Source organism: Urtica dioica, chromosome 4 (genome assembly GCF_054948205.1).
Source record: "Urtica dioica subsp. dioica isolate 48M chromosome 4, U.dioica_male_clone48M_v1_H2, whole genome shotgun sequence".
NCBI lineage: Eukaryota > Viridiplantae > Streptophyta > Magnoliopsida > Rosales > Urticaceae > Urtica > Urtica dioica.
Window position 1 is genome coordinate 13,730,398 of NC_142759.1, and position 72,089 is coordinate 13,802,486.

At 36.5% G+C, this 72,089-nt stretch overlaps 4 protein-coding genes across 4 annotated transcripts; 3 read left to right on the plus strand and 1 right to left on the minus strand.

The window, feature by feature from the left end:
* The first annotated feature begins 12,654 nt into the window (after positions 1 to 12,654).
* Positions 12,655 to 13,252, plus strand: LOC149400639 (uncharacterized). The gene is made up of 2 exons (XM_089610466.1): positions 12,655 to 12,675; positions 12,893 to 13,252. Exons 1-2 carry the CDS (start codon positions 12,655 to 12,657, stop codon positions 13,250 to 13,252), a joined length of 381 nt encoding a protein of 126 aa, XP_089466592.1.
* Positions 13,253 to 25,712: 12,460 nt separating this feature from the next.
* LOC149400640 (uncharacterized) lies at positions 25,713 to 28,518 on the plus strand. Its single transcript, XM_089613061.1, has 2 exons — positions 25,713 to 26,738; positions 28,034 to 28,518. The coding sequence occupies exons 1-2, from the start codon at positions 25,918 to 25,920 to the stop codon at positions 28,116 to 28,118; spliced, it is 906 nt and encodes a 301-aa protein (XP_089469187.1). The 5' UTR covers positions 25,713 to 25,917; the 3' UTR covers positions 28,119 to 28,518.
* Positions 28,519 to 31,267: 2,749 nt separating this feature from the next.
* Positions 31,268 to 33,172, plus strand: LOC149400641 (uncharacterized). Its single transcript, XM_089610467.1, has 2 exons — positions 31,268 to 32,604; positions 32,674 to 33,172. The coding sequence occupies exons 1-2, from the start codon at positions 31,268 to 31,270 to the stop codon at positions 33,170 to 33,172; spliced, it is 1,836 nt and encodes a 611-aa protein (XP_089466593.1).
* A 17,164-nt stretch (positions 33,173 to 50,336) lies between these two features.
* LOC149400642 (2-oxoglutarate-dependent dioxygenase 19-like) lies at positions 50,337 to 53,373 on the minus strand. The gene is made up of 4 exons (XM_089610468.1): positions 53,197 to 53,373; positions 52,900 to 53,126; positions 51,566 to 51,902; positions 50,337 to 50,585 (listed from the first exon to the last, which is right to left on the minus strand). The coding sequence occupies exons 1-4, from the start codon at positions 53,371 to 53,373 to the stop codon at positions 50,337 to 50,339; spliced, it is 990 nt and encodes a 329-aa protein (XP_089466594.1).
* Positions 53,374 to 72,089: the final 18,716 nt, after the last annotated feature.

A 72,089-nucleotide genomic window follows, 5' to 3' on the forward strand; every position in this document is an offset into this window, starting at 1 on the left:
AATTTTTTGTTGTAATTTTACTAAATTAGTAATTTGTAGTTATAATTTAACTAAATTACAGTTATAATTCTAAGTAATAATTAAACAATTTTAATCTTCGGTATTTATTATTAATTTATATGATAATTAATATACAAAAAAAAAATTGAAGAAAAAAATTTGGTGGCCTTGAAATGAAATTCTGCCCTAGGCCACAGAAATTGTCGAGCCCATGTTCAGAACTTTCAAAAATAAATAGAAAAGTAAAATAAGCAAATTATGAATAGATATGAGAAAATTAATGGAGGTGCAAAAGAGGAACCTCGCTACTGGCTCCATCACCAAAAAAGGCGACCGCACATGCATTCTTCTTGTCCGTTTTTAGAGAATAAGCAGCTCCCACTGCTTGAGGAAGTAGCGTTCTAGAAAATTACAAAAGCAAATAATAATAATAAATAAAATTCATTTAGCTCATGTATTACAAATTAAAGAACTTTGTTAGAAATCTTTGTCTCCTACGCGATAGGTGACGAGACGGTGAAGTAATGGGTGCTTGAGCCATACTGACGTGGCATTTGCCTTCCCATTCCAAGATCGGTCCTCGAATTTTCGCAATGCGAAACCTCTCCACAGTAACGCACCGGCCTCTTGGTACTTACCAAAGCAACAAATACCTCACATTTCTTAGATTTTTTTAATAATATTATTAGAGTCTAAATAATTGTTAAGAGTACTATGGGATTCTATGTTAAAATTAATCGACAATTGGAGAAGTAACTTTTATACAAAGCACAAAGAATATTACATGAAATACGGACCGCAAAACTAGTGAAATAAACCTGAGGAAAGATCATGTCAAGCTAAGAAAGGGCAGCGGTGGAGGCAAATCTGTCCCTGCCTTTGCGCCTCCAAAAAAATTTTGTTCACCATCTCAACTCTCACCATGTTGCTTGCTAAGCATGTTTTACATGTGTTAAACACCTATATCCGAACCCAGATTACACGCGTTTTCGAGTGACTTTTAGAGTATTTGATGTGTTTTTGAGTGATTTAAATGTTTGAGAGTCCAATTAGGTGTTAAGGAGGTTAGTAGAGCATCACGTGACATTACAGAGCAATTTTGAGGTGATTCGAAAACTTTTCAAACAAGTTAGAACGAAACAAGAAACACGGAGTCTTATTATGCATAATTTTGAGACTCTCTACCAAAAATTATGAATGTACTCTTTCCACCATTGAATACAGCTTTCTTTTAGTCTTTCAGCGCATATTTATTACTTGCAAGAATTGGACATCGAAGTAAGAAGTTATTACTAATTTAAGAATCACTGTGCGCTCAAGACACCAGACAGAACACTCTGCAAGTTCCTGTCGCCTAGCTACGTGTTGTCCCCTTTTCAGCCATGTTTTCCGTTTTTGATGAGTTTTGAACTTTTTGATGAGATCCAAGGGCCCAAATAGCTCAAAGAAATACCCAAAAGCCTATATATACGAAGTATAACCCATAAAACACAAGTTTTCATTAAGTTAGGTTTTATTTTAGGTTTTTATTACTTGTTTTGGTGTGCGCTCAAGACACCAGACAGAACACTCTGCGATTAGTTCCTGTCGCCTAGCTGCGTGTTGTCCCCTTTTCAGCCCTGTTTTTCGTTTTTGATGAGTTTTGAACTTTTTGATGAGATCCAAGGGCCCAAATAGCTCAAAGAAATACCCAAAAGCCTATATATATGAAGTATAACCCATAAAACACAAGTTTTCATTAAGTTAGGTTTTATTTTAGGTTTTTATTACTTGTTTTGGTGCGTTGGGAGAGAAGAAGAATGGGAGAAGAAGACCCATTCCACCACCGCCATCACCACCATGGATTCAACATTTTCTTCCTCTCTTTATTCTTTTGAACTCCCGTTGTTTAATTATGCTTGTTTATTTTAGTTTTATCATGGATTTTGTTTATTTATTTTCTTCATATGTTTCTCTTGTCGCCATGAACTAAGCCCATTAAGGATGATGGTCTAGCTTTACTTGATTATGATTTTAGATTCATATTTATTTGATTGAAGTATTTTCGTGTTCATCTTCTCTTTTGCTTTATTTAATTTCGTGCTTAATGCTATATGAGATTAGCTATCTCGTTCATGAACTATAGGATTGTTTAGTTGCTCGAGAGAGAATAAATAATCGTGCAAGTAAATTAGATAATTGTAGTAAATTCCTAGACTAGAGATAGCTAAACTATTAGGAGGTCGTGTGTACACTCTTGAATGTAATGTTTGTTGTGTTTTTAGGAATTGATATCGAGAGATGATTTTCGGATATTGACATAGGTTGTTAGATACTCGAGAGAGATTTAGCAATATTATTACGTGAGCATGATTAGTAAAGAGAAAAAAACCGAAAGATTGTGCTTAAGTCTAGAAATCCCGACCATAGAAGAGTTTGCGAAGCCCTTGCCCTTGCCTTCCTCATATCCAACCACTCGTATTTATTTTGTGTTTTATTTATTTCTGCATATTTAGTTAATCATCATCTTGTTATTCTTGAGTTCAATTCGTGCTAGCTTAATTAGTTATCGGTTTAAACTTAGTCATCGTGGGATCGACTCGTACTTACAAAATATATTACTTGCGCGATTACTTGCACTTGCGTACGAAAATATCGCAACATCCTTGTAAATTTTTGTCACCAACTCCATGGTCACCACCTAAAATAAAATAAAGGTCCATTAAGTATATAACCATATTTACACTTTGAGATTGCTATTTAGTCAACGTATGGTAAATAGTCATATCCATGTATTTACACGCTTAAATTGACGTAAATACCACATCATTTTATTTCAATGAAATGGCAAACCAGGAATGGTACGTCAAGCTTGTGGCTATTTACCAAATAACGTTGGTTATATAGTAATCTCAAACGTCTAAGCTAGCTAGTTACCTAATTTTTTTTATAAAATAATCGATCCCAAGGCAAAATTATTCTGATACAACCAACATTGTTTCGTTAAGTACTTTCTTGTATTGGTTCGCACAAGAACCTGTTGATCCACACTGTTCACAAGTATCGTCCCACCGTCATGGTCGAGGATTCGATATCTTTTCTCGGAGGACCCGGGAATAAATTTTAGTTCAGACGTAAATGGAACCCTACCTCCAGGAAACACCAAGCCCTGCGTAACAACCATGATTTATTTTTTCACGAAAAGAAAAAAGAAAAAAAAATGGTGCAAAAACTGTGTACCCATTCTTCGTCATTGTCGCGAAGCTGCGAGAGAACTCAAGGACGAACATTTTCATGGCCATGGCAAGACGTCCGGAGGAATTAATGGTTAATATTTTCAATTACGAATTATTTATATAAGTTTGACTACATTTCGCTGTTAATGCGGTCAGTTTTTGTACGCTAGCTTCAATTCTCAAGGAAAATTGAAGAAGCTCAGAGAGCTTTGTAACTAACTGGAGAGAGAGAGAGAGAGAGAGAGAGAGAGATAGAGAGAGATATAGCGATCGGTGTAACTGATTTGATTGATTAATCAACTGACTCACGTGTTCGTTACACTTGGATATAAATACACGTGGACAACATAATCTCAGCCATTGATCACTAACAAACTAGATCTGATGGCTGAGGTATTTACATACTCTAATACACCCCCCTCAAGTTCAAACAGGTAAGGCCAGATTGAACTTGGAACACAACTTGACAAACTGGGGAATAGCTAAGGGCTTTGTGAGGGCATCGGCAACTTGATCACCAGTTGGAACATAACGAACTTCAACCAATCCTACAGCGACCTTTTCTCTGACAAAGTGAACGTCTACTTCAACATGTTTAGTCCGTGAATGAAACACATGATTGTTTTCCAAAGCCCCAGCACCCATGTTATCACACCAGATCACCACAGGCGCAGCAATGACTGTGATGCCTAGTTCAGTGAATAGAGAACGTAGCCACATGATTTCAGATGCCGTGGTGGCCAAGGCACGGTATTCAGACTCTGTGGAGCTCCGTGAAACCACTGCCTGCTTCTTGGATAGCCATGTAAGCAGATTATCCCCAAGAAAGACACATAGCCCTGTTGTTGACCAACGATCATCGATGTTGCTAGCATAATCTGCATCTGTAAATGCTGATAGAGTCATGTTGTCTGAAGCCGTGAACCGTAAACCCTGTCAAGGTGATCCTGCTAGATATCTGAGCAGTCTTTTGCAAGCACTCCAGTGATTCACAGTTGGTGTTTGCATAAACTGGCTGAGCTTGTTCACAGCAAAAGAAATATGTGGCCTTGTCATTGTAAGATACTGCAGCGAGCCAATGACACTTCTATATAGAGAGGGATCTTCAAAAGCTGGGTTGTCCTCTTTGTGTAGTTTCCGACTTTGACACATTGGCGTGGGACACGGTTTGGAGTCAGCCATCTTGATCTTGATCAGCAGATCACATGCATACTTCTGTTGCGTGAGGCATAAGCTATCAGTGCTGCGTGTAGCTTCAAACCCCAGGAAGTAGTTTAGATGCCCAAGTGACCTTAGAGTGAAGGATTTGTTGAGATCAGATATTGCCTTGTTGATTAGAACCTTGTCATTCCCAATGACCAAAATGTCATCGACATAGACTAGGAGAAAAATGCAGGTATTTCCACAGTTGTAGATAAACAAGGAGGGATCTGAGCAAGAGTTGATGAAGCCCCATCGAAGTAGTGCTTGACTCAGTTCTTCATACCATGCCATGGGGGCTTGTTTTAGACCATAGATGGCTTTATGGAGAAGACACACATGATCTGGCTTAGAGCTGTTGATGAAGCCAACAGGTTGCATCATGTACACTGTTTCTTTGAGCTTGCCATTTAGAAAGGCATTGTTGACATCCACTTGTTGAATGTTCCACCTGTTGGTCACTGCAAGTGTGAAGATTACTCTGAGAGTGACTGGCTTGATCACGGGACTAAATGTCTCAAAAGAAATCCACTCCTGCAGTTTGCTGAAACCCTTTGGCGACCAATCTTGCCTTCAGCTTGTCCAAAGAGCCATCAGCTTTGTGTTTGACCCTGTAGACCCACTTGTTTTGAACTATGTTCATTGATGAGTTATAGGGGACAAGGCTCCAAGTGCCATTTCTCTGCAGAGCTGCAAGTTCAGAATCCATAGCACTCTTCCAACCAGGATTAGCAATAGCTTCACTAACAATAGTAGGTTCAATCTCTATATTGCATAATGGTGACATGACATTAAACACTCTTGGTTTGGTGATTCCATTTTTGGCTCTAGTGATCATGGTGTGAGTGTTTGTGTTTGGCAGTTCTGGTGTTATATGAGATGTGCTGGTTGTTTGGGGGGATTGGGGATGGTGTGAAGGAGAGAAAGATACTTGATGTGGAAGCATGTACCTCACATTTGATGAGTCAGAAGAGTCTGGTTCTGGGGAATATGGCACTTGTTGGGTATGTTGGATGTGTGGTGAGTCTGATGAGCAGGTTTGGTGAGTGGAAGAGCTGGACTGGTTAGGGCCAGTGTGGGAGAGACTATTCTGACTAGGGGTAATGGGATATGATCCAAGGATAGACATGCCAAGTTGGTTTGATGAGACTGGGAAAGTTGGTGTTGTGACTCGGGGCTGAATGGAGAAACTTTTGTAGGGAAAAACTGATTCATCAAACAGGACTGATCTTGCAACATAGACTCTACCAGATGGACTCAGACACCTATATCCCTTGTGTAGGGAACTGTAACCAAGAAAGACACACTGAGTTGACTTGAATCTGAACTTGTTTGTGTTGTAGGGTTTGAGATGGGGATAACATGCACATCCAAAAACTTTGAAGAATTTGTAGTCTGGTTTGGTTTTGAAGAGGAGTTCAAAGGGTGACTGCATTTTTAGTGTGGCTGAGGGAATTCTGTTGATGATAAAAACAGCAGAGACAAAGGCATCCCACCAAAAATTGTAAGGCAACTCTGATTGAGCTAAAAGTGTAAGTCCTAATTCTGTGATATGTTGATGCTTTCTTTCAGCTTTACCATTTTGTTGATGGGTATGGGGACAAGGATGCCTAAAAACTATACCAAGATCACCTAGGATTTTTGCAAGGGGTCTAAATTCACCTCCCCAATCTGTTTGAATTGTTTTGACTTTGACACTGAATTGTCTTTCCACATAGGCTAAAAATCTGAGAAAGACTTGTTTAGTTTCAGATTTTGTTTTGAGATGGTAGATCCATGTAAAACGTGTAAAGTCATCTACAAAGTGAATGTAGTACTTAAAACCAGTGACTGAAAGATCAGGTGAGGGCCCCCAAAGGTCAGAGTGTATTAGCTGAAAGGGTTTTGTGGTTTTTGTTTCTGACTTTGTAAAATGAAACTGATGCATTTTGCCAACAGCACATGATTTGCAGAAGGTAAGTTGTTTGACAGAAAGAGAGTAATTCAGAGATTTCAACACACAGTCAAGTATTTCTTTTGAGGGGTGACCAAGTCTTTGATGCCAAATGTTTACATCCTGAGTACTAGCATTATTTGAACTGGTATTACAAGCAAATGAGCTATGAACATTGTCTGACTCACTAGGACTGCAAGGATATGAATTGTACAACATTGACATATCTGAAAAAGACCTATCACAGACTTTATTTTTGACAGAAAACATTGGACTATGGAGAGAGGACACAAAGGCTTGTATTTTTGGCTTCAAATGCTTTGAAATCTTGGACAAGTCAAGCTGATACAGTCCTTCTTTAAGTGTTGTAACCAGCAGAGTTCTCATCGTATCCTTGTCCTTGATTAAGCATTTATCATGATAAAACTCAATTAGAATGTTGTTGTCTTTGGTAAACTGAGAGATACTGACTAGATTTTTGGTTATTGAAGCTACATGCAGAATGTTTTTTAGCAAGAGTGAACCAGATTGAGTGCTTAAATCAGTATTACCAATATGCAAGATAGGGATTTTAGAGCCATTACCAACTGTTAGCTTGTCTTTGCCTTCGTAGTCCTGATGGATGTTGAGATTGCTGAGTTCAGCTGTGACATGATTTGTGGCTCCAGAACCCAGGTACCACTCCGAGTCAGTGCCTTGATCTTGACCAGCTGTGATGTATGTCTGAGCCACATTACCAGGCCTTTGATTGGAGCTTTGACTTCCAGTGCCTTGAGGTGAGGTTTGCTGTGCTGCTTGAAAGTATGGATCAAATCTGTTGAAGCATTTGAAGGCGACATGTCCAACTCTTCCACAGATTTGACAAGTAGGCCTGTTGTTGTTGTTGTTGTTGTTGCGGCCACCAGACCTGCCTCCATGTCCTCTACCTCGAGCATTTGAGTTTCTACCACCACTGTTGTTGAAATTTCCTCTGCCACCTCGACTTGCAAAGTGAGCCATTGGTGCTGAGACTAGATCTGAGAGATTGACAGAGTTTTGGCTTTCAATTCTCATTTCCTGAGACTGGAGAGCAAATTGTGCCTCTTGTAGGGTTGGACTGTCTGATCTACTAGTCAGATTCACCACCACAGACTCATACTCAGAGCCAAGGCCTCCTAGAACATAGAGGACCAGATCATCATCATTCACTGGTGATCCTGCAGAGCTGAGATTATCAGCGACATTCTTCATCTTCAGTATGAACTCATCGATGCTAAGATTTCCTTTCTTCATCGTCTGAAGTGAGAATTGGAGTTGAAGAACTCTCGCTTTGGATGCAGTTCCAAAGATTGACTTGAGAGTTGACCACGCATCTGCAAAGTTCGTGCACCGATTAATGTGACCTAACATCGATTCGGAGATCGACTGAAATAACCAGCTCAACAAGAACTGATCGTGCCCCATCCAAAGCACATGCTTTGAGTTCTGACTTCGAGTTGTCACGCCATTTTCATTCACAGATTCGAGAAATTGAGGAGGACATCGAATCGTTCCAAGCAAGAAACCATCCAGGCTATGCGCTCTAGTGGTTGAAAGCACTTGCGAGGTCCAGAATTGAAAATTGTTGCGATCAAGTTTCAGAGAAAGTGGATTTACGTGCAGAATGTAATTCTGATATGCCTGAGTTCGATCTTCAGGTAGAACAGAGTGACTTCCTTGTGACACCATTGACGAAGACGATTGAGATCGCTTGAGCTAAGAACTGAGCTCTGATACCATGAAGAAGCTCAGAGAGCTTTGTAACTAACTGGAGAGAGAGAGAGAGAGAGAGAGAGAGAGAGAGAGAGAGAGAAAGAGAGAGATCTGTGTAACTGATTTGATTGATTGATTAACTGACTCACGTGTTCGTTACACTTGGATATAAATACACTTGGACAACATAATCTCAACCATTGATCACTAACAAACTAGATCTGATGGCTGAGGTATTTACATACTCTAATAAAAATCAACGTCAATTTAAATGAGAAAAGAAAATCTCGTGAAGAGGAAATGTGTGAATATTCTGAGTGTACCGACACAAGTGTTTATGGTGATGTTGAAGCGTAAAGAACTAAAATTAAACAGTGAGTAATCGTCAACAAATTATAGTTGCGACAATTGTTTTTTAGTATTAGGGTCCCCATATACAAGGTAATTTTAATAAATATCTCTAAGTTCTAAATTTTTCACAATAAAATAATTCCATTTTGATAGAGGGGAGTACAAATATTAACGCAGAGACTTTGACAATCCTAATACCAATATAATCAGATGAAAGTAATCATGGGATCAAAAACGTTTGCCCAGTTTCAATGATGGAAGGCCAACATGTGCACATAAATAGTCGAGTACAGTACAACGATAATTAGACAAATAATAAGCTCTATAATTGATGGGCAAACACGATCGAACAAGACCAAAACACCTCATAAGAGAGCTTAACATGCATAGACTTAAATCTAGCAGGAATTCCATTAAAGAAGATCGAATAGTGGCCGGTCCTAGGATTAAACAACTTAAGCCATTGCATTAGGCCCATTTAAATTTGGGAAAAAATAAGACCCATTTTTTTATTTTTTAAGAAAATGCTCATAAGTAAATTTAGGCCTCATCTTTAGTCAAATAAGACCCATTTTATTTTCTCTGGGCCTCGAATTTATTTAAGAAAAAGCCCATTTGATATTTGACCTATATAATAGCAACAAACATGATATCACTTCTCCTTTCTTTAACGTACGCTGTATATGATCAACCGAAGAAAGGTAACATATGCTTTCCTATTTTTTTTTTTTTTTCTTTTTTGGTTGTTTTCCAGTACTAAACCTCAAAGCAATCACTTATTAATTATTTTTTAATTTATTATTTATATTATTTAAAGCTTTTTAAAGTGTTTTTTTTTGTACTTCATCAAATCAAAACAGATATCACAAATTTGGTAATAACAAAAGAGATAAAGACAAACATTGAAGGATAGATACTATATTTTTCTTCATGGAATTTTTTGGTTTTAAATCTTTCTAATCCATTAGATTATTTGACAATTAAATTTTCTTGGGATTAACATTAGTTAGTTTTTGTTTTATAGTTAATTTGGTTTTACTTGCTTGATTTAAACATAGAGAAATTATGTCTTGTCGAAAATATGTTTCAGGTTTTGAGAAATTAAAAAAGAAAAGAAGAGAATAAAAATTGGTAAACTCTCAAAGGATCTCTTGATAAATTTCTAAAAACAAATCGATGAAAAAGCCCACACACTTGATGATGATGATGATGATGATGATGATACGAGGGTAGAAAGAAATCGAAAATCTAGGACTAGACATACATGATATAAGAAAACAAGGTTATGATAACAGATCTAATATGAAAAAGAAAACATGAAGGTGTTCAATAAAAGATTATTAGGTACAACTTCTAGAGCATTTTATATACCTCGCAGTCGTCATCTTCTTAATTTAGTAGTTTCCGATGTTGCAAATTCTGGTGTTAGAGCTATATCATTTTTTGGGGTTCTTCAACAAATGTATTCGTTGTTTTCGTCTTCTACAAACATTGGAAAGTATTAAAAGAATACATATCCGATTTGACAATTATATCATTGTTGCAAACTCGTTGTAAGAGTCATATTAATAATATTAAGGAATTATATATCAACCTCCAAAAATAGGAGATGGATTGTTTGAGTTAGGAGAAATTTGTGACTCCCAAAACAACGAGTGAAGCTAAATGTCTAGCAAAGTACGAATTATAAAATTTTGAATTTATTCTAGACATGACTATTATGATATATTGTTTGCTATTAATGTTGCAAGTAAAAGCTTACAAAGTGAAAATATGTATATTGAGATTGCTATAGATCAATTGAGAGGTCTTGTCCCATATTTTCAAAATTATTGGAAAAATAGATTTTAAAATTCCATTATTACTACAAAAGAGATTGCAAATGAGAGGAAAATGGAATCCTAATTTCAAGAAAAACTAGCAATTCAACAGGGAAAAAAAACAACAACAATATGGTGAAAGTGTTGATTGTGGTGAAAAACCAACTCCCGGAGAAGAATTTTGAATTGAGTATCTTCTCTTCATTGTTGATCAAGCTATATCTTTACTTGCCAATAGATTTGATCAATTTGAAATACACTAAAATATTTTTGGATTTATTTTCAATTTCAAAAAGTTAAAATCATTTGATGAATGTACTTTGAAAAACTTATCATTGAATCTTGAAGGTGTGTTAAAATGTAATGGAGTTTTGGACATTGCTGGGTTAGATTTGATTTATGAATTAAAAGTGATGAGATAAATTTTGGTGAAAAAAATAGTAGTCCAATTGTAACACTTGATTATATTAGAAATGTGGATTCTTTTCCAAATGCGTCCATTGCATGTAAGATATTACTAATTATTCATGTAACTGTGGCTTCCGCAGAAATGAGTTTTTCAAAGTTGAAATTAATAAAATTTTATTTGAGATCAACTATGTTGCAAGAGCGGTTGAACATGTTAGCTGTATTGTCTATTAAAAAATATTATGTTATCCGAGCTTGAATTCATAGATCTAATTAATACGTTTGCATCAAAAAAGGTAAATAAAGTTCAATTTTTTTTTTTTTAGTAGGGGCACTATCGGTCAAGATTACATGATATATTAGCAGTGCAAAGCGCAGGTGGCACTATCGGCCAAGATTACATAGTAGGTGACACTATTGGTCAAGATTACATACTTATTAGAATAAATCCTAGGGGGCATGCATTTCTGCATCCCATGGGGGCTTGAACCCATGACCTCTCCGTCGAGGTGAGTGTGAGATTACCGCTAGACCAAGCTAGCTACCACAAATAAAGTTCAATTTGTACAAATATTTATTTGCTATATTTTTTGTTTGTACGTTTGCTTACTTGTTAGGTATTTGGATCGAAAATGAACAAGTTGAGGACGCGTGCTCAATCACAAAGATATTGATAGACACTTTCTCTCATTTTTTTCAATTTTAAAAGAGAAATTGTCTCATTTGTCACCAATTTCATAATATTTTCTCACTTTCCACCAAAAGACTAATTTGGCCCAAGATGCCACCATCTATGTCAACAATGTTGACATCTATTATTGTCATTCACTATTAAATGTCAACATTGTTGACATAGATGGTGGTATTTTTGATCAAATTAGTCTTTTGGTGAAAAGTGAGAAAATGTTATGAAATTGGTGGCAAATGAGGCAATTTCTCATTTTAAAAAGACAATCTTAAAAATAGTTTTTAAATTTATACTATTTCTTTAAATTTATCTTATTTTGGTAAGGTCTCATTTTTAAGTTTCGCTTAAGAACTAAAAAAAGTGACTAATCAATAGTCCAAAAATACAAACAAACAACACCAAACCAAAAAAAAAATCTCGAATACAAATAAAACAAACGTTATGCTTCCATCGCAGAGAATCGCGTGTACGCTGGAAAAGATGGTGTCAAGACTGGCCTTTGAGACCTCATGTCAGATCTTGTGCGCATGGACCACTAATAGAAAGACTCACACCATGGACCCGCACGAAAATATGACCAAATGCCTTCTTGAATTTTTGAAAATTATAATTCTATCATAATAATTTTGACAATTTTTATATTTTGAGCTTAAAATTATATGATTAAAAAAAATTACCATTTCTAATTTCCTTTTTCTAATTTGTCCACTCTAATTGCAATACTTAACGCTGCCACTAGTCGTCAGTAATTATTTATTAGAGATTTGTAAGTAATTAGACCACTTTAAACGTGTGATTTTGGATCTAGCCTATGTTTGACAATTTTTAGGGATATAGCCAAGTGGCTTATGTGGCAATAATTAAGGTCTGATTTGCCCTTATTTATTAACAAATTCGTCAATTTCTCTCTCCTATTTTTTTTCAAATAATTTTTTTTACATCAAAACTTCAAAAATTCGTATCTTTCTCATACGAACTCGAAATTGAGTGATTTCAGATCCTACAAATTCGTGGCGTCGAGATCTTCAAAAATAGACCCATTGTGTTTGATGAAAATTATGTTTAATGCATCATAGTTACGTTTCCATTTTTTTTAATAATTTCAAAAATTGTCAGTTATTTTCATATTTAATGTAGTAACATGATTTTTCTACATCTATGATATTAAACATGATTTTTCATCAAACACAATGGATCTATTTTTGAAGATCTCGGCGTCACGAATCCGTAGGATTTGGAATCACTCAATTTCGAGTTCATATGAGATAGATATGGTTTTTTGAAGTTTTTATGTAAAAAAAAGAGAAAATGGTGGCAAAAATACCCAAAGTTTGAACATATTTGCATTTTCTTACCAATTGTTTAAAACCTGCGGGCAAAATACCTAAGGTTATATTTCAGCAACTCCGTTACTACCTGTGGCGTTAAATTAAATATCAACGGTCCAGATTAGAAGTTGTATTAAAAGAATGAAATTCAGAAATATTAAAAACATTTTATTAAAAAGGAACGAATTAAAAAAGAAAAAAAAAATTAACATAACAAGCGCGGCGGCTCCGACGACCTAGGGTTCCGGTTCGAGCTCGTGCCGGAGTTCGCGGCGGATTCGGGGAACGTGGTTGCCGAGTCGGCGATCAGCGTGGGAAAGGGTGGAAAGTTTCTTGTCGACCTCGGCGAGTGCGGCCACGTGCTTACGTCGTGCAGGGGGTTCGTGATGTCGGCGCGCGTGGAGGGAGAAGGGCGCTGCAGTAAGCCGACTGTGGAGATCGGCGTGGGCCACGTGTCGTGCGCAGAAGACGCCGCGGCCTTCGTAGCTCTCTCCGCAGCCGTTGATCTCAGCATCGACGCTTGCCGGTTATTCTCGCACAAACTCAGGAAGGAGTTCTTTTTTTATTCGTTATATTAATGGTTTTTCATTCATTTCTCATTACTTCATTGTCAAATAAATCAGAGATGATGACATCTGTAATACCCATCCAATTTAACGCCACAGGTAGTAACAGAGTTGATGAAATATAACCTTAGGTATTTTGCCCGCAGGTTTTAAACAATTGGTAAGAAAATGCAAATATGTTCAAACTTTGGGTATTTTTGCCACCATTTTCTCTAAAAAAAATGTAGAAAAAAAAGTAGGAGAGAGAAAGTGACGAATTTCTTAATAAATAAGGGTAAATCAGACTTTAATAATTGCCACATAAGTCTGTTGGCTATTTCCCTAAAAGTTGTGAAACATAGGCTAAAAACAAATTTCATAGTTTCATTTTGGCTATTTCGCTACACTACCCTATTTATTATGGTATCAGTGTTTTTTGTGAATGATCAATTTGTTCATATTATTAATAATTGTGTTACGGTCATTCGTTTTGAAGTCGTTATACTCTTCTTCTTTTTCAAGGGGAAATTTGTAATCCTCTTAGCAACAGAAAATTTGAAAAATAGACAATTTAAACGTTTGATATTGCTAAATAGTCAATATTTGATCAATCTTAGATAAATAATCACACTTTCAGACGTAAATCTTAAGTAAATAGTCAATGTTTGTTATATGAAAGTGACTAGTTACATAAAATTTACGTTTAAAAATGACTATTTATCTAAAATTTACCAAACATTATTTATTTAGCAATGTCACATGTTTAAATCGGTTATTTTTCTAATGGACCCTGATATATAGATATATAGGTAATAATGATCCGGCTTCAAGTTGAGCTTTAGTAATACGATTTTTTTTAATGCTTTTACTTGAATAAATTAAATTAGATGTATTCCTGGATTTTGAGCAAATTGTAACAAATAGTTGGGCACGTGGATTCTTTTTATTTTATTTTATTTTATAATCTACCAGCACGTGAAGGTCACACCTAGTAGTGGAAATTTTTTTAATACTTTAAAAATAATATTTTTTCAAATCGTAAACACTATTACAGAAAATTAATATTATTTGATATTATTTCTCTTATAAAAACGGTAAACACTAAACAAAACTTAATAGAGCCTGAATCAATAAAACAAAATTATAAACATCAACAAAAATACTTATGTAATTAAAAAAAAACTTATTTACATATTAAAAACCACTATTTTTGCGATAACAAATTTATATTCTTACGATCAGTTTTAAAAATAAACCATTATTACATACCACTTTCACTATTATATATTTTACAACAGTGAAGGGATCAATACGCCTTTGGGCTTGGGATCAACAGGCATTGGACTACTGGATTGTCTTTGGGAAATGGCCGGATCTACTACTAAATTCAATGATTTGGACTAAAATATTGAGTTTCTTGTTTTGGACACTTTTAGTAGTTGCTTAAGTGAGCAAATACATATTTGCCCTTCTTCTTCATTCTTCACGTTATCTTCTTCTTCTTCTCTCCTCACCCGCGCGACATTGGAGAGCAAACAGAGCAAGGAAAAAAAAATTCCAGACCACATCATCCAAGCTCTCTTCCCAGCCGGCCACCCAAAATCATCACCACCACCTTTCCTCGCCTTCCTTCTTCCTTTCCTATTCCCGCGCGCCACCACCGAGTCTCCTCCATCGCGCGACTCACAGCCACCGATCCTCCACCGCGCGACTCACAGCCAACGATCCTCCACCGCGCGCGCGCCGGCCGAGAGAAGGGAGAACGCCGCTGCCGCCGAGGCCCAGCTTGGACGCGCACCTCGACCACTCCGATCATTTTCTCCTTGCTTAGCTCTCTCGCGTGGATCGCTGCCAAGGAACGAGCCCAGGCGCGCGACCACCGAGTCTCCTCGAGCGCTCGACCGCCGTGAAGTGTGCGCCGCCGCGAGCTAGGAGAAACGCCGGGAGGGAGAGAGAGCCTGTGGAGGAGGCCGGATTTCAGGAACATAGAGAGGTGATGAGATTTCTTCAGATTGGAATCCATGTTGATTAGGGTTAGGTTTTGATTTGGGGGTTTTGGTTGTAAACGTGTTTTGATGATTTTAGTTGAAGATTTGAATTGCTTTCGGTGATGATTCTTTTGGACGGTTATGGGTTTGTTCTTGGTTTTGGACGAGTGTTGTTTTGGATTGGGTCTTGGCCGTGAGCTTGGTTTGCTTGTGTGTTTTTGGCCGTGAGCTAAGGTTGGCCGTGAGCTTGGTTTGCTTGTTTTTGGCCGTGTTTTACGTTTTGGCCGTGTGGTTCTTTTGGCTGGGAATTCTGAAATGTGTTGTTGTTGTTGTTGTTGTTGTTGTTTAGTGTCTTGTGATAGAAAATCTAAGCATCGGGAGTTCTTTGTGTTTTAGTTGATGAATCGCTCAGTTTGGTTTGATGATTGATTTGGAAAATGGATTTGGGAGTTGATATTTTAATCGAGATTTGATATTTCGTTCGGGCTCGGGTTTCTGTTAGTTATATTTTTGTATGGGACGTATGAGATTTCAACTATTGTCATTTATGTTTAGGAATTAAAGACGTAAAAAAGACATAAATTACTGAAATTGTAACATATAATTAGTCATTCATCCATTATTGAAATACACTCCAAGTTTCAAAAAGACATATAATTAGTCATTAAACTATAATAACTGAAATTAGTTCCAAAAACACATACAACTATAATAATTCATCCATTCCTCTCGGACAAAGGAACTGGACTGTTGCATGTAGTCCGATTGTGACCAACTTCTCCACATCGCGAACACTTCCTAAGAATAGGCTCTTCCCCTTGAGAATGTATCCGTCTCTTCTTCGGTCTACCGACGACACGTGATCTGTATGTCGGAGGCTTGTCTCTCATTTATACAAAAAATATGTTCACTCTCATACCTGAATAAGAAAATTCAAATATCAGAATAACTTTATATTGATATGTATAATTGTAATAAAAACTGTCATAAATTGTAGACTTATAAGTCTACAGTTAACAACAATTGTAGATATCGACGTCTAGAGTTGTAGTAACTGTAGACTTATAATATCTACAATGAGACTATTTGTATATATGTATATCTACAATTACACCAATTGTAGATATACATGTCTACAATTCTTGTAATTGTAGACATATAGGTCTACACTTTCAACAGTTGTAGACTGATAAGTCTACAACAGCTGAAGGTGTAGACCTATATGTCTACAATTACAAGAATTGTAGACATGTATATCTACAATTACAATAACGACGTATGACGGGGACAGTCTACAATTTCAGAGATTGTAGACATGTATATCTACAATTCGAGAACGCGAAAAAAACTCAAATGTCCAAAAACATGAAGAACAACACACAAACAAACCCAGCAACAAACAACACAGAGACGGTGGGTAATGGCACCAACAAACCCAGAACGACACAGACTCGAGAAGGATTCTCCGATTGGTTGAAATCGCTGAAGCTCTTGGTTCGAGATCGGTTGCCGGATCACCGCCGGATCGCCGCCATGAACAACGTCGTGATTTAGAAACAAAGCCATGTGCTGAATCTCAACAAGGTTCATCCTCATGTGCTCACGCGCTCGAGCTCGTCGGTGGTGAGCGAGGACGACCAACATAAAAAGGTAAGCTTTTTTTGTATGTCAAAATGAACGAGAGAGAAAAACAGAGGAGAGAGAGAGAGAGAGAGCTGTGAGAGGTGAGAGCTTTTTTGGCTTTATGAGCAAGTTTTGGATTAAAATGAACAAAATTAAAAATTAAAGGGCAAAGAGGGTAACAAAGATTTATCTCTCCTCAGATTGGTAGTATAATTGTCCAAAAACATGTACCACAACATTTTGGTCCAAACTTTCCAAATCACTACTAGTTGTGGCCATTTCCCATTGTCTTTCGGGCTGATAAAATGGGGCTTATTAGTTTTTTTTTTTTTTTTGGTAATTAGTTTTGGTAGCTCTTTGAATTTTGTTACAAAAATAAAAGGCTTATTTCTTTGATAACTTAAAAATTATTTTTGAATTTTTTTAACTTGAATAGTAAAATAAAAAACTGAATTCAGTGTTTGTTTCAAAGTTTGAGTTACCGCGTGGTATACCGCTTACCTCTAGATCTCGGTAACGAAACGTACAAAACCGTGAAATACCCGCAAAATCAGGGTTTACCGCGCCAGTGCCAGTAGAGAATCTCGTTATGCAAAAAACCGACTCGTTACAGTTAAAAACTTCATGAAAACCAAGGTTTACCGCGAGAAAATCAGGGTCTACCGCAATTCTAAATAAAAATAATTTTAAATAAAAAATAAAAGTTATGGAAACTTATTTTATATTATTTATAATGGAAAATCTAACGGTTTCTAATTTCCTGGAAAACCCATGGTAAACCCTTGTGGTAAGAGGTATATTCATAAAATACGAGTCTCGACACGGTAACGGTAAACGGTATCTCAAACCTTGGTTTGTTTGATAACTATCATAATACTACTCAAGAAGTTTTTAAGCTGTATTTTATTTTAATGAAGGAAATCAGAAAACAGTTTTTAGGTGTTTTCTAATTTTTTCACTCAACTTTTTAACTTTTTTTTTACTATATCATCTTGACATCTCATTTTTCTTCTCATCATCATTCCATCTTTCTTAGTTTTGACTATCGAATTTGTATTCGTTCCCCGGAAAACTCAAAGCATTATAACTCTGGCGAGAAAACTCAAGCGTAAATTGGATCGTGAACCTCTTGTCGAGTAGATCAGTTTCCACTATTTTTAGTCAAAATTAGGTTTCAAAATCTAACAATTGATGTTCTGACTCCGGCGAAAAATGTGGTGTTTTCCAGCCACTCTGTGACCAATTATAAAAACGAAAGGTACGACGATGATATTCACAACAAAGACTTTCAATTGGATTATTACACTACAACTATTAAAAAAAAAATTGAATAAAAAACAGAAATCTCTACCAGACAGTTATTTGAAAACAATTGCAAAAACTATTAGACTACGATTATAAAAACTGAAAACATAAAACAAAAACAGTTTTAGTGAACTACCAAATAGGCCCAAAGTGCTTAAAGTTTTTAGTATGAAAATAATATCGTTTTAAGCTGTAAACAGTAATTTTTCTTGACATTGACAATTTTTTTTATTTATTAGTTGTTTACTGTTTTAGAATCTATTTAACTTTATTTATTATTTACAATTATATTTTAAAGAAAAATAACTGTTTACTGTTTAAGTAAATGTTATTTTTGAAAAGGTTTAAAATAATTGCTATTTTAGAAATATTGTAGCCTGAAACCACTACTTTGTAAATTTCCCTTTTTTTCAACTCATACTCAAACTCATCTCCTCTTCAATTAGAGGTACAAATGTGCTTGTCACGCAGATCACCTATTTTTGGCATATTTTAGTGATCATAAACCAATTGTATTGGTCATATCCTCTATGAGGATGTTTAACCAGTTGTGAATTTATGATACTAATTTATTTTTTTCAATGATATGTTTTTATCGTGTATTTGACCCTAGATCATACTTATATCACATAAGCATAATTAAGTTTATTGTTTATGATCTAGCACATGTAGTATGATATCAGTTTTAACCGTAATTAATTAGTTTTGACGGTTAAAAGTCAGAAATAAATAATTCATTAGTTTTGACGGTTAAAAGTCAGAAATAAAAATTGTTATAACATATATTATTGAATAAAACTGCTTCAAAACACTATTTTATATTAAAATTATTTGTCACTTATATATTTTTACGATTTAAATAAGATTAAAAATTATAATATGTTTATATTTGTAATTTATTCAATAATTCCTGTCAAAGATGAAGTTTTATAAGGGTTTCTTCAATTTTTTTAATAGTTAAGAGTCGACAGAATAAATGAAAAAAAAAAAAAAAAGCAAACCAAATTATAATATAAACGTCATAGATAATTACCAACTATAGTCTGGGGAAAAAAGTTATTAAAAAAAAAAAATTAGTCGATCTAAGCCACATCAAACGTTGCAATTGTAATCTAGCCAACGTTTCGTTTAATTTTCGAATCTAGCCAAATTTGATGACGTGTCATATTTATGTAAGATGGTATTTACTATATTAGCCTTGGTTTGGTTTCAAAAATACTAGCCCACGTTTTGAAACTTGGTTTTGTAGCCGAATTTCTTATATTCGGTTTATATTTCGAATTTTTAAAAAAGTTCTATACTTGGCAAAGTTGGTTATTGAGCGTTTTTTCTTTAATGAACATTATAGCCGTGTAAGCAAATACAGTGTAAATGTTCATAATTTTTTGTTAATCTCCGTTGCTTTGTTAATTTCTGTTAATTATTGTAAATTTACATATGTGCAGGTAGAGCCGATTTCTTTCCTTTCCTTTAATACGCATTTAATACGGTATTTTTGTTTTCCAAATTTATTTTCTAATTTTGAACGGGATTTTATCATAACTACGTGTATTCATTATCTTGTTTGACTTATTCAATCAAATAAATATTTCCTTTCCCTTTTAATTACATCACCGAATCTCATATTATGAATTCAAAAAGCTGAAATTAAATTACTGAAATTATAGCCGTGTAAGCAAATACAGTGTAAATGTTTGTAAATTTTTGTTAATCTCCGCTGATTTGTTAATTTCTGTTAATTATGGTAAATTTTTTGTGCATTTATTGCATTAAATTTTCTCTTTTAATTACATCACCGAATATCCTATTAAATTAGCTAAATATCCAATTAAATTGCGAAAAAATATGAAATTAATTGGCTGTATACAATTCAAACCGGTCAAACGTGGGCTAATATTTTGATCAAGTAAGTATAAGAAAAAGGGTCAATTAGGTATTTTATATCCGTAAATTTCAGTAAATGGTTAGATTGCAAAATTTACCAAACGTTGGTTAGATTCCAAAAACCATGTTTCAAAATGGCTACGTTGCTAATTTACAAAAAAAAAAAAAAAAAAATACAAACCTTATTGAAATATAGGCAATGCGTATGATATTTTCTCATGTTAATTTTAACCACCATAGACTAAATAGAGAATTTTGATAAATTTATTCTGAAAGCTCAGAAATACATCATTTTTAATGAAGCCAAGATTCCAACTAGCGCGCAATATAGAGGCCTCAACACAGTCATGAAGAAGAGAACATACGCTAATAAGACGATCACCAACCTCCCAATAGGAATTGGCGATAAATACTCTTAGAAAGCCTTTTGCAAGCAAATTCGACGGGTATCATACACTAAATGTAGGCATAGAATAGGTTTTTGCTCTAGCCCATCAAAATGGAAAAAATTCGTAACCACTACCAATATAGGAAGACACTACCAAAAAGGCCAACACTCAGGACCGGCCCTGACCTAAGGCGGGCAAAGTTTGTGTTTTGGGCCCCCAATTGAGTTGGGCAAAAAAAAAAATTATTTTTACACTTTTTGCCTATATTTAAGAAAATTTACATTTTTTTACCCTAAAAATTTACGCTTTTGACCCATTTTCTAAAAAATTTACATTTTTTACCCTGAAAATTTAAATTTTTATTTATATTATAGGGTCCCAAAATATTGAATCGCCTAAAGTCCCCGGTGATTTTGGGCCGGTCCTGACAACACTGACACCTTATTCGATAGGATAGATTTATGAAGGATGGATTTAAGGTAAGAGGATTGGGGAATTGACACTAATAATACCATCTCAATGTCACTTACCAAATTTAACCCAAAACCAAAAAATCAAAAAATTGACAAAACTAGTACTTTTGGTAGGTGAGATAAATTAAATTTTCCCCAACTACCCTCAACACTCTTTATCCTCTCAAACACATCTACGTTTCACTTCTCCCCTCTGCAAACTTCTTTGACATTTTTTTTTCACCTTCTTCTTCCTCTTGCGCTCAACTGGAGAATGACCGAGTGAAGCTTCTTGGGTCGCCGGAATCTTCATCTCTTGGGTCGCCGGAATCTTCTTGCTCGCCGACGGTAAGTTTTTTGAGTGGATAGATTTATAATTTTTGGTGTTTGATAAATAAGAGAGGAGGGATGAGAAAGGATTGTAGGAGGATAAATGTCTATTTAGTTAAAACACCGATATTAAAAAATATTCCTTATAATTAAGATAGGTACATACATATGTCTTCGCGGACTTGACACGCAAAGGAGCACACCACATGTCTTGTAATTTTTTTTTTTTTTTGAAGGAATATGTCTTGCATTTGTTGACCCCTTTTTTTTCTCCAAAATCTTCTTTATAAATTTTTCTAAGGCCTTGAATATATCATCGATGATATTTCACCAAGACGCACGCGATATATCGTTATCATGTGTGGAATTTTTTTTTTCTGTAGTCTCCCCGTAAGAGATTGCTTTTGTCACGTATATGATGTCTGCCACAATATTTGGGCATCGAATTTTAAAATATATAATAATTTGAACAACTGCAACAACATTAACTAATTCGCTCGTCAATAAATACTTGAGGTTCTGAAATTTTAGGCATACAACATTGACAAGCAAAATATATGACTCATGCATGGTTAAGTTTTCATTTTTTGTACCCGCATTCATACTTCCAAGAATTGAACAGTTATAGTACCGGCTACTATACGATATGTACATAAATATATATACACACACACACACATATATATATATATATATATATATATATATATATATATATATAATATTTTGGTGGCATACGTGTTCTACTTGAACATTTAAGACACGAGAAGTTTCAGTCCAATTTATCAAATGTCGTCTCTCTTTAATTTAAATTTCAAAATGTGAAACATTATTGCTCATCTACACATTTCTTTTCTATTTTGGGTGAGTAAATATTAGAAATTAAATTGAAAAAAGGGCCGGGAAAATAAAAACAAGGCTATTCTTACTCATAATTGTCTGATGAAATAGAACAAATAAAAATGCTTTGCGAACCTCCACCTCGGTTTCCTCTCTACAAAAGTGCCACCCTTAGAAGTAGGGGTGGCAATTTGGTCCGGACACGAAACACGAAACGGTTACGACACGATTTAAAGCGGATTTGGATCTCAATAAATGGATCGGTTCTTAATTGGATCGAACACGGTAACACGATTAAATAATGGTTTAAAACGACACGATTACGGTAACACGATAAAAAGCCGATTAACACGATTATTAAATGGTCGACACGAAACACGATTACGACCCGCACGAATATGATCCAATTAACACGATTACGAGTAGTAGCACGATTACGATCCATTTAAACACGATTAATATTATATATGTAAAATTATAAATATAAAATTATAATTATAAACATAAAATTGATATTAGAATATATGATGTAATAAAATAAAGTATATTCTTATAAATATCAATTTACGTATGGTAACATATAGTCAATAGTATACCAATTGACTTAACTGGAGCAATAAGAATCACAATTCATATCAAACAATCACAATTACTATAGTATCATAATACCGTATTAAATTCAATTTTATTTTATTTCAATTCATATCAAACAATCACGATTCACAATCACAATAACAATAGTTTCATAATAGTGTATCATATTCAATTTTATTGAATATTAATTCAATTCAATTCATATTGAAAAATCACAATTTTAAATTGATAATCACAATAACTATTATATCATAATAACGTATCATATTCAATTTTATTTTCAATTCATATCAAATAATTTCAATTCACAATCACAATAATCATCATCTTATAATAATGTAACATATTCGATTTTATTGGATTTCAATTCAATTCATATTGAAAAATCACAATTTAAAATGGATAGCCACAATAACTATGGTCTCATAATAACATATCATATTTAATTTTGTTTTATTTCAATTCAATTCATATTGAAAAATCACGATTTAAAATTGACAGTCACAATAACTATAGTGTCATAATAACGTATCATATTCAAATTTTGTTTTATTTCAATTCAACTCATATCGAACAATCACAATAACTATCATCTCATAATAACTTACCATATTCAATTTTATTTGATTTTAATTCAATTCAGTTCACAATCACAATAACGTATCATATTCAATTTATTTGATTTCAATTCAATTCAACTCACAATCACAATAACTATAGTCTCATAATAACATATCATATTCAATATTATTTGATTTCAATTTAATTCAATTCATATCGAACAATCACAATTTCAATTTGACTATCACAATAATTATAGTCTCATAATAACGTATCGTATTCAATTTTATTTGTATCGTATTCAATTTTATTTGATTTCAATTATAGTAAAATGACTTATTACCTCAATTTGTTTTCAAATTCAATATCTAATATTTATCAAAATAAAACATTCATATAATTATAAATTTCTATTATTATTTCATGAAACTATAAATAATTAGACTAATATTTAGATTTGATATCCCTCCATAACATTCCCTCCATATTCTCCATAAAATTTCAGTTTAATATTTTGTTTACTTTTACCCTTCATTATTTTCCCTCCTTTTTTTTATATTTTGCCAATTTTTTTGTGTGAAAAAATAAAGAAAAGAATAAAGGAAAAACAAAAGTATTAGTTAGCCACGTGACTCAGTGTCGATGTATCGGAAGGAGGACAATTATGATCTTATTATTATGTTTTTTATAATTATATCGCAATTAATTGAGTCCGAATGTCTAAACACGGTTAAAACACGATTAAATACCCATTTAACACGACTATTAAACGGTTTAATTTAAATGGTTATGGATCTGTAAAAAAAATATATGGTCGGATTTGGATCTAGATTTCAAACACGATTAATAAATGGTCGGATTTGGTTCTAGTAATTATTTATGCAAACACGATTAACACGACACGATTACGACACGAACACGAAATTGCCATCCCTACTTAGAAGTTAGCATCAATTGACCCTATATACTTTAAAACAAATAAAATCAAGGATGGTGAGTTTTATTTATGAATGTTTATACTTCATTAATGTTCTCAACACCAAGTAATTGAATTTTTTGAGAAAAAAATAGAAATAAATAAAAACACCAAATAATAAGAGATCTCGTATTTATTATATCAAACAATATAAAGTAGCACATAAATTTTGTTTCGCCGTTTTTCTTGTCTTTTTGTGTTTTTTCTTTTTTGGCACCATATGGCTTGGAATCTTAAATTTAGCACAGTGAAACTAGAAATTTATGTTTCTCTTGCGATACTGAATATCAAGTCACGTAACATTACATAAAAATTCAGAAGGGCATTTTCCTAATAGTAATAAATGACACAAATCCGTTAAATATAAATACCTTATTTATTGCTGGAAAAAAAAAAATTAGACCGTTATATATTAATATTGAAAACATAAGCATCATGATACCTGGACCCAGTATTTATTCAGCTAGCTGTCTCTGCAATTCGATGTGTAAATGAGTAAGGTTCGTGACTTAATAATTATCTTATTATAAGATGGACCGAGTTTAGATGATCATCGAAGATTATATTAGTTTTATATATTTATCCTGCAATCCATTATCTAAACTTAGCTAGATTGAGTTAAGAGTCTTAAGACTTGAAAAAAAAAGGAAAGAAAAAAGTACTCAGCGAGATCATAGTATTAATCATCAATGTCTAAAGCTAAATATTTCCTTAGATTTTAAGGGAATATGATTTTTCCAATCATCAGGTGATTTTCCTCGGCACATCATTTTTTTTTTTTGCTAAACGGTATATCATCAACCTAAAACCCAAAAAGATGGGATATAATATTTAAGGAAATATAGCTTATAATTACATATGAATATGTTCGTTGAAAGTTACTAAAATGACCATCTTGAGATAGCGAAATGGTGAAAAGAAAGCAATTAGGTCACGGAGGTTGAGACAAGTGTTCCATGAAATTACAGAAAACGTGTCAAGCCTATGAAACCAAGACTCAAGTCTTCTGATTAAAAAAAAAAAAAAAAAAAAAACTAAGACACGTCCTATTTTATGAAAACACAGGCATATTTCGTCGAGAGGAGATATAAAATAAAGCGAAAAGAGAAAGTAAAGGGAAAAAGGAAAAGGAGTTCACAAAAATTGCGGAAATTTGCCTTAAATCAGACAATATAATTACATTGTACCATGATGCCATCAAATGCGTTTGTGAAAGGACGTTTATTGCTAAAAAAAACTACAAGTGATGTAACACTAATTAGCATTCAAGCATTGGATATTCATCATTCAATGAGATTCTAAGAGATATTATAGAATATGAAAAATCAAAACAAAAATCTAACTAAAAATCATAAACTATAGAAAAAAAATAGCCTTAAAGCTTCTCAGCGAGAAAAAGAAAAATGAGGTAAGTTAGAAATTTAGTGGACCCACATACACCCAACCACATCTAGAATCTATTGACTTTATGATACATGTGAACCTCTCTCTCTCTCTCTCTCTCTCCCTAGTCTCTATTAATATCAATTAATCAGAAACTTACTTACCAAGAATTAAAAACTAGATATAGAAAAGAGGAAAAAAAAGGCAAATATAACCCCAGAGACAAACATCAAATAAGTGAAGTGATTGTTGATGACATTGCCACCACAACCACACTTGCTTCAAACCCAATACTAACAAAAAAAAAATACATCTCATCCAAATTCTCTCAAGTTCTAAGCCATACAATTATTCAAACGAAACAAAAAAAAAAATGCAAGAACAACAAAAACAGCCGTTTTTATTCGTAGATGGGAAAAAGAGAAGCGATGAGAAGTACGAGAGCTGGGACAGAATGAACCACGCTTGGCGAGCTCAGAACTACCGGGCCAGCGAGCCCTTGAGAAGCCCAACGCGAAGCCCAATAACAACGGCCCAATCGCCGAACCACTATCGGAGCCTTTCTCCGGCGTCACGGACCCAAGCCATCGCCAGAGGGCAGCGAGAGCTCATGGAAATGGTGAAAAACATGCCCGAAGCCTGCTACGAGCTCTCCCTCAAGGATCTCGTCGAGCACAAACACCGTCAACGCCACGGCGACGAAGAAGAAGAAGAAGATGTGGAAGAGAGAAACGACGTGTCGTCGGAGACGGACTTGCTGGAGAGCGAAACGCAGTCCAGCTGGCCTAGGGTAGAAAAACGACAAGCCGTCGTCGGCGCTCGGGTCGACGGCGTCAGGAGGCGGGTCGGGGAAGGAAACGACGGGTCGGGTCGGAGCCACATGCTGAAGGTCGTTTTGCCGTTGCCGTTTGGCACGGCGAAGAAGAAGAAGCAGAGAAAGACGAAGATGACGAAAACGCCCCTGGTGAAGAAGAGCGATTGCAGTGAGGGTGTAAATGGTAAAAACGACAACGGGGAGTCTCCGAGGCCGAGCGTGGAAAAAGAGTGGTGGAGGAAGAGATATTCTCCGGCGAATACGGCGGCGGCGGACGGAGAGAGCGATCGGCTGAGTAGCAGCACCGGAAGTAAGAGCAGTAGTACTTCCGGCAGCCGTAGCAGCAGCATAACTAGCCGGAGCAATAGCAACAACGCTAGGTAAATTTTTTTATTTATTTATTAACATTATTGTTTTTATTAATGATTTAATTAGTTATTAGTTTTTAGTTTTTTTTTTTTTTTTTTACTTCGTGCATCCAATTAATTTGATTAGGTACTACTTGCATAAGCAATTACATTATTGATATGATTTGAATTATGAATTGGGGGTAGACTTTGTTGTTAAATAATGGTGGAAACTTGTGCTATTATAAAATAAATTTAATAAATTGGGTTGAATAAATAAATAAATAAAATTTGCAGAACTATATGATGGTTTTTGGTACGGGAGATTAGGTCAGTGTACTAAATTAATGAAGGAATAACAGAAAGGGAAATTAAGAAAAGAACCGAAAATGGAGTCCAAAGTTGTGTGTACAAAAAAAAATAACCGAAAATTAGTTAAATCGATAATTGAACCGATTCGAAATCAAAATTCTATGTCACATCATCAAACCAAAAATTTGGATTGGTTTATCGATCTAGTTTATAAAACTGGATCAGTTATCGATTTTGAATATCCGAAAATTCGGTTTTCGGTTATTTAACTGTTTTTTTTTTAATAAAATGGATGACCAGTTTTGAAATCGTATAACTGATTTGAGCTGGATAGCCAGTTATGAAACCGGATAACCAATTTTGAAACTTATTAATCAATTTTTTTATTTCTAAATTAGTACAAAGTATAAGAAAATAAATTGGTTTGAACCGAATAACCATTTATGAAACCTGATAATCGATTTTTTGGATGACCAATTTAAGAACTGGATAACCGATTTTCAAATTCGATTTTTAAACTGGATATCGGTTTTCATGATTCGATTAACCGAAAAGTTGGATAATCGAATTTCAGTTTTTGACCAATTTAGTCCGGTTATTGATCCAGCAATTTGAAAATCGAAAATTTGGTTCGGCTTCGTAAAATGAGCCAAAACCGAAAAGAACCGAACCAATTTCAGTTCTAAGTTGTATATGAAAAATAATATACTTTTTGCTGGGGAAATCTCGTCATAATTTCACTCTGATATTTTTTTTTTTTGAAAAATAAAATAATAATGGACACGAATTCGAAACTACTTGACATTTTACACTAGACTTAGTTCGATTGGAGCAACAGTCATGCTGTCCCAAGACTTTAATTCGTGTGTAACTATCACAACTGGTCTAGGACTAGTGTTGAAAATTTTGTTGCATTATTTTCAATTTTTTTTTCGGAAAGACATTATTTTCATTTATTATAAGCTCTGAGGTGTGACAATTAATAAATATATTTTTTGGTATGGATGGTAATGCAGGAATATTAGAAGTGGTGGTGGTGGTGGGGTTGGTGGTTGTTGGAAGTTCATATTAGGCAATAACAAAAGCAGAGATCTGGAATGATTAAGAGGCGCTCCAAATGAAGAGAATGAGGATTTATCCTATATAGAAGAAATATATATATATATATATATATATATATATATACACTTTATAGTTTATATAATACATTCCTTCCATAATCCATTACGTTGTTTATTTAGTTATTAGGTAAATATATTATATATACTAAATTGTTGCAGCAAAAGGTGTACGGCGTCTTTGTGTAAATTCTTAGCGTGAAGATATTCCCTCAAGAAGGGATAATTAAGAAAAGAAAAAGGAAAAAAAAAAATTCTAATTTTTTTTTCTTTTTTCATTTTGTTTGGTAGAGCTTTGAATCATTTCTGCTCATTTTATGTTCATTGTAGGTTCCTCAACTGTCTTCTATTTATGAGCTTTGATAGTTAGTTTTTATTTTATTTTTTTATGTGTATATATAATGTATATTTTATGAGGCGGAATAATTTAAGATCCAAGTAGAGACAAACTTTATAGAATTTGTGGATGAAATTGAAGCAAAATTAAAAAAAAATGATGGGATTGCAATGATGTAGACATGTTAAGGGTTAACACAATTGTCGGTTCACCAAACACCCCACGGTGGCAATTTTGAAAGCGCCGTTTATTATTCATCAGATTCAGAATGATAGTGAAAGTTATTTTTCAAGTTGGGGAAAATAATTTGTATTTCTATGTGGCAGACTTAGCTTCCAAAATTAATATTTCTATATAAAAAATATATTCCAACTTTTCATTTACTTTCGTACCATTCAGTCACCTATACAAATTTAAAAAGGGAGGGTAGTAAAGTCAACAAAGCCGTTAGCTGTGTCCATGAAAGTGAACAAAAAGTTTAGGATAAAATTAACCTTTAGTCTTTAACACGTCGACAAGGTTGAGAACCTGATCTCCTTTAGAACATTTTTCCGATCAGATATCAGCACCATGTTTGTAATAAATAGTTAATCACAATGCTGACGTGGCACTTAGCGTCAAAGATCATGATTAGTATGCACTTTACTCTATTGTTGTATAAGCTTAATTTAGTTAAATTTGGATACAAATTCAATTATCAAAGTGTACTAAGAGTAGTAATCATAATTTTTATAAATTAAATAAATTTTTATCCTCACTTTTCTTAAAGTCTAAAAAATACATAATTTACCAATACCAATATATTGATGAGACGATTATTTTGATCCCGATGAAAACCTATTTATAATATGTGGTATCTTTTATATTAACTGTTAATAAAAAAATTAAATAAATACAAGTTATAAAAGAAAAAGAAACTAGATGATAAGTGAGATTTACTCACACTTATATATAGCTCCTAGATAAGAATCGAAGCTTGTTCTTAATGTTTTTGATATTATTTTGTAGTTTTTATTGCATTTTCAGGTTTGAGAGAGTATGAGAAGGTGGTGGTGCGAAAACGGGCTCAATCGGAGCTAAATCGAGCAAGTTATGGTCATTTGAAGTCAAGTCAACAAAAGTCAACGACGGTCAATGGAATAAACGTTTCTCGAGAGGCGCGCCGCGCCCTGGTGCCAAAATTTATACCGAGAGCTCGAGGAGACGACGCGCAATATAGGCGCGGCGCGCCTTCAGAAATTCACGAGTGGCGAGGCGCGCCGTTATATGGCGCGCCGCGCCAGTTGCCTTTTCAGCATTTTTTGGAGCTCGTCTTTTAGATTATTTTTGGCCCTTGGATCTCATCCAAGGGTCCATATTTGCTCCGAAAACCTTTCCTAAACCCTCATATACACTTATTCAAAGAGGAAATGAGGAAGTTTTAGAGGAGAACACTTTTTGTTTTTGTTTTGAAACCTTGAGAGAGAAAGTGAGAGAGAGAAAGCTAGGGTTTGACACCCATTTTGCTCTTGAGCTTGGGAGTGAAGAAGAAGAGGGAGAAGTGACAACCTCCATCATCCTCATCACCTCCATTTGTTCACTCTAAACTCTATCTCTTTTATTTATTGTTCTTTAGTTATTTACTCCATTTAATGCTTTGTTGAACATATTTTAAGTTTTCAAGTATTCTATTTGAGTTTTTGTTGATTACCTTTATCATTTGAGCATTGAGTATTGTGATAAATTTATTGTTTATCTAAGTGGAATATTGAAGTAGTGCTTGAGTTTAATGATATATTTATTTGGTTGTTGAGATTAGCATTCAATGTCTTGTTTCTTTATTATTTTACTTCTTTTACTTATTTCAATTTTACTTTGTTTATTCTTAATCATGAGTAGCTAAGTAGATTTAGGGGTGCGATGTAGTTAAGTAATTGAGTTGGTTGGTCAAACCTTTAGATTAGATTTTGTGCTTCATGGTTGGGTTGAGAGTGAAATATTATGGGTATGGGTTGTGTGTTAACGCTAATTATAGTAGCTAACTAATTAGTGAACCTTAGACGAGTTTAGAAACCGAGAGGTAATAAACGAGTGAGCTCTACCCGTCCCATCATTAACCTTCCTAGAGCTATAGAAAGACTAGGGGGTAGATGTAGTTGATTGAAATCCCGGGCTAAATGCGGTTTTGTGTTTTAGTAGGACCTAAACCGAGAGGTGTAAGTTCGACACGTAGCTAGATTCCTAAAGACTCGAGAGAGATTAGTGAATGTTTTAAGAGGGATTGAGACTAAATTTTACAACTCTAAACCCGAGTTTAGAATCGTACCAAGACCGACCGACTCGATGAAATAACGAAATCGTACCCCTTCCTTTTAACTTGTGTTTAAGTATTGTTTTCACTTTTGTTTACATTTCATCTTGTTCTCAAACCAATCAAAAACCCCCATTTTTCATTTCCATAACTCGAAAAAGAAAGCTAGTGAGTTTGCTTCGGAAATAGTCTAGAGTCCTTGTGGGATCGATATCCGTGCTTTTGCACTCTATTACTTGACGACACGTTCGCTTGCGTCGTGTAGAATTTTTCTTTAGTTAAGAAAATTCCCATCAAGTTTTTGGCGCCGTTGCCGGGGACTACGGTTCTATTTTCGATTGAATTATCTAGTTTAATTTTTGAGTTTGCTTGTTATTATTGTGCTTATTGTGTGCCTCTTATGTTTTAAAGGTGCATGCGACGACGTAACCCTCCGCTCATTCCTATCAATCACGAGATCGAACGGACTTGCCGACGGAACCGAGCGGAGGCAAGGCGAGCCGCCATGGAAGGAGGCAATGAAGCACAACATCGTGCTCGTCGAAACGGAGAACAAGCGGAAGAACGAAGGACCATACTCGACTATGGTCAACCCACTTTTGACGAGCATCAATCGGCGATACGAATTCCGGAGATGGAAGGGAACCCGAATTTCGAGATTAAAACCTCGATCATTCACATGGTGCAAAACAATCAATTCGCCGGTTCCCCCTCCGAAGATCCGCAAGACCACATCAACAATTTCTTGCGGATTTGCAACACGTTCAACCTCCCTCATTTGTCCAAGGAAGCCGTGTGTCTCCGAATTTTCCCGTTCTCCATCCGAGACCGCGCACATGGGTGGTTATCCTCGCTTGCTCCGGGTTCGATCACCACATGGGATGACTTGTGCTCAAAGTTCATCTCACGATTCTTCACTTTTGAGAAGATGACCCGGAGGAGAAACGAAATTCATAACTTTGGACAATTCGACGGAGAGTCCCTTTACGAAGCGTGGGCTCGCTTCAAGGACATGATTCGGAAGTGTCCGGGCCACGGTATAGCGGAGTGGGTGCAATTACAAATCTTCTATAGCGGGCTTATGGCCTCGACTCAAGACCGAGTCAATACCGCATCGGGAGGCTCACTTCTCGACAACACCACCACCGATGCATTTGCACTACTCGAGAAGATGGCCCAAGTGAACGATCAATGCCCGGTCGAGAGGAGAATTGCCGCGAGAGAGCCGATAACTCCGGAGATGGAGCTCCTCAAATCGTTGACAATTGAGGTAGCCAAACTCGCGAAGACCGTCCACGGTAAAGAAGCGGTGAAGGCGGTGGGGACATCTCACCACAAGTGTGGTTTGTGTGCGGGTCCTCACCCGACGGACGAATGTGGCGAGATAGAGGAGTCTAAGTTTGTGGGAAACCACAACAATCGTCCCACTTACCAAAACTCGGGGAATTATTACACGGGAGCGAGGAACAATCATCCAAACTTCTCGTGGAGAAATCCTCAAGACCAAGTGGCAATGCAACCGGCTCCACCTCAACACCAACAACCATACCTTCCACCGCATCATCAACAACATCAACATCATCAACAACATCAACATCATCAACACCCACCGCCTCAACAACACCATGGGAGCTCTCAATACCGGAATAATCCTCCTCCTCAAGACAAGAGACCGAATCTTGAAGATTTAATTGCCCAAATGGCAATTGAAAACACCAAGTTCATGACGAACACCACGGCCGCACTCGAACGCCAAGAAGCGGCCATCAAAAGCAACTCGACCCAAATAAGAACTCTTGAAGTTCAAATGGGTCACTTCGCTAAAGCCATGAGCGAGAGACCGCAAGGTTCCCTCCCAAGCAACACCGACGTCAATCCTTGACCACAATGTAACGCCATTACATTGAGAAGCGGTAATGGGATCAACAACTCGACCGAGAGTCAAGAGAAGAAGAGAGGAAAGGCACACGTGGACGAGTCATCACCGACGGATCAAGTTTCACTGACAAGGCTTCCGATCGCTCCACCAAGTACCAAGGTTCCCGTTCAAGTCCCTTTTCCTCAACGCCTCAAGAAGAACGAGCTCGACAAGCAATTTGGTAAGTTTCTTGATATCTTCAAGAAACTCGAAATCAACATACCATTTGCCGAAGCGATAGAGCAAATACCAAAGTATGCGAAGTTCTTAAAGGAAATCATTACCCACAAGAGACGGATAAGCGAAGAGTGCGACACTATCGCTCTCACCGAGGAGTGTAGTGCGATTATCGAACGGAGGCTACCCAAGAAGTTGAAAGATCCGGGGAGTTTCACCGTCTCTTGTGATATTGGAGGCTCGAATCTTGGGAGAGCGCTTTGTGACTTGGGAGCTAGCATTAACTTGAGCCGTACTCGGTCTTCGTCAAGCTAGGAATCGGGGAAATCGCACCGACCCGCATCACGCTTCAAATGGCGGACCGGTCGATCAAGTATCCGCGGGGAGTGATCGAGGACGTACTCGTTAAGGTGGATAAATTCATCCTCCCGGCGGACTTTGTTGTGCTCGACATGGAGGAGGATCGAAACATTCCGATCATTTTGGGGAGACCTTTCTTAGCGACCGCCGGTGCGCTCATCGATGTGCAAAAAAGAGAATTGAAGTTGCGGGTCAATGGCGAAGAAGCTCATTTCAACGTCTTCAACTCGGTGAAATACCCGCGAGCTAGCGACGACGTGTTCCGCATCAACGCTCTTGACGAGCTAAGGACCGTCGCATACGAGAACGCTAAAATCTACAAAGAGAAGAATAAAGCATGGCACGACAAGCATCTCGTGCGAAAAGAGTTTGTAGTGGGCCAAAGAGTTCTTTTCTTCAACTCTCGGTTGAAACTTTTTCCCGGGAAATTGAAATCTCGGTGGTCCGGCCCGTTCGAAGTCATTCAAGTATTCCCATACGGCTCAGTGGAACTCAAGGCTGCCAATGGATCGACCGTCAAAGTGAATGGACAACGAGTGAAGCCATATTACAGCGGAGTATTCGAGAGTGAGCGGGTAGTCACTCTCCTCGCCCCGGAACAATGAACAACAATCGGTACCCCGTCGAGCTCTAGACGTTAAATTAAGCGCTTGTGGGAGGCAACCCACGATTCTTTCGTTGTCTTTATTTTCTTTAAATTTTGTTGTTAAAAAAAAAAAAAAAAGGTTGTTCATGACAGGGCGCGCCGCGCCATCATCTTGGCGCATCGCGCACGTGAGACCTGTAGAAAAAAAAAACTTACCGAGAGCAGGCGCGTTGTGGCGCGCTCATTGGCACGGCGCGCCTTCGATTTTCTGGACACTCGCGCGGCGCGCCTTCGATTTTCTGGACACTCGCGCGGCGCGCTAGATAAGTGGCGCGGCGCGCCAACACGTGTTATAAGGCCGAAGTTGGCTAAAAACACCCATTTTTTCAAATTATCTCAAACTCTCTCCCTCTCTCTCCGAACCCTACACTCGTTTGCTCGAAAATTCTAATTCCAAACACAAATTTCTTCAAAATCTCGCATCCAACATCATCATTTGTGCATTTACTTCGGATTTCATCTTTGTTTTTGGACTCATTTGGTATATTTTCACCCGAATTTCAACTTTGGAGGTGAGTGTGATTTCGATTTTTTTTATGAGTTTAATGCACGTTTTTAGATTGGATATTGGTTGAATAATGTGTTTAGGATGTTTATAGATGTATTTGGGTGATCAAAATTTTAGATTAGTGTGGTTTTCATAGTAAAATTTCATGCACTCTAGGTGTTCGTAAAAATTCCCGAGAGAGAGTTTGTTGACATTTTTTTGTGTTTAGGTCTCGTTCGTGATAATAATTGTCTTCATGTAAGTTTGTGGTGTTGTGCATGAGTTTTGGTTTGAAAATTTTGGGTGTTTGGTCGATTTTGAATGTTTCCATATCGTGACTCTTTCCCGGACGCCGTGGTCCGTTGTGAATCTAATGTCGTGCCGAGTTGTATTTTCAGGAATGACACCAAACAAGAGAGCGAGAGCGGCGTCAGCCCGTGGTACTCCGTTGTCGAAGCTCATCGCAGGATACCAAAGCTACTACGGCGCACCACCACCATCGCCGGACAATGATGGCGACACCGCCATGTGATCACCTAGCTCCGCCCCCCCTCCAATGCGCGCCATCGAGGACAATGTCGAGTTCAAGTTTGGGGGGGTGTTTCCACCAATTGCGGGGGCGTGTCGGTACTCTATTTGCTCTCTTTTCTCATTTTTCATGGATAATTTGAATTTTATTGCTTTATTTTCGCTTTCGTAACATATTTTGTTTTGGATAATTTAAGTTTGTTTGTTGTGTTATGTGTCTCTTTAGTTTAATCTAGTTCTTTTTTTAGGTTTTCCTTAACTTGTGTGACTTGATCTTAAGTAGCTTAATTTCATAATTTTTTTTTTTTTTTAGAGTGTTTGGATGTGTGAAATGCCTTGGTTTTGCTTGTGGAATATGAATGTTGATGACCCATAGAGTCTTGAGACTTAGGAGTAATAGCAATGTATCTTTCTTGCGCTACAAGGCTTGTGCTTAACCAAAACTCTATGGTGACTTTGCTTAGCTTTTAGTGACCCGATGAATCTTCATCTCACGTTGCACGTTTCGAGTCCATAGAGAGTATTTAGGAGTTTTGAAAATCTAACTTTAGCAAGAATGCATCTCGGAACACTAGAACCGTTTGATCCTTCCTCGAGGCTCAATGGTAATAGGAGAGGAGCGTTAGGATGAAAAAGGCATATGAATAGCCATTCGAGCCAAAAGCCAACCCGTTCTACTTCCATTTAGAACCCTATTCACATAAAGCCGAACATAAATCAACTCTTGCTACATAGTCACAAAGAAGCCTAGCCAATGAATTGAAATTCCCACAAAGAACCCCGTGATCTAGCGACTCTTGAGTGACTCTTTGAGCATGTGTGTTATATCTTGTAGAATGTGTGCTCTCTTTGCTTGTAGAACTTTGTGCCGCGCCGGCTTTTGTTAGACCCATGTAAATTATTTTTTTCCTTTATTTCTTCATGTTACTAAAAAAAAAAAAAAAAAAAAGAAAAAAAAAAGGCACAATCTTGCCTAGTAAAGAGATGTACATATTCAATTATCCTTTTACATTTTATTTTATTTTATTTTATTTGTATTTGGTGTGGTGCAACATTTCTTGTTAGACAAACAAGCACATAATCTAGACTAGAGTTTGAAAAGTCTAAGTTTGGGGGTATTTGTGAAGCTTAATGTTAACGAAGAAAGGCATGTAAAAGAAAGTTGTGAATATTGCCCTTTTGGTGAGTATGAGTCGCTAGGGTAGCGTGTTTAGTCACTTAAAAACTCCATATCCTACCCTTGACCCAAGCCTAACGTTACAAGCCTTGAAAGACCTTTGGACTAGCGCTTACTCTCCTAAACCGAGTGGAGAGTGTTTGGTGAAAGACTTATGGTGTTCCTAATTCATCATTGAATATCCTTTTTGAGTTTGCATGCTAGGGAAAGGTGGAAAGAACTCCGAAGATACTTGACTTGGACTCGATGAAAGCTTTTACACGGGAAGCCTCAAGCTAGGTAAAGCCACACGAGAATTGGTCGAACACTTGTATTAATTGAGCTTTACATGTGATTGTTCTTACTCTTGAGTCGATTTTGTCTAGGAGAGATGTTCATGCGAAACCAAGGGCATAGCACTTTCAACACTCCTTTTTTTTAGTTTAGCGTAGCATAACTTCTTTTATTCTTCGGTATAGCTTTGTGGCTTTGTTAAGTTTTGTGTGGTTGTGTTGTATATACTTTTGTTTTGTTACTTGAGGACAAGTAACGGTTCAAGTTTGGGGGTTTGATAAGTGAGATTTACTCACACTTATATATAGCTCCTAGATAAGAATCGAAGCTTGTTCTTAATGTTTTTGATATTATTTTGTAGTTTTTATTGCATTTTCAGGTTTGAGAGAGTATGAGAAGGTGGTGGTGCAAAAACGGGCTCAATCGGAGCTAAATCGAGCAAGTTATGGTCATTTGAAGTCAAGTCAACAAAAGTCAACGACGGTCAATGGAGTCAATGTTTCTCGAGAGGCGCGCCGCGCCCTGGTGCCAAAATTTATACCGAGAGCTCGAGGAGACGACGCGCAATATAGGCGCGGCGCGCCTTAAAAAATTCACGAGTGGCGAGGCGCGCCGTTATGTGGCGCGCCGCGCCAGTTGCCTTTTCAGCATTTTTTGGAGCTCGTCTTTTAGATCATTTTTGGCCCTTGGATCTCATCCAAGGGTCCATATTTTCTCCGAAAACCTTTCCTAAACCCTCATATACACTTATTCAAAGAGGAAATGAGGAAGTTTTAGAGGAGAACACTTTTTGTTTTTGTTTTGAAACCTTGAGAGAGAAAGTGAGAGAGAGAAAGCTAGGGTTTGACACCCATTTTGCTCTTGAGCTTGGGAGTGAAGAAGAAGAGGGAGAATTGACAACCTCCATCATCCTCATCACCTCCATTTGTTCACTCTAAACTCTATCTCTTTTATTTATTGTTCTTTAGTTATTTACTCCATTTAATGCTTTGTTGAACATATTTTAAGCTTTCAAGTATTCTATTTGAGTTTTTGTTGATTACCTTTATCATTTGAGCATTGAGTATTGTGATAAATTTATTGTTTATCTAAGTGGAATATTGAAGTAGTACTTGAGTTTAATGATATATTTATTTGGTTGTTGAGATTAGCATTCAATGTCTTGTTTCTTTATTATTTTACTTCTTTTAATTATTTCAATTTTACTTTGTTTATTCTTAATCATGAGTAGCTAAGTAGATTTAGGGGTGCGATGTAGTTAAGTAATTGAGTTGGTTGGTCAAACCTTTAGATTAGATTTTGTGCTTCATGGTTGGGTTGAGAGTGAAATATTATGGGTATGGGTTGTGTGTTAACGCTAATTAGAGTAGCTAACTAATTAGTGAACTTTAGAAGAGTTTAGAAACCGAGAGGTAATAAACGAGTGAGCTCTACCCGTCCCATCATTAACCTTCCTAGAGCTATAGAAAGACTAGGGGGTAGATGTAGTTGATTGAAATCCCGGGCTAAATGCGGTTTTGTGTTTTAGTAGGACCCAAACCGAGAGCTGTAAGTTCGACACGTAGCTAGATTCCTAAAGACTCGAGAGAGATTAGTGAATGTTTTAAGAGGGATTGAGACTAAATTTTACAACTCTAAACCCGAGTTTGAATCGTACCAAGACCGACCGACTCGATGAAATAACGAAATCGTACCCCTTCCTTTTAACTTGTGTTTAAGTATTGTTTTCACTTTTGTTTACATTTCATCTTGTTCTCAAACCAATCAAAAAACCCCATTTTTCATTTCCATAACTCGAAAAAGAAAGCTAGTGAGTTTGCTTCGAAAATAGTCTAGAGTCCTTGTGGGATCGATATCCGTGCTTTTGCACTCTAGTACTTGACGACACGTTCGCTTGCGTCGTGTAGAATTTTTCTTTAGTTAAGAAAATTCCCATCACTAGACATTTATTTAAATTTTATAACTTCTGATATTTTTTTTAAGGACTCTCAAATTGAACTTTTATCTACTTAGCCCTAATTAGTATAAATAGTGTTGTAAAGAACCTCATCATTTGAGATTTTAAACATAATATCTCGTCCTCGTCTCTCTAGTTTTTTGAATATAACCATAGTATCAATAAGGATCTTTTTGAGTTCATATTTTCATCGGCTATTTCAAATGCAAGCTTGTCGATGACGATCAACGACGAGTCTTCTATGTTATAATATGCTCGTTTTTTCATTCAACACTAAATTACGCTCTTTGAAGATATTGTGGGAGTAGAGTTCGGTCCCCTAAAATATTTTGACATTGGGCTGCCAAAGCCCATTTCGTTGAAACCATTTAAATAATAAATAAACGACTACTATTAATTGATTTTTATTAATTATTGTCGCACGAACTAAACAAGTCATTAGGGCCTAGCCCAAGTCCATTTACGAGCTCATAACTTAGCCACAAAAGGTCGTGATCAAGTCAAGGTCAGCACATGAGATGTGATCTCGCTTTGAAACCCAGAGAGTTGACAATTTCTACCGAGCCCATTCAAACAGGGCAGCGATGTGCCAGAAGAAGAGGCGATGAAGACGAAGTCGCCAACACGTGTCCCCGAGGAACTCATATCTCGTCGTTATATAAATTCTCTTTTTTCGAAGAGAAATTGGCACGTTAATTTGGAATCTCTCTCTCTCATTTATATTTTAAGCTCGTCAGTCATATCAGAATCGTCGAGCTCGACGCTTGTAATTGAGATTGGAATATTAACAAATTGTTTATTTCTCCCGTTTAATTTTTGTGTTTATTATTATAAATAACTAATATTCATTTTTATACAACGCCTTTCTGAGATCCACATATAAATAAATCAAATCAAATATTCAATCTCATAAATTGTTTTCTCAGTGATTGTTGAGAGTAGAAAACGACATCAACAGCTTGCCGCCGTTTGTGGGAAACTTTCAGAAAGACCAACCTCGAAAAGAAACGAGTTAAGCTCGACAAAAAAATGACTACATCTCCAGATCGCTACGAATCAGGAGTCAAGATCCCTCCAGTGATAAGGGCAATTCTGGACATGTTGAACTAAATATTCAACCATCATAAGGAAGCCAATCGGCTCCGGCATGCACGCATGGACAACATAACCACTCCACCCCCATCCGCTTCTGGTCAACAGCCCAGAGGGATTTCCTCCGGCCCCGCTGGGCGAACCTCATTCTGGACCCATTATGGGCAGCCTTGGTGTGGCCCACTTGAGGAACCATTCGAGACCTTGCATCCAGTCAATTGGAGACTCGAGCCAGATGGTATCAAACTCAGTCGAACAAAGGATCGTGACTCCGAAACAAGTTAAAAAAAATTCAAAGAATCAATGGCGGTCAATTTCAGGGCAGTCCATTCGAAATTCCATAATGCGACGTGCTCGACGAACCCCTTTTACCAAGGAAATAGCCGAAGTGTTCATCGGGGACGCTAGAAGCTCCTACGATACGGTGGCACGTCCGACACTAAAACTTTCATAACATCTTTCAGGATTGCTATGGACCGAGCTTAGTAGAGGGAACACGAATGAGAGGCAGTTTACCGCCAACTTTTCGCTGAAAACTTCTTCGGATCTGCCCTTGAGTGTTTCTCCAAACTAGAAGAGAACTCCATCGATAATTTCACATAGTTGTCAACGGCGTTCCTCAAACACTACTGTATGTTCGTGGATGACGAGTCCATCATGGCAGACCTCTGGAACATCCAACAATCGGAATCTAAGTCTCTAAAAGATTTCATGAGCCGATTCAAAGGCGTCATGGCCAAAACCTCAAGCGTTGACAACGACTCTCTGCCCGGATGACACTGAAAAATGGACTTTGGCATGATTCCTGATTTCACTTGGAGATGACAGTGAACTGTCCAATAAACATCGAGGATGCAATCCCAAGCTTCAAACATCGCTAAAAGGTTGAAGAAGAGATAAGTTTGCTAGCCAAGAAGCACACCGCAAACAAAAAAACTCAAGCTGGACGAGCAAACACCTGAACCCGGTCAGGAAATGGAGGAAGTAACCCTAAAAAGGGAAACTCCCAAGACAGCTCCCATCAGGCGAAAAAGCAGAACATGCCTCTTGGAATCGTATTCAACGTAAAGGAGGAAGTCAAGGAAGAGAGATTTCAGGGAAAGAAATGGACGCGAGACTCCGACGCGTATTGCAATTTCCACAAGAGCAACGGTCACGCTACCATCAATTGCGAGACTATGCGGAAAATCCTAGCAAAAAAAATATACAAACAAGCTAAAGTACGTAGACTTGGACCTCATCCTAAGAAAAAGAACTTTGCCCCCAAGGTCGACGTAACCCCACGCCAAAGTGAGAAAGACCGAATGATGAGAAGCCCTCAACTACGTAGATCCATAACAAACAAAGAATCGACTTCATTATCGGAGGATCAAAGCATTGTAAAGAATCGATCAAAGACCATCATCGCTAGCTGAAGGACATTCTCACCAAGTGAATAAACGATAAATATTAATTGATTTTTATTAATTATTGTCGCACGAACTAAAAAAAGTCATTAGGGTCCGGCCCAAGTCCATTTACGAGCTCAAAACTTAGACAACAAAGGTCGTGACCAAGTCGAAGTCAGCACATGAGATGCGATCTTGCCTTGAAACTCGCAGAGTTGACAATTTCTACTGAGCACACAGGGGACCGACGTGGCATAAGAAGAGGCAATGAAAGATGAAATCGCCAACACGTGTCTACGAGGATCTCGCATCTCATGTAATATAAATTCTCTTTTTAGAGAGAAATTGGCACGTTACTTTGGAATCTCTCTCTCTCTCTCTCAGTTTTATTTTGAGCTCGTCAGTCATCAAAATCGTCAAGCTCGACGCATGTAATTGTTGGAATTGATCTAGGGTTTAAGAAAAAGTTTAACGCTACGTTAAGCGGCGGAATTTTAAAAATTTTCTTTTTCAAGTAAAACAGTTTTTACTAACCTAGACAAAGAGCAAGCACATGTAAATAAAAACTAATATGAGCATAGAAGTTTACTAACCTTTTTAGACGCTTGAACGTTGAAAAGCTTTTGGAAAAAGGTTGCAACGTTCGTCTCCCCTCGCAGCACGTCTCTCTTCCTTCCTCGGCAACTTGAGCAACCACGAAAGATTCTATCACTAAATCATTCGAGAGAAAAGGAATTAGTGAGTGGGCACTTTTAAACACTACGACTTAAGAACGAGTCTTGAAGTCGCAGAGCTAAACACTAGGTCAAATGAGGACCTAGGTGCCAAAACAATAAAACGAAATTGACTAGAGAGAGAGAGAGAGAGGAGTCAGCCACAAAGTCTAGAGAGAGAGGCTCTCAATCTCTAACTTATGTGGAATGAATGAAATGAAGGGAATGAGGCCTCTATTTATAGGGGAGGTTTTACCTTCAATAAGGTAGTTTCCTCTTTCATTGAATATCACATATTCATGAGCAAGTATTGCTCTCCTTCCCTTATAGTCACACGGCCAAATAGGCTTCTAGAAGCCCTTGGATTTGTTTCCTCTTTTGTTCCCTTCATGTCTTGGCCGAATTCCCTTAAGCATCCTCATGCAAATTTGTTTCCTCTTTTTCTTTTGGCAAGTATCTTGATACATTTATGCACAAAATATTCTCTCTTTCTTTGGGTATGTTGGGCGCCCATATTGTCTCTAGAAGCAGCTTCTAGAAGCTTCTTCATTTGTTCATGACAACATGAAAAAGATTCTTATGAAATGAAATTAATTCACAAGGCCCAATGAGCAAGTCATGGACGAGTGTTATTGAGTCATCAAATGACCCTGTCAAAGATTTTATTGACATTCATTTCATCCTATGTCTCAAAAGAGAAAAATACCCTTTTGACTATTTTCGTTCTTGTTTTGACTTAGCTTCCAGTTTAACTATTCCTACTCGATGTGATTCGTGACAGTGACCTCATGGATCCAAATGAACAAAGCTTGAGCTAAATACTTGGACTCAAAAGTTCACAAACCTTTTCCAAGTTTAGCTTAATGTCAACTGACTCCACTAAAGAGTTGACACTGAAAATCTCTCGGTTCAAATGAATTTATTTTCTACTCAAGAATTCAACCTAATTGTAATGAGTGGATCCACAGAATATTATCAGTGTTTACCCTTCATGAATATCATCAGCTAGTCGAGATTTACAAAATTACCATTTTACCCTTCTAGCTGTTATTTCCTCAACTCTTTTGTCGCTTGTGAATAAGTTAGAAACAATGTATTGACGAGGAGCTAACAAGTCACATTGTTTCATCCAAAAGAGTCGAGACTCAATTTGGACACTGGCCAGTTCATTTATTCACACTCCAAGGAACAAAGCATGAGGTGATATGCATTGCATTTCAGCAATCTTGTACATGAATTCCATATCTATGAGAACTTCACAAAGTTACTCATGACATTCTCACAACTTAGTACTTCACCAATAGGCCTTGTTCGGAATCACATAGTGAGTCCGAACTCTGACTTTCTCAAATGAGAATACGTAAGGTGTGAAATGGCATGTCTCATTTCAGGATTAAGGTAAGCACGATGCAATTCATACGTAGTAACTTCGAGACATAAGAGGTTAAATGGTTTGTTCTTATCTTGTCTCTAGAAGTGCACTGGTCAATTCAGTACCTTCGGAAGCTACCTAGAAGAACTATAGAGTCTCTAACTCTCAATGCCTCATAACCAGACATCATAAATTCTTCTAACAATCATTATGAGGTCAATAGTCCTTTGACCCTTAGATTGCGAATATATTGTTTTAAGCAAACTACGAAGAGTTTGTTCATGCAAATCTACATTTGTCTCTTCGTAAGTTGTTTAGTTTGTTTATGGACTGAAGACTAAGGTTTTATCATAAAGCTTCAGACAAGGAAGATTGAATGAACCTTTCAACTTTTTATTAATGAATAAGCAATTACAAGCAAGAGTCTTCATGAGACTTTATTACATCAAATGTACAATATAAAGATTACAACTCTTCTTGTGGGCACCATTGACAACCGTAATTGAGATTGGAATATTAATAAATTGTTTATTCCTCCCGTTTAATTTTCGTGTTTATAATTATAATTAACTAATATTATTTTCCATACAACGCCTTTCTGAGATCCACATATAAATAAATCGAGTCAAATATACAATCCCATAAATTGTTTTCTTCGTGATTGTTGAGGCTCGGAAACGACATCAACAAATATCACATTCTTTTGACTATCCATAAACATAAAAATGAATTATTTTTTTGGATCAACTCTGATTCCAACTCTATAAAGTTGATCTAGCCCAACCTCCAATCAAGAGACCAGATCCGTAGTATAAGTATGACCAAGGTTGGTTATATTTATTCATGAAAATCTATACTGAAATTCTTTGGAGACTAATATATAGTAGAGTAATGTATAGTGCACGCCTACCATAGGGCACCTAGGGTCCCTCCCCCTATTTCTGGGATTCAGACGTCGGCTTTACACTGACCCGGGGGTGAGGCAATGGTCGCGTTCCTTCGCGAGTTTCATCCTTTCTCCGGAGTTTTTCTTTCCTTCAGCTTTCTTTGGCGTCCTTGTTGTGTCACATTTCTTTAGACGAAGAGCCACATGGAGCGCTTTTTTATTCCCAGCTCTGTTGTTGCGCCTCATTCTCGGGCTCTGTTCAAGGTCGAGCAAGGGTGCAGCTTGGCTATAAATCGAGCCTCGACTTAGACGGTGCTTACTATGTTCCAGATCTGGCGCTGGTATGGTCTGGGATCCGGGCCTGGTCAGAGACTCCGTTTCAGATCTAGATTTTTTCTTTGGATCTAGGTCGGATCCTTGACTCGGACGAGGGTACTACGCTTGGTGGTTCTGTCCTGGGCTCGAAGGTCGTGACTTTGATGAAGGCAATTTCTTCGCCAACGTGTTAATGTGAAGGCCTTCTCTGTTCTTCTTCGCCGGACAGGACCGTACAGACTGACCAGAAATGGGCATAGGGTGGGACATGCAGCAGGCTGGCCGAAGGTTTGAGTCTGGTTGGGTGAGGCTTTATTTTCAGTTTCCAGTTTTAGATGTTTTTGTTGGATTAGTTTATGTTCTTTTTTTTTCTTATGGTAATGTTTAGTTATTTAGTACCTAGTGAGTGGTGTCTTTAGGAGTTAAAGTTAAACAGATTGGAGTTATTTTTAACTAGTAAAAGAAGTTCATTGGTTGGTGATCGATAGATTTCTCTCCACAATACGCAAGCATACGTATCGTCAAGTAATACACGTGTAAAACACGGATCGATCCCACGAGGACTAAACTTTTGGTATTTAGAATCTCTTAATTTCTCTCAAATTTGAATTATAAAAATAAAGCGAAAAAAGATGGGGGGTTTTGATAGTTTTTGTGTAAGAAAGTTTCAAGCAAGTAAACTAAAGTGTGGTACACAAATAATATGAAAGCAATGGACATGACTTCGTTGGTTCAATGATGTGGTTGGTTATTGGGCTCGCTTTTGGATTGATAAACTTAATCTCACCCCTCGGAATTATTTACTAATCTCTCTCATGTCTTTAGGGACCTAGTTGGTTAACGAACTTACAACTATCGGTTTGGGTCCTATTAAAACAAACAACTGCAAAGCACCCGAGATTCAAATGACTACTACACCGATCCCTTAGTCTTTCTATAGATCTAGATGGATTTGTTACGGGACATGTTTATTACCTCTCGGTTTCAAAAATTTTCCTAAAGATTCACTAATTAGTTAGCTACTCTAATTAGAGATGACACACACACACACACACACACACACACACACACACACACACACACACACACACACACACACACACACACACACACACATACACACACATTCCTATAGATTTCTTCTTCTTTCCATCATGAAAATCAACTCTATTCCTAAGGATATGAACCAGCCATCATCAAATCTTCAACTACACCATGTCCCTCTACAAATCTAGCTACTCATAATTGAAATTAAAAAAAGCAAAATAACAATAAGTAAAAGCACAAATATAACAGTATAAAGTGTCGCAGAGTTTTGTCTATGCTTTAGTTTTATGGCAATCATGAAATACCAATTTTTTTTTATATTAATGCATTGAGAACTATGAGCTTCTTCAATCATTAACATGTCTCTGCTTCATTCAACATATGTTCATTAACATGTCTAGGATAAACTCTAGAGTCTCAACTCTTATGTCACAAATGTCACTTTGATTTATTTTTCCTTTTGAACCTCCTAATGTGAATTTTTTTCATACACTAACTTAGAATACGTGTCTAAATGTAAGTTTGTACTTGACTCTTATTTCGTTGTCAGAAATTACAATACGTTAACTCGAAATAATAAAAGAATGAGTATTTCAACTTTATCTGTTATTAATTTCTTGGAAGAACAATATACAATATCGGTCTTTGACAAATCCTTTTTGAGAAAAACGTAGATCGGATGTTAATTCTCATTTTTGGACGATATGTAGTGAATAGAATCCGAGCCAAGATTCAATGAATGCATACGACTAACCAGGCTTGGTACCTATAAACCAAAACACGAAAGACGACAATCCCTTGAATTTGTCTTTCCTCACCTTTCGAAGAGAGGGTCTCCAGTCTTGAAACTTACAAGTCATAGAGAATTTTAAGCTACAAGGGCGCCAAAGTATTACATCGATGGCATCGTGAGAGGTAAGTTTACATGCGCAAGATCTAACTTGATGTAGACTAAGATTTTAGGAAAAATGAAAAAACACTCTTAACCAAAAAGGTCGATTTTTCATTCATCATAAACTGATTTTACAATGAGGCCTAAGAGTCTATTTATAAGAAAACCCTAATAACTAATACTAATTTAATAACAAAACTAAACATAATAAAAGAGTATATATCCTAATATGTAAGATACTTCACATAGCTAATTATATATATATATATATATATATATATATATATATATATATATATATACTAGTCTGAAACGCGTGCTTCACACGTGGTGTTTGTAGTTGTAATCAGTAAATAATGAATATATGTGTGATTTAATTTATCAAGGTTACTGATTTCAACTGTTACAGTTCTTACTGAATAAAATCATCAAGACATTCCAGCCCTGAAAAGATATCAACATTCTGGGCATCGACCAACCACATACTGTTACAGTTCTGACCTCGGTTTTTCACTGCAGCACCAATTAAGTTCCAAACTTCAACTTCTGAAACTAATATATAACAAACTTCGAAGTAGCTACGTAAAAATCAGAGAACAAACAAATTTTACTGATTTGAGCTCTCTCAAGCAAGTAATAAAACTACCTGTGGGGCATCACGAAAAAAAACTATTTCAAGAAGCTCACTACTTGGCATCATAATTCCAGTTCTTCTCCCCCGGAGTAACACGTATTACAAATCTAATGTTGGAACGAAACAGAATACGAGCCCGTGTTCGGATCCTTGACAGCCTTAAAGTTGTCGACACTCATTCCAAAACGACCCAACAAAGAGTTTCTCATTTCCTTCAGCTTCCCTGCACAGATCATCAAGACATCTTTAGAGCTGGCACATTCTAGTTTAGAGCCACCAACAATTACTAAGTTTCTCAGTATGATGACAATGTCCTCATGAAATTAGGACCGAACAGTTGAACTGGCGCGTTTAAGACAGGCGAATCAAGCAAATACACATACACACACAAACAGAGCTTTCCCGTATGATAAAACTTTTTTCCAGGACAGCTTTAAGAAACTACCGAAGGGGAAAAAATTGTCTTAATATTTAGCTTTTGGCTATATTACGCAAACCAAAGTTCTGATGAATGACACAGAAGAAAGGGGTCCAAAATGTCACAAAACCAAATTATGTAACCCTATATCTTTTAGACAATGTTCGTTTTATAAAAAAATATCGTTTAGGGAATGTATGCAGCCGAAATTCGCCTGGTGGTTATTTTAAGTCCCTTCTTTAAGGAACAGACTACTGCGGACGACACGGCATAAATTTGAGGAATCAAAGCATCCTAAACTTAAGAGTCAGCTTAATATTATCTTAAAAATGATTTGTTTTTGGAAAAAAGCTCTATAGAGGAATGATTTGTTTTTTGAATAAACGCTCTGTAGAGGAATAAATGGTTTATATCTGTTGAATTTTCACACACACCCACACACACACACACACACAGTTAAACTTGCTTAATTTAAGAAATCTGATGTGTGCATTTACAAGACGAACCCAGCCCGGTGTTAACACAAAACCAGCGTAGCCCTCTGTTTACACAAATCTATAAATACTTGTCAAGTAATATTTACAATCAATCACCAGAATAATGTCAAAGCTTTGTATGATTAAACCCTATAAAAATAAAACTCAAAAAAGTGCAAAAAAAGCAATTCATCAGCTTACCGATCATTTCCTCTTTCATCTTTTCCCGTTTTACTTCTGCAAGTGGTTCCAAGCGACGAATTGACTTCTTTGCTTGTTCATTTGTGGGATCGAGCTCCAATATCTTTTTCATATCTAAGAGACAGAAAGAACGTGAACGGATGTTAAAACAAAAAGAGAACAAAATCGAATTTAGTACAAAAACACGGCCTTTTTAATAAACAGGAAAAGATAGTGCACAGACAGAATTGTATATTGGAGCGGCGAGGAGGATGGGCGGTCAGTGCTGGTCGGACGCGCTATAGTGGAGCGTTCTGCCTAGAGGGAAGCACCACCGCAAGCAGTGGTAGGCAAAGTGGAAGCAAGAGTTCATCGTTCTGATTTCTCGAGATCCAGCCAATGAAGAAGATTTTGTGTTTTTTCAAATTCTGAATCAGAGAGGAAACAATTGAATTTCTCAAGATCCAGCCAATGAAGGAGATTTTGTGTTTTTTCAAATTCTGAATCAGAGAGTAAACAATTGAGGAAGATTCTAGCCAAGGTCGACAGTGAATCGGAGTCCATAAAAGATCCGACATTGGCTTGGTCTGGCTGAGGTCAGTTGATCTTCGAGAAGGTTTTTAATCAGCTTTCAGATTTCTTTTATGCAGATATTTTTCTAAAGTATCGACGTAGATAAAAAAAAAACCTAATTCATTTCTACAGAGCCAAACAGAAAACAAGAAAAAGAAAACGGAATAAGTGAGACGCTAATTCATCGTTCTGATTTCTCGAAGAAAATACAGGTTTTTTTTCCGACAAATATATTTCTGTTTCAAGTGTATTAATAAAAGTGAAAAAACTGTCCAAAATTAATCTCATTAAAATGAAGCGGGAATAGAGAGAGAGAAAAAAAAACTGTTTAAAATTAATCTCATTAAAATGAAACGGGGAGAGAGAGAAAGAGAAAAACTGTCCAAAATTAATCTCATGAGAGAGAGAGAGATGAGGTGGTGTGATATTATTGGTTAAGAATAAAATGAATAGTAATTTTGCATTGTGGCTTATTATATTATATAAATATATATAGAATATAAGATACCGAATACATTATAACTTATATCTATTATTTCAAATTATATGCAGAAAGGATATTAATAGGTACGTACTAAGATATATGTGTATATAAAAATATATAAGCTAATAAATATGTGATACGATATAAAAGAGTTGACTACATATATATAACTAATTACTAAATATAATAAAATCACTTATGAATACAAATATTTGGGATATAAAATATTGAGATTTTCTAATAAAATCTGGTATCTAATCTGCATCATAAGCCCTCTAAAGTTTGTTTTTAGTATAGAGAGAAAAAAGTGAGATGCATAAAATTCCTCGAAGTAGGATTAGTGGCTCTTCGGAAATAACTTGAAGCCTAGGCAGGTCCCAAGGGGGTGTATCTCTTGGTTTGTTTTAGGATAGGCCGTCGGAATGGAACTCTGGGTTTCATGGCCTACCGTTCTCTGCCGCCATTTTCGATATATATTTTCCTTGGAGACATTATGCTCCAACAACGAACAGACTGACAAACTCTAGATAGAAACTATCAGTTTTGAATCTTAGATTTTTTTGAGTCTCGATCAAAGTAACACATTTTTTTAGTGTTTTGGATACATATATAGATAGTTGGAATAAAAATGATGAAATTGCAATGGGAATAGTAATTTGGGAGAGAGCCAAAAGAGTAGTCTAAAATTTCATATTGCAAAAGCGTTCGTGAAAAGTAGGAATGACAACGGGTACGGGTTTTAGCGGGTACACTAATACCGGTACCCGTACCCGTCTATTAAAATACCCGTTAACCCGTACCCGTTAACCCGATTTTTCCAACGGGGCGGGTAACGGGTATACCCGCCGGGTGACGGGTGCCAAAATTGAGCACCCGCTAACCCGTTAACCCATTTAAAAAAAATAAAAAAATAATTTTTAATAAGAATCAAAACAACAACCTACTCATTATGATGTAATCTAATGTTTTCTTAAAAAAAATATCTAGTTTTTTTCCATAAAAATAATTAACGGGCGGGTTAGCGGGTTAACGGGGCGGGTTTAACATTTTCGCTACCCGACCCGTACCCGCTAAAATACTAACGGGTAATACCCGTTAGCCCGTTAACTCATTTTGAACGGGTATTACCCGACCCGTTAAGATCGGGTAACGGACGGGCTAACGGGTTTCGGGTAAAAATGTCATCCCTAGTGAAAAGATATAAAAGAAGTAATAAATAGTCAATACATAATAAAAGATTAAAACTAAATTAGTCCTAATATATATATAATGAAAACATACCCCGCGATTTTGTTGACCCAATTTCCAAAGCCAACCATTGCTTAATTATAATATCACAATAACAGTAACAAGTCAACAACTATTAAGGAACGACAACCACGACATAGCACACACACTACATACATGACCACACAATTACAAGATCGAGAATGAACTAAACCAATAGTCAAATTAAGTTACATAACTCCACCAATTTATTTCTCACTTTACGCATTTTCAAAAAGAAAAAAAAAAAAAAAAAGAAAGAAGAAAACTATCAAACAAACACACACCCAGCTTTAGATATTGGCACGCACGATTTCAAACGAGGCGAAGGGAGTGTAGACCAGATTGCATGTCAATCTCATCGTGACCGTTGATTTCCAAGGACTGCTTGTACGTGGCTCCACGGTACGCCTGAGGATGAGCGGCGTCGATGAATTCCGGCGCCGGCTCTATGAAGGCTTCCAAGGATGGTCCATGAAGTGTAGCCACAGATGTCCTCTTCACTTTGTTATCACCCACCACGACTCTATGCACGTGACTTTTGTACTTTCCGTTCGTCAATATCTTCAACATTTGCAATTAGATAAACAACACCGTCATAGTTTATAAAGACTCAATTTGCGTGAAGAATGTAAATAAACTCAGCACTTGATGCGCTAATCGTAAATGTAATATATATATATATATATATATATATATATATATATATATATATATATATATATGGCGGACCTAAGACTTTTGTGAAGTGGGGGCCAATTTTTTTTTTTTTTTTTTTAAGTTGAACATTTGGATTGGAGAGATCAAGGCGTTATCCTGACGCTAACACCGGCTCAAACTCACCGAAGGCTCTAAGCGATTCAATATTTTGGGGCCCTATAATACTAATAAAAATTTAAATTTTCAAAATAAAAAATGTAAAAAATAGGTCAAAAGTGTAAATTTTTAGGGTAAAAAAATGTTAATTTTCTTAAAAATATGTAAAAAGTGTAAAATAATTTTTTTTAGTCCAAGGCAAAAGGCTTGCCCGTCTTAGGTCAGGGGCCGGCCCTATATATATATATATATATATATATATATATATATATATATATATATATATATATATATATCATGACTTAATATAAACACTCAACAACTTTTTTACCTTTTTGTTTTACAAGTTAATAGTAAAAGTGGACCATTTGAGACGCGCTCTTGTTATTAGTTATTTGCATTGGACCAAAGATCTCTTATAATAAAGGGTCAAGTAGATATAAGTAGATATATAATCATGTATGATTTGTTATTTAGCTAATTTTTAATAAATAATCAATTTTTTAGTAATCAATTATAAATAGCTGTAAATAATAGTGTAAATAGATGTAATCGTCATTAAAAAAATTGGTATTTATTAAATATTTATCAAAGGTTGACTAAATAGTAATTTAAAAGTATAAATATGGCAAATTTACTAATTATTTGTATAATAAAATTGTTGATTACTTGAGACCTAAGTTAATTACTACAAAACCCAAAGGGTACTATAATTTTCGTAACTGTACCTCAAGATGGTCACCTAAATTGATGAACATAGCATCGTTTTGGGACATTTTGACGTTGATCCAATTTCCTCTGTGCGTCATAATTTGCAGGCCTCCCACACCGCCTTCCTGAATAAGAGAGACAATGAAGCCCGGGTCGGTGTGATCAGGCAAACCCATTTCGGTCTTGGTCTCGGAATTGGGCGGATAAACATTCATGGCACAAACGTCGAAGCCCGATTCGAGCTTCATGCTCTTCTCTATGAAATCCTCTTCCATTCCCAGAGTCTTGGACAACGCTTTGCCCAAACCATGGGACACATTTCTCATCCTTCTCAGATATTCCTCCATCGCCCCGCTGTTCCATACATTCCAAAGCAGCTCAATGAACCAGATATCAACATTGAAGCAATTTAATCATGCACATATCAACCATAAAATATATTGTTGCGCATTTTCGGGTAACTATAAACTAGTAGTCGATTTTTTATTTATTGTTTAGTGAGAGCACGAAAAAAGAACCCTAATATTTTGAACTTCTATAGATAAATATTCTCACTTTTAATTGTGCAAACTTTTCAAATTTCTGTAAAGTATCCCTATTTTAATTTTACTACAAGACAAATTATATGATCATTTCAGAGAAATTAAAGATTTTAGTCAAGTATTAAAGTGTATTTAATTATTTCCTATAGAACATTGTATAGATTTACATAAGTTTCAAGACTTAAGGTGTATAATTTTGCAAAACAAAAAAAAAATTAAAATTTTAGTAAAACTTTATTATGTTATATGTGGCATTATTTTGACCAATTAAAAAGAGAAATTTTTATTTTACAGAAATAAGAAAAGTGAAGGAATTATTTTTCGTCTACCTAGCTAATATATATATATATATATATATATATATATATATATATATATATATATATATATATATGCAGGGAGCTATAATAAGTTGAAGGGGGCTTCCTTCAATTTTTTCGCACTTTTGGCCCATTTTTTACTTTGAAAATTTACAAATTAATCACCTCAAAATTAATATATATATATATATATATATATATTTTTTTTTTTCAAATTAGCTCATCTAGTGAGCTTCTTTGACTCCGTCCATATATATATACATGTATAAAAATATATATGTCGTATGAGTACTTTTTTTTTTTTTTTGGCAAGACGTCGTCCGAGTACTTGATTACTACATATCACATGATATTTTACAATACTTGTTAGCTTATTAAGAATTATTGCTTTAATACATATTAGAATAGGGGCATGTATGCGATGTGTCTATTGATTTCCTGTCTAACGTGTATTGCTGTAGATCAGGTGTTCAAGATATGATATTTCACCTAAAATGAGGTGGATTAGGCGGGCAATGGTAAATGGGATGTGAAACCAACTTGATGTATTCCCTGTTCTCTCCCGTAGACAATCTTAGCCCCCTTCTGATCCTGTCCGTCGTATTCTTCCTCTCGTATCTCTGCCGATCCTCCTCCGTACTGTTCCGATTAAAGAAATCAGAAATTCCTTTGAAAACTCCCTCGAAAACACCATCAGGGATACCGTGATTCACTAGCTGTGTACATAAACGTGTAAGAATATACTCGTATAATCATGAATATTATGTGTGCATGTAAAACACGTACGTAAAAGAAGCCATAGTGTTGGCATGCATGGGATAGGTGATCGAGGGCATTGGAGCGTTGATTAGCCTTTTCTGAAAAGAGCATCAAATAATCAACGGTGGGGATGATTTCATCGCCAACGACTGTTTCTATGTTAGTACAATCGGTGTTGCTGAGATAATCTACCAACGTAGCCATCAGATGTGTATATAATATAGCTAGCTACTTATAATCTTTGTGGGAAATCAGAAAGCCAAAAATTACATGCAAGAGATTGAGAGAGAGAGAGAGATTTAGTTTATTTGTACATGCATGTGAGCAAATTTATAGGCTTATTTGGACATGTGAAAAGCACCTTGGGTCATACATTAGGTAGTTAATTGTTTGAAATTATTTTTCATTCCAAATTATTGCTGATGATAAGAATTAAGAAGGACAAGCATAAAAAATAATAACTGACTTGACGGCATAAAAGGATAAAGGCAACCTATAAATATATTTTTTAGATTGCGTCTTAAACGAGACTTTGGTGCTTGTTATTGACGACTGATGACGGCATAGGCTGCTTAATAATATATCAAGTAAATGATCGGTATACCGTATCCGTCTTTTATCTATTACTATTGAACAATCGCTAAGTTGAAATTTTAAATTCTAAAAACAGTTATCATAAATATATATATATATATATATATATATATATATATATATATATATAATAGATACTTTTCGTAAATGTTTTTAGTTTGTGATACGTATTTTAACAATATCACTAAATCCCTTAATGTTTTAAGTATCTGTTACTTTTATTTCCTGACCAATAAACGACATGTATTTACAGGGGTATATTGGGCCGTTACAATTAAGCACGCCAAGAGCTTACAGAGGATCTAGCACTTTTAACGTAATCTTCGTTATTCTTACCAGCTGAAGCCTGAAGATATCGTGGTTCACGTTTTCATGTATTTTCATCTTTTTAATAAAATTTGTCAGTGTAATACTGTCTGCCTAGAATGTCCAATCGTATTCCACTTTTAACGTAATCTTCGTTATTCTTACCAGCTGAAGCCTGAAGATATCGTTGTTCACGTTTTCATGTATTTTCATCTTTTTAATATATTGTCAGTTTAATACTGTCTGCCTAGAATGTCCAATCGTATTCTACATTTCTGCTATGCTCAATAGTAAATTTTGATTGGAAAGAATTCTGTGCAACAAATTACAGTAAGCAGTCAGCTTTCTTACAGGCTGTTATGCACGTTGCAAGTTTTGACAAACGAGTAGTTGGTGAAAAACTTTGATTTAACTCAAATTTGTCAGTTCTGTGCTAATTGTACGTACCTGGTAGAATCAATCATTTTTGTACTATGCTCAATAGTCAGTAAATTTTGATAGGAAATAATTTTGTGCAAAGTAAAGCAGTAAGCAACTTATGCATGTTTTTGACAAACGATTGGTCGGCGTAAAGATATATATATATATATATATATATATATATATATATATATATATATTTTATCGAAAAAAGATTACTTCATAAACGCTAAGCCATCTCAGTAATCACAGCGAATTCTTGCGCTGAGATGATGCCAAAACAACCCGTCTTTACTGCTCACTTACAAGCCAAGTGAGCCGCTTCATTTGGGAGTCTAGAGACCCAAGACAAATTAAAACTATGATGGTATGTTATAAATTATTTCTCAACTTTTATCCAAATGTGTACATTTTACTTAAATTTGTCAGTTCTATGGTAATTATCGACCTAAGAATCAACCATATATTCTATCATGCTCGATAATAAATTTACATATGTTGAAGTTCAGCTCGTCTTCTCTTCAGCTCGTCCTTCTCACTTGTTAATCCAAGCTGGCACGATCTTGGAATCACCACTAATAATATTGAGACTCTATTATCGAAAGTTGTGTATATTTATTCTCTTTTTTTCAATGTAAGTTGAGAAAGTCCTCATTTAGTCTCCTATTTTTCTGCAATTGTCTATATATATATTTGTTCATTCAATCCAAATATAACAGATAAAATATTCACAGAATCGAAACTCTCTCTCTCTCTTTTCAAATTCTCTCTCAAATTCTGCAACATCGATTTAGAAGAAGTCTCATCTGTTGGCCTCTGTGATCATAATCTCATCTATATATCATTAAAAAGTGTTACTAGCTACAGTTACCTATCTTAAGTATTATATTACTTTGCAGGATCGTGCAAATATCACTGTTTTTTCTTTTTTGGTCTTCACCGCGGTGAAACTTAACCTCAGCTTTGAATTCGTTGTTGATACAATGAGATTTCTTTTTCACTTTTTGGGTTAGGGCTCCAGATTTAAGATTAAGATTTGCGGGTTATGATTCATCTTCGCTCAGCTTTGAACTCTCACTCTCGTCCTTTTCTTCTTTCATCCATTTTTAGTTGAAGAAGTGCTGTTCAAACTTCATATTAAAATGTATGTTTCTTTCACCAAATGTGTTACTTCAACGATAACTGTACATGTCTACCTAATTCATAGATCCAAACTTGTTCTAGTCCATCGATAATAACTTTTTGATATCGAAGATGTCAATTTTACAGTTGTCCAATAACAGTAATCAATCAGGTTCTTGTACAGACTCTTATGCACGTTTTATACATGTTTTTGGCAAACGATTGTTAGAGGCACAACTTTGACTAGGGCCCTTTTTCTTCAGAAAAGAAACATGTTGGGTTTAATCAGTGAAATTACTGAATCTGCGCAGCTATTGCAGAGTTTGTTGTAACAGAAAGTGCGACAGTTGCTGAAATTTAGAGAAACAAAAGATTAACGATATGAGTGCGGAATAATAAATAGACACCAGAGTTGGTAACCCAGTTCGGCAATTCGTGCCTACGTCTGGATGGCATTTGCCCGGTGAAAAGCAATTTACTATGATAACGTGGTACAATAAGGATTTACACTCAACGGCCCTCTCGCTAGCTACCCAACCTACGTCTATCCTCTTCAACAGCAACTTAGGCTCCCCCTAAGTACGAGATCCCCTCGATTCCCACAGAATATCTCTCCCGAGACTTCTAAGCGTGTTTCCCAACAAAAACAATTGAAAAACCTAACATCTAGCTTCTAATACAATCACCCGTATATAGGCAACAAAGCAGAGGTAAAAGACACCTTAAAAGCTTGAACACATGTCGTTCTAAGCTCAGCTAAAACACTCAAATAAATCTCTCAAAGGCGTGAGTGAAGGTGGTGTGGTTATGACCTATTTATAGAGAAAATTAGGTCAAAACGAATCTTGAAGTCGGATTAGGATCACCAACCCACTATATCATCAATCCACACTGGAATCATACTTCAATTCGGAATAGAAAAGCCCAAAAGTGAATGGGTCGTAATTGTTGCACAAACTGTTACAACAGAAACTGTAACGCTTCCAAAATAATCGTAACAAGACACAATTCTATCCGAAATAATATATCAAGATTCTTTAAATATTTTATCAACACACTAGTACAATTGATAGCATCAGGTGCGACAATAGTCGCACCTGAAAGCACCAATGTCGCACCTGAAAGTATCATCAGGTGCGACTTTAGATGCGACAAAGTCGCATCTGAAAGTCCGCACCTGATGATTTTAGGTGCGACTTGTCGCACTTGAAAGTCATCACTATCAGGTGCGACATTTTAGGTGCGACTTCTCGCACCAAACGTCGCACCTAAATATCCTCCAAAATAAGATATTAAAGCGGGAATTGTAGTATCAGATGCGACTAGTCGCATCTGATACCTTGGCGGGAAAAGTATCAGATGCGACTAGTCGCATCTGATAGTAATTCCCCGCTTAATATTTTGGCGGGTTACAGTACAATCAGATGCGACTAGTCGCATCTGATACTTTTCCCGCAAAGGTATCAGATGCGACTAGTCGCATCTGATTGTCTGTAGTTTTTTTTTAAATGCTGATTCTAATAGAATCAGCCTATTAATTATTTAAAAATTATAATTTAAAAAATTATTTAAAAATTAATTAAATAATTTTTTTGTTAAATTAAATAAATAATTTGAATAATATTAATTAGAATAATTATATAAATAATTTAATAGAAATTCTAATATTAAATTCATAAAATTTGATCATTTACGTTCAATAAATTAAAAAAATTACAATCTATTCTTTTTGTTTCCCTTTTTCACTCGAAGTCTTCCAATTCTGGAATGCACGGCCTCCTCTTCCGCCAGATCTTCCTCGTGCGCCTTGGCGGCCTGGTGCGCTGGCGCTCGAACGATGTCGCTGAAATTCTACCGAACCTGGCGTCTGATCAGCATTTGGCATTGAAGCGGATGACGGCGTCTGAACATTCGGCATTGAAGCGGATGACGGCGTCTGAACATTCGGCATTGAAGCGGATGGCGGCGTCTGAACATTCGGCATTGAAGCGGATGACGGCGTCTGAACATTCGGCATTGAAGCGGATGGCGGCGTCTGAACATTCGGCATTGAAGCTGATGGCGGCGCCGTCCCAGGGTGCAGCATCGCGGGGGATGTCTGCATGGGAGACGTATGCTGCTGTGTGTAGGCAAAGAACTGTCGCTGAAACGCCTCCATCTGAGCTCGTTGCTCACGCCTCATCTCTTCCATTGCAGCCTGTTGTGCGGCCAACGCTGCTTGTAGCTCGCTAACCACTGGATCTGGAACGCGCCTCGATGAAGAACCTGAGGACGAGCTGTCGTCCTGAGCCTGAGCCAAGAGATACGAGGATCTCGGGATCGAGGGACCTATCCCGACATACCAATCTCGACGTTCCCCGAGAACAGTATCCATCGCGTACTGCTCCGCCTGGTCTATGTCAAACGTTTGGCCTGACTCCGCTGCTTGTCGCTGCATATCCTCGACTTGAGTCATAATTCGCGCCTTCAAACATATGTTAAAAAAATTATTAAGATTATCGAAATTTGATTATTAAGTAATTAACACAAGTAACTTACAAATGCTTGTTGCGCCCAAGCTGTCGTCCAATTGCCAAAGTCCCATCTTCCCTACTCTGCAGTTCTTATGAAAATATGAGTAATGTATTTATTGCAAAAAAAATATTACAAAATTAGAATAAACTTACGTTCAAATGTCGATAAGCCAAAAAAGAAATCGACCCTTGTGTGGACTTCGTTTTCTTGTTCTTTGAATTGTCTCTGTTGCGAGTAGACTTTTTCTGCACATATTAAATTGCGTTATAATTCGATTTCATAGAAGATAACATAATTTTTTTGAATTATACATTACCTTCCAATCGTCAGTTGCGAACTCCTCTATCACCTTCTCCCAATCGTCTTTTTGATATCCTTTTGGGATTTCTTTCTTGGCGACATTCATTTGCCCACAACATTTGCCTAAGAAAGTCCCTGATAATCTAGACTTTTGGTTGCGCCTCATTCGCTTTGCATCGCGAATGATAGTCTGGTCAATCTGATGACGAAAGCAATCCGCCGGAAGCAGCTCCTCGGTCTCATCATCCTTGTACACGAAAGTGTACTCGGAATGAAGTGTGCTCAGAATATTGCCCAACATCTGGGGCGTCACTTCGTTCCAATCACGAAGTGTGACCGGGATATGGACTTTCACCAAAGCGCCGACGCGGTTGTTGAATACTCCTACCTTTTTTTTATTGTTTTCCTTACGTCCTGGTAGAAGGTTTGGTTGATTGGGTCATACCTAACAACTTTCGCATCGGGTACCCCAAGCGCTGCTTTTGCCGAAGTAGAGCCGGTTGTTGGTCCCCTTGTTTTCTTAGGACCTTGGGAACCCGGTGTCTCTAGTGGAGACTCATCTCCACCTGCTCCTGAACGGTGTAGCGGAGACTCATCTCCACCTGCATCTGACATCCTGTAAGATGTGAACAATATTAGTAAATAAATATTAGTTTTCTGTTTAAAAAAAACGTGGACGGCACCACAGATTTTATTATTAACAAACCTCACATATGGCGGAGGAAAACCGTGGTTACATTATATAGTAAATAAACATACAAAAAAGATATTACTCATTCATCGTCATCTATGTCTATAATGTTAATATCATCTTCTATATCGACATCAACATCTTCTCCCTCAAAAACGACCCGTCTCTCATTTTCATCATCGTCTTCTTCATCATCGTCAACGACAGTCACTAACTCAGCTTCATCGGTTTCGTGTCGATGATTCAAACGCTCGATGTTTGACAACTCTATAGTCAATGGGATCGAGGCTGAGTTGGAGGGGTCAACTTCAGGAATGTCCCAAATCCCTCGATGATTGCATTCCTGGACGATTTCCCAGTCGCCGCCTTTAACAAGATCTTCGATGTAAAAAACTTGTTTGACTTGAGTCGCGAGTACGTACGGCTCCTCTTTAAACCACTGTTTCGCAGTATAAGCACTTGTTTCTCCAGTAGTCTTATCGGTGTGCACTAGTCGGTTTGCATGATACTTGTCACCGTACCAAATGCATTTGAACAATACAACACTACAGTTATGCCTATAGTTCACGACGATGACGTCTTCCATTCGACCATAGTAAGTGAAATCATCTAGCTGGATGAGACTACAGCCTTTGCCTCGTAATGCTTCTCCGGAATTCGATTACCAGCTGGATGAGACTTCTTCAAGAGCTGCAAGAGTTCTGTGAACGACTTGTTCGTCCAATGGTTCGTGACTTTGAGGTGCATCAACGAAACCAAGAAGGACAAAGAAGAAAACTCTTTGCATACATGGTACAATTCTGCTTCCAACTCGGCGAAGAGGTCTTCCACTTGCTCCTCTGCACGCACCTCGCTCTGGGTCGGCTCCGTAGCATCGTCGAAATCCTCGTGATCCCTGATATCCTCCACAGCACCGTGCAATCCTCCTATTCCTCTCTGATCTGTTCCTCCGATGGAATCTTCTTCATGAGGAAGGACGACACGCTCAAGCTCGCCGTGATGATACCATTTTGTGTAGCCTGAGGTAAACCCCTTGTTCAGCAAATGGTTCCTGACAACCCCGATGTCGTGCCATCTCACGTTGTTGCAAGGTTTGCAAGGACACCGATATTTGGCTCGTTAGGGAATCTTCTTGCAGCGCGAATAAACTCGTTAACACCGGTTTTGTACTGCAATGTCACCCGATTATTCTCCGTGATCCAATCTCTACTTGGATTGGACATTTCGCTGAATGAGAGCGAGAAATGAAAGTTTGGAAGAGTTATTGATAAAGGACGACAGAGAACAAAATGAAAGAGAGATTATGAATTCTATGTTATTTTGAGCTCGGATTGAATAAGTTGGGAGTTTTTAAACTAATTAATTCGAAACTCTACCGAAATTTCGGCAGAGTTTCCCCTATTATACTGACAAACCAAAAACCTGCAAAATTATTTAAAAACATACACAAACCATCCAGAACTATCCTATAAATTAGCTCAGCCCTAAACCGAACCTCCGTGGTTTGATCACAACATTTATAAATGAAAAATCGAAATAAACAAAATATCACAAACTATCAAAACATGTCACAAACTATCAAAGCATGTCACAAAACTATTTTTCTTATTTAAATTACAATTTCATTACATGTTAAATCAACTACACAAACTTATCACAAATTAATTAACTAATTATAAACTAAGCAACATAAATGTAATTATTAAACTAATTACAATTTGTAGGTAATAATTTACTTACAATTAATCTAAATTAATTAAAAGCAAAAAATTTAAAAATGTCACAAACTATATATCAAAACATGTCAAAAAACAATTAAAACTTAATTTTAACCTAATATAAACTAATCACATTATTAAACATGTGAAATTATCATATTAATACTAAGTAATTTACAATCAATTTAAACTTTTAACCTAAACTAATAGAATTATTAAACTTAACCAAATTACTAAACATGTTAAATTAATTATCAAATTAATACTAATTAAGTTACACATTATTATTAACTTACATATTTCACATTAATTAACTAACCTAACATATTAACTAACATATTATATATACACTAACCTAACTAACTAATATATACACTAATATATATATTTATACACTAATATATATTTATCAACCTAACTAACCTAGCTAACTAACTAATATATGATTATAAAAAAAACTAATATATACACTAACCTAGGACGGCCGGCTGGGGACTCGGGGACAACGACTCGGAGGCTGGGACTCGGGGACAACGGCTCGGTGGCTGGGACTCGGAGGCAGCGGGGCCGGGGCTGATCAGCGCACGGCGAGGTCCGGAGGCACGAGACGATGGCTGTGAGTTTAAACCGAGTGAGAGAGAGCGAGGCAGAGAGGGAGCGAGGCAGAGAGGGAGTGAGAGAGAGAAATACCGAGTGAGAGAGAGAGGCAGTGGTGACTCGGAGGCAGCGGGGCCGGGGCTGAGCGCACGGCGAGGTCCGGAGGCACGAGACGACGGCTGTGAGTTTAAACCGAGTGAGAGAGAGCGAGGCAGAGAGGGAGTGAGAGAGAGAAATACCGAGTGAGAGAGAGAGGCAGTGGTGACTCGGAGGCAGCGGGGCCGGGGCTGAGCGCACGACGAGGTCCGGAGGCACGAGACGACGGCTGTGAGTTTAAACCGAGTGAGAGAGAGCGAGGCAGAGAGGGAGTGAGAGAGAGAAATACCGAGTGAGAGAGAGAGGCAGTTGTGACTGGCGAGGTCCGGTGGCCGGATGAGGCGGAGGACCAGAGACGCACGGAGGACCGAATGTGTACGAGGCTGTGAGGCGGGTACGGGTACGTGGTGCGGTGGTCGGCGAAGGAAGAGGCCGAGAGAGAGGGACGGAGGAGAGCTGGGTGGACGGAGGAGAGGGTGGTCGGAGAAGGGAAGTTAGCAGAGAGGGAGAGTGAAAAAATTGGGTTTGAGCGGCTGGAGAAGAAAGGATCGCGACCTGGGTTTTTAAACAAACCCTAATCATCAGGTGCGACTTAATCGCACCTGATAACTCTTCAGGTGCGACTAGTCGCACCGGATTATACTTCAGGTGCGACTAGTCGCACCGGATTATAATTAAAAAAAATAAAAATTTCATTCGCCACGTCAGATTAATGAAATAAAAGGGGGAGATGAGGCCCGCCTAAAAATTTAAAACTATCTGATGCGACATAGGCGCACCTGAAAGTTTCAACATATTTTCAGGTGCGATTAGTCGCATTGGATTGTCAAAATTAAAAGACAATTTGAGCGAATTTTCTCGGCTTCTGATTGATTATCCGATGCGACTAGTCGCATCTAAAAGTTATTTAGATGCGACTAGTCGCATCTGATAGTCTTGCGCATCAGAAAATCAATTTTGTAGTAGTGACATTAAATCGCCAATTAATGTAACAACAATCTCATCCTTTGGCGTTTAAAGGCAAAACAGAATCGTACCTGTGACAAGGTGACGATGACGATGACGACGAAGCTTCAACACCATTATAGCGGAGTCACCAAGAGTCACATAATCTCCCCCTTTTTGCCATAAACATACCTCCAAAATTGAACAATCACCAAACAACAGTTTGCTCCCCCTGAATATGATGCATCATCGTAGAATTCGTTTCTTGTCGAAAAGAAAATATCACGGCGTCGGAAAAAACACGACCCAATCTCAATACAAAAGCTTCTAGCTCAATGAGAGTAGAAAAGAGGCGCTCATGGTAGTGTAAATCTACTCCGGAGGTGGAGAAAAACGTTGGTTCATCGGAGAAGGAAACAAATTTTTAAAAAAAAAAATCGCAACTACTCCGACCAGCCTTGCCAAACACGGGTTTCTAAATTATTTAACCGTTGGATCGTCACGAAATTTGTACACCATGGTCGTAACACATAAAAGTTCATTCTGAATGGTGGATATTGGATTCTGAGACCTTGAAGTCTGTCTGTCGAGTGAAAAAACAGAGCAGAAAAAACTGGAAATCTGCAACTCTTTTTTTTTTCGAATTTCGATTTTTTTTTTTTTTTTAATTTCGACTTTTGACCCCTTTTTTCGAACTTTGACTTCGACTTTTTTTTTATTTAGGGAGGAGCTAGGAAAAAAGCGAAAAAACACAAAGAGAACTACTCGGACGAAAACTAAAAACCCGAATTAACATGACAACTTGCACTTGAGGTAAAAAATATCGTACCTCAATAAAAGTGTATTCGAGCATTAAATTTCCATATTTATACTCGAATACACGTCGATGATATATCACGAATCAGTCACACAAAGAACTACGGCAGGCCTAAGTGATTCGAACTTTGAATCGTCTTTCGTGAAAATATCTACAAGTTGTTGTTCTGGAGCAACATCCTCTTTTATGAAGTTACCGCATACGATAGATTGCTCGTCTTTGGTCGGGACTTTCAGAGGAGTACACGCACCGCGATTTTGTGGATCTTTGACTTTCCAAACTTTTTTCATGGCAAGAGGGTTTGACCTTGAACGTCTTTGTTTTTTCAGATCTTTCAGGAGCTTGTAACACCAGGGTTTAATATGACCCTTCTTCGCACAGTAATGACAAACCTAAGATTTTTGGCTTGCCTTCGCAGGTGTTGCAGAAACTGTTGTAATAGTTGTTGAGCCAGCAGCTTCATTCTGGAATTTATGCTCGGGACGAATATAGTCTTAGAGCTTGATGCTCCTCCTCTCTGATAGCGTAGACCATGATGACCGCCATTGCTTTTGCCTATACACAAAATTTCATCAAGTTTTGACGTTCCAGAATTGAGCATTCTAATATTTTTCTTCAAGAGAGTTATTTCATAATGAAACTTATCTTGTTGAGATCTTTCATATTTCAATTCTTCATTTAAGGAGGCAACAGAGGCAAGGAGTTCATCCTTTTCTTTTGAAGCGATGGCAATCTTCTCATAAAGCCTTTGATTAAGACTAACAACATCATTCCACTTGCTGTAGAGAAGTCCATAAGCCTTGGTAACATACTCAAGTGTTAATTCTTCTTCATCTTCTTCGTTGCTGCTGACTTCAGAGTCGCTGTTGTAGAAAACGTCACTAACACAACCTGCGACAGTGTTGCATGGCTTCAAATTGTCTTGAGAATCACGAGAAGTAAAAGCAAGGAAGTTGTCAATAATGTCTTCCTCTTCTGAATCCTCATCACTCCAAGTACGGGTGTTGTAACTTTTGTTACGCTTCTTGAGGGTATTGACATATTCTGCTTGGATATGACCGAATCCATGACATTCTCGACATTGAATCCCCTTAGCTTTGACATTCAGATCTGTGGAAATTTTGTAGGTGTTGGATCTGTTTTGGGAACTGTCAGAGACAGTTTCTGAAACACTTATGCGAGTGTTGTTGTTCATCATCTTCATGAATTTGCCAAAGTTCTTAGCTAGAAGAGAGATAGTCCTAGCCAAGTCTTCATCTTCAGTAAGGCCGTGGTTGTTGTCGAGGTCAGCTTTCAGTGCAATTCCATGAGTCATTGGCTCGGGATTGTGGTGCTCATCGTTCATCTCAAAGGTTTTGAGGGAACCCATTAACTCTTCCAGCTTCATTGTGGACATGTCTTTAGCCACTTCAGTGGCAGTGACTTTGTAGATGAACCGCTTCGGAAGCGACGGTAGAACTTTTCTGACAAGTTTTTCCTCAGACATTTTTTCACCAAGGGCAAACGATTCATTAGACAAGTCATAAAGTCTAGAATTGAATTCACTAATCGTTTAATCTTCTGTCATTCTTAAGTTCTCAAATTTAGTAGTCAAAAGTTGGAGACGAGACATTCGTACCGTATCAGTTCCTTCATGAGTGACTTGAAGATATTCCATGCGTCTTTCCAATACGAGTAGTTTCCACCGTCGAGGAGGGACGGACGTCCAATAGATGCACCTTCTCTCATGAACTCCATCTCTAAATAAACAAATCAGTAACACTACGGATCACACTCAACAGGACTGAGTGAACCGCTCTGATACCAATTGAAATTACTGAATCTGCGCAACTGTTGCAGAATTTGTTGTAACAGAAAGTGCGATAGTTGCTGAAATTTAGAGAAACAAAAGATTAACGATATGAGTGCGGAATAATAAATAGGCACCAGAGTTGGTAACCCAGTTCGGCAATTCGTGCCTACGTCTGGATGGCATTTGCCCGGTGGAAAGCAATTTACTATGATAACGTGGTACAATAAGGATTTACACTCAACGACTCCCTCGCTAGCTACCCAACCTACGTCTATCCTCTTCAACAGCAACTTAGGCTCCCCCTAAGTACGAGATCCCCTCGATTCCCACAGAATATCTCTCCCGAGACTTCTAAACGTGTTTCCCAACAAAAACAATTGAAAAACCTAACCTCTAGCTTCTAATACAATCACCCGTATATATGCAACAAAGCAGAGGTAAAAGACACCTTAAAAGCTTGAACACAGGTCGTTCTAAGCTCAGCTAAAACACTCAAATAAATCTCTCAAAAGGCGTGAGTGAAGGTGGTGTGGTTATGACCTATTTATAGAAAAAATTAGGTCAAAACGAATCTTGAAATCGGATTAGGATCACCAACCCACTATATCATCAATCCACACTGGAATCCTACTTCAATTCGGAATAGAAAAACCCAAAAGTGAATGGGCCGTAATTGTTGCGCAAACTATTACAACAGAAACTGTAACGCTTCCAGAATAATCGTAGTAAGACACAATTCAATCCGAAATAATATATCACGATTCTTTAAATATTTTGTCAACATTGCCAATTAATGTAACAACAATCAGTACTGTTCAATCTAATGTATGTTTCTCCTTTTGTACTAGTTCAATGGTAATAGCTACTTTTATAGATCCAAACACGTACTAGTCCGTCGATAATAAATTTGGATACCAAAACATGTCAATTTTACGCATTTAGTAGCTGGCTTATAATTAGAGTAATTAATCAGCTTCTGATGCACTTTATGCATGTGTTTTGCATGTGATTGTTAGAGACAATAAAATAAAATACTTTGACTAACACCAACAATGCACCTGGTTCACAAGCTTAAAGTCCTATAGAGACTCGGTACCGCACGAGCCAGAATTTAAACTTAGTAGGGGGCGTATTTAATAATATAAAAAAAAAAAAAAAAATTAAGGGCGTATACAATGTTTTTTCATGGAGGAAAAATGAAATAGAGATAATTAGGTCAGTAGCTCAATAATCCGTTTTTTTTTTAAGTTGTCAAAATTTCATTTTATTAGAAAAATGGTTCATTAGGCCTAAGTTAATTAAATTAACTGTTCAATTAATTATATTAACTGAACAAGAATTGATTATACCACTTTAAACGTAAGAATTTCAATCTAGTCAAGATCTAAAAAATGTTAAACAAATAGCCAAATGAATTACGTAACATATTTATTATCTCTTTTTTGCCATTTCCTGATTTGTGAAATAATTAATATCTTGGTTAATAAAAATTATTTATTTTGACAACTAATTATTAAGAAGCAGTTATTAAGCGTATAACTTAACCAAAAGTTGAGGCAACCCAAAACCTGTACGAGGTATGATGACGTGGTTTATTGGGAATCGAACTTCTTGTCTTTAATGTCTTCTATATATAAATAATTAGATTTTAATTTCAAACACAAAAACTATTATCTTGAATTATTGATTATGACCGAGTGTCAAAAATATCAAGAAGTTTGGTCGAAATACAATGTACAGCATTAACATTTGTACAAGCTAAATTCAAGATTCAAAATTTTTGTGGAAAAGTACCAAATAATTTTATGTAGCAAATTTTACCACTAGGACAATATGGAGCTTTAGACGCGACAAAAGTCGTGTCTAAAGGTCCCAAAGTCGCGTCTATTTACCTAATAGACGCGACATCAGACGCGACAATGGTCGTGTCTGTATGTTCGTGTCTGTTGGTAAACAGACGCGAGAAGTCGCGTCTAATGTTAAACACGACTTTCAGACGCGATAAGTCGCGTCTGTATCTCCATTTTCTGTTGCAACAAATAATTCCCGCCTTTTGGCGGGAGAGATACAGACGCGACTTATCGCGTCTGAAAATATTTATGAAAATCCTACAAACACAATAAGTCGCGTCTAAAAACTTTCCCGCCGAAAACCGGGAAATGTTTTAGACGCGAGTAATCGCGTCAAAATCCTTGTTTTTTTTTATTTGTGTACATTATTTTTTAATTAATTTAAATTATTAAAAAATACATATAAATTAATAAATATGATATCTTAAAAGTCGTAAATATCTCATATAAACTAATATAAACGTCATACATATGTCATACGATATTCACATAACAAAATATCAGTCTATGAGATGCACATCTACGTCTCGGATCCCCCCGGTCGCCCTCCTCCAGGTCCCGCTCCTTTCCGTGCTCCTGATCCTTTGCCCTTCGAGCTCCCTGTTGTTGTTGCTTTCCCTTTACCCTTCTGAGCGGGACGTGTCACAGATGGTGGATCAGGAATAGTCTGAGTCGGATGTGTCACTGATGGTGGCTCCAGAATCGTCTGAGAAGATATCTGCGGTGAATGCATCCTTGCTTGCGTAGGAGTTTGTTGTGAGGCAGCGCTACTCCCTGGCTGAGTCGACGGACAGAACTGTGATACCATCTGAGCTACGTCGCGAGGTAAGGCTGGAATCCGTATACCAGGAATGCTTGCAGCTTGAAGGTTTTCAAGGAGCTCTCCTAAGAAACTCGACATCGATATCAATACTCATGGCGGTCCTTGTGAAGCAGAAGAATAAGCTTGACTATCGTCGATTCATTGCGCATTGATAGCCGATCCTCTCGGGACAATCGAGCCAATCCCCGGAAGATGACCAGACCTGACCCCGAGAACTTCCTGCATGGCATATCTCTCCCACACCTCCAAGTCTTCTGGTAAACCTTGGTCAGTGGCCTGCCGCCTTTGCTCATCGACGAGCGCTTGCATCCGACTCTGTATGCGTTAAAAATATAAATATAAATTTGTTAAATAAATGTTATTAAGTAAACAAGTTATTTTAAAACTTACATATGCCCTTTCGCTCTCTGCCGAGGTCCACGCACCCTTCTTGGTATAGACCTTCTGATAGTTTCCAAGCAAGGTGTCCGGATTGCCGTCCTCGTCTTTCTGAAAATTGACAAGGAAATAAATCAAATATTGAAATTATTTTAAAGTCAAGCAAAGCAACTTACGTTCTTATGGTGAAGGGCATTGAAAGACACCGTCCCTTGCAAGCTGACACTTTTCTTCTTTGCTCGATTCGCAGAGTTTCGAGCACTCTTTGCCTACATAAACACAAACATATATATTTAGTAAAAACAATAAAGTGTTACAAACATATAGACGTTAGAAAACAAACCTTGTACTCTGGTGTCTCAAAAAGATCCAACACCTTTATCCAAGCTTGGGCGTTCACATTTGAAGGAGGGTTGTTCAATGCGTACTCTCGATCTGACCCATATTTTTTCTTATAGTGAATTCCGCATTTTGTCTTCACATTCCGTAGGCTTTTCTTCGCTTCAGCAATGATAGCCTGATCGATTCTTTCTCGTCCATCGCCTGCTCGTCCAATGACTCTTGTCTCGGGATCTATGCGTCTAATGTCATACTGCTCGTGCATTAACTCCAAAAGTCTTTTTTGCTGCGCTAGCGTTACCTCCTTCCAAGAAATTGTATACGGAGGAATGACGTCGTGAACCACACCCCCTAAGAAGTTTGTGAACATCATGTAATCGGTTTGTTCATCCTTTTCCGGCTGTAGAAAAGCGTCGTAGTTCGGGTAATAGTGCACCAACTCTTTTGGCTTGCCCATCTTGTCTCTCTCAAAGGTCACGCCGGTCGTGATTCCGCGCTTCTTGGTCGGTGGCATCCTGTCATCATGGCCACTATCATCGCGGTGATGGGATTGATCATCTCCACCGCTACCTCCCGCTCCCATAGCCATCGACATATCTATACATTTAAAAGCAAAACAAAATGTTAAAAATAAAAAATTTCAATAATTTAATTTTGAAATATAAAGCCAAGAAAACATAATTACTCATTCATCGTCAGCATATACATAATCTATGTCATCTAAGTCTAAATCATCATCTACATCATCAGGACGATCAACATTGTGATCAACGAAAACATCTTGGTCAAGTTCTTCGTCATCTATAAAATCATCGTCCTCTACAATGATGTCTTCTTCAATGATAACATCATCGATCACAACCTCTGGCAAAGCTGTGTCACGACATATAGAAAGTTGCTCTAAATCTGTTGGTTGAACAACTAATTGAGACATAGATCGATCTTCAATATCGGGAACATCCCACACACGACGCTAATTTGCAGATGAGGTTATTTCATATTAGATGTCATGTTCAAGCCAATGAGGTTACTTCATCTGGTGAACACAAATTAGTTGATGTAGCTGACTTCAACAGCCATAATTATGGTTCAAAAACCTATATGTTAAATTGTATGAAATCCTATATTTTTATTGCTATATAAGGTTATATATATATATATATATATATATATCTCTCTCTCTCTCTCTCTCTCTCTCTCTCTCTCTCTCTCTCTCTCTCTCTCTCTCTCTCTCTCGACGCACGATCATTCCCGTTCTTAACGTTTATCTCTCTCTCTTTCTCTCTCTCATTTAAAGACTTTTTGAAAACTGATTTTATTTATTTGTCTTTTTTCCCTCTATTTCTTTCTTCTCTAATTGATCTCCAAAACTCTCAACAAAACCAACCGCTTTTCACATGCTCTTCCCAGGTGGTGGTCATTATATTGGCATCGTTTGGCATAACTTTGTTTAAAAAAAAACGCTTTTAGATTTAGTTTTTGGAAAAAACTGTTTTTTTTAAACTGACATGTGTTTGGTAAACTGTTTATAAAACAGTTGTTGCTGGTAACAAAAACTGATTTTGCGTTTAGTAAAATAAATATAGTATAGTAAAATGACTAAAATAGACATGTTTTTAAAAATTAAATAATAAAGAGCAAGCAGAACTAATATAATGCCAATGCGTATATATAATTGGTCATCTTTTATGCTAACCAAACCTCTTTCTTTTTTTTTTCTTTTAAAAAAAAAAAAACCTGGCAACAAGCCCACGAAATGAGATAGTTAAAAAGTACATACATCTTTGTTTGCTTTGCTCAGAGAACATGTGCAGACTGATTAAAAAAAAACAACACTGAGGAAAGTAAAAAGGCTGGGGAAAGAAGAGTAAGAGGGCACAAGCGAAGCTTACACGTGGCAAACTACAGGCCAAATTTTTTGAAACTAAGAAAGAAAGGACAATCACGTGAGGATATTAAAGTAATTATATATAGGATACATAAACGTTTTTTCCAAAAGCTAGGATTTCTAGCTTTTTCTATTCATGTACAATTTTTAAAATCGTTTTTAAAGTTTTTAAAAAAAACTGTTTTACCAAACACAAATAAACGGTTTAGCTTTTTAAAAAAACAAAAACAGGGATTAATAATCTGTACCAAACAGGGCCATTATGTTTTCTTGGTGTGTGTGTGTGTGTGTGTGTATATATATTTTAATTCTCTTATTTTATTTATTTGTGCCTTTAAGATATTTAAGAAGGCTTTATCAGTTAGACAGATAATACTCATTCTGGTGCAATATATTTTGTTTTTGTATATTTTCAAATTTTTGGCTCATGAATCGTCAGTAAATTTTTGTTAATTTAACGTTAATATATTTTTTTTACGGTTTGTGATTTTAAAATTCTGAATCGTCAATTAATTTATGTTAATTATCGTTAATATACCCTAATTTTTGTATGCTTTCAGATTTAAAGCTACTGAATCATCAGTTAATTTGTGTTAATAATCATTAATAATTAAGTACTATTTTATATATTAAGTTACTTTATTTTCATAAAAAAAATTTGGTTTTTTGTGAATTTTTTTTAATTGTCATCTCAAAGTTTTTTTTTTATATATAGAAAATATGTAATTGCTTTAATAGGGGGTAACTGATTCTTTAATTTGTGGGATTGTAATTATTTTATTTATTTATTTATGAAAGTAAATACTTAAGGGTATTTAGGTAAAATATTAACATTTATTGGCTATTTGATTAAAACTTTTCAAAATAACTAGTTGGCTAGAGTACCATTAACTTAAGTCTGATGAGTTATTTTACTAATAAAATGAAACTTATGCTGGATCCTTAAAAGAAGGTAGATGATTGGCTGACTAGTTGCAACAAATACTTGAATAAAATTTATATATATATATGTATATGTATAAACTTGGACGAAAAATAAAAATAAAAATAAAAATATGGTTCTATAGCTATATAGTTATGTAGAAACTTTAAGTTTACATAATAGCCAAGGTTAATTATAGTTAAATAGTCACATATTTTATTAACAATAATTAATTAACAAATTTTCCCAAATGACTCCTACCCATTGACAATTAATAGGAGTGAGCTATTTGGGAAAAATTATCAAATAACCGTCGTTCATAGAATCAATGGCTAATTAATCATAATTAACCAAACTGACAATTAATAGGAGTGAGCTATTTGGGATAAATTATTAACTAACTGTCGTTCACAGAATCAATGGCTAATTAATCATAATTAACTAAACTAACAATTAATAGGAGTGAGCTATTTGGGAAAAATAATCAAATAATTGGCTACGTAGCCATCTTAAACACTAACAATTTGGTTTTAGCCAATCTTTCGTTAATTTCTCGTATATAGCCATCTTGCTTACGTGGCATCTTATTAATTGAATTAGTTTTACACATTTGCCCTTATTTATTACGCCCGCTAATTAAATTAGGCAGTTTTTTTTTTAATTTTGAATCTAACCGATTTGGAAAGATTGTTAACGTGTATTTGGAAATTTTCAGCGTTGACTTTAGCTAATTAGTTTCTATTTTTGTGGCAATTCATTATGGATAAAATCTGTAAATATATTTTTCATTCATTGATATTATTTGTTT

What these genes read in the sequence shown, in the direction of transcription:
- LOC149400639 (XM_089610466.1), top strand. Translation starts at nt 12,655, where the DNA reads ATGGTGGCAAAAATACCCAAA. An exon ending in TGGTGGCAAAAATACCCAAA is followed by an intron (nt 12,676 to 12,892) that starts GTTTGAACATAT and finishes TAACATAACAAG; the next exon opens with CGCGGCGGCTCCGACGACCT.
- LOC149400640 (XM_089613061.1), top strand. Translation starts at nt 25,918, where the DNA reads ATGCAAGAACAACAAAAACAGCCGTTTTTATTCGTAGATGGGAAAAAG. An exon ending in AGCAATAGCAACAACGCTAG is followed by an intron (nt 26,739 to 28,033) that starts GTAAATTTTTTT and finishes ATGGTAATGCAG; the next exon opens with GAATATTAGAAGTGGTGGTG.
- LOC149400641 (XM_089610467.1), top strand. Translation starts at nt 31,268, where the DNA reads ATGGAAGGAGGCAATGAAGCACAACATCGTGCTCGTCGAAACGGAGAA. An exon ending in AAAGCCATGAGCGAGAGACC is followed by an intron (nt 32,605 to 32,673) that starts GCAAGGTTCCCT and finishes TACATTGAGAAG; the next exon opens with CGGTAATGGGATCAACAACT.
- LOC149400642 (XM_089610468.1), bottom strand. Translation starts at nt 53,373, where the DNA reads ATGGCTACGTTGGTAGATTATCTCAGCAACACCGATTGTACTAACATA. An exon ending in AACACTATGGCTTCTTTTAC is followed by an intron (nt 53,127 to 53,196) that starts GTACGTGTTTTA and finishes TTATGTACACAG; the next exon opens with CTAGTGAATCACGGTATCCC. An exon ending in ATTTAGGTGACCATCTTGAG is followed by an intron (nt 50,586 to 51,565) that starts GTACAGTTACGA and finishes CAAATGTTGAAG; the next exon opens with ATATTGACGAACGGAAAGTA.